This window comes from Brachyhypopomus gauderio, chromosome 1, assembly GCF_052324685.1.
Source record: "Brachyhypopomus gauderio isolate BG-103 chromosome 1, BGAUD_0.2, whole genome shotgun sequence".
Lineage (NCBI taxonomy): Eukaryota > Metazoa > Chordata > Actinopteri > Gymnotiformes > Hypopomidae > Brachyhypopomus > Brachyhypopomus gauderio.
The window spans coordinates 14541934-14608117 of NC_135211.1; the positions used below are offsets into that span (position 1 = coordinate 14541934).

General features: G+C 43.7%; 6 protein-coding genes across 7 annotated transcripts; 2 read left to right on the forward strand and 4 right to left on the reverse strand.

The window, feature by feature from the left end:
• Positions 1-386: 386 nt before the first annotated feature.
• On the reverse strand, positions 387-6774 carry cpeb1b (cytoplasmic polyadenylation element binding protein 1b). 2 transcript variants are annotated; one of them, XM_076998366.1, is made up of 12 exons: positions 6620-6774; positions 6128-6296; positions 5040-5231; positions 4306-4523; positions 3949-4198; positions 3709-3822; positions 3540-3629; positions 3027-3163; positions 2698-2896; positions 2511-2605; positions 2008-2088; positions 387-1721 (listed from the first exon to the last, which is right to left on the reverse strand). In XM_076998366.1, the coding sequence occupies exons 1-12, from the start codon at positions 6632-6634 to the stop codon at positions 1611-1613; spliced, it is 1671 nt and encodes a 556-aa protein (XP_076854481.1). In that variant the 5' UTR covers positions 6635-6774; the 3' UTR covers positions 387-1610. The 2 variants fall into 2 exon arrangements, with proteins under 2 accessions (XP_076854481.1, XP_076854471.1); XM_076998356.1 differs by having other exon boundaries at positions 3525-3629.
• A 2669-nt stretch (positions 6775-9443) lies between these two features.
• Positions 9444-14899, reverse strand: rbpms2b (RNA binding protein, mRNA processing factor 2b). Its single transcript, XM_076998377.1, has 8 exons — positions 14766-14899; positions 13175-13252; positions 12643-12681; positions 12360-12422; positions 11643-11793; positions 11107-11252; positions 10433-10515; positions 9444-10261 (listed from the first exon to the last, which is right to left on the reverse strand). Exons 1-7 carry the CDS (start codon positions 14817-14819, stop codon positions 10450-10452), a joined length of 597 nt encoding a protein of 198 aa, XP_076854492.1. The 5' UTR covers positions 14820-14899; the 3' UTR covers positions 9444-10261; positions 10433-10449.
• Positions 14900-30699: 15800 nt separating this feature from the next.
• On the reverse strand, positions 30700-33810 carry tipin (timeless interacting protein). Its single transcript, XM_076998404.1, has 8 exons — positions 33697-33810; positions 33012-33155; positions 32793-32886; positions 32638-32713; positions 32425-32547; positions 32186-32252; positions 31851-32054; positions 30700-31647 (listed from the first exon to the last, which is right to left on the reverse strand). Exons 2-8 carry the CDS (start codon positions 33142-33144, stop codon positions 31430-31432), a joined length of 915 nt encoding a protein of 304 aa, XP_076854519.1. The 5' UTR covers positions 33145-33155; positions 33697-33810; the 3' UTR covers positions 30700-31429.
• On the forward strand, positions 33103-43079 carry crybgx (crystallin beta gamma X). Its single transcript, XM_076998417.1, has 7 exons — positions 33103-33318; positions 35240-35358; positions 41374-41422; positions 41718-41839; positions 42198-42333; positions 42503-42642; positions 42883-43079. Exons 2-7 carry the CDS (start codon positions 35318-35320, stop codon positions 43013-43015), a joined length of 621 nt encoding a protein of 206 aa, XP_076854532.1. The 5' UTR covers positions 33103-33318; positions 35240-35317; the 3' UTR covers positions 43016-43079.
• On the reverse strand, positions 34164-39011 carry lctla (lactase-like a). Its single transcript, XM_076998429.1, has 13 exons — positions 38885-39011; positions 38479-38639; positions 38270-38357; positions 38070-38179; positions 37773-37901; positions 37548-37643; positions 37354-37408; positions 36720-36881; positions 36227-36501; positions 35946-36072; positions 35618-35817; positions 35288-35351; positions 34164-34585 (listed from the first exon to the last, which is right to left on the reverse strand). The coding sequence occupies exons 1-13, from the start codon at positions 39009-39011 to the stop codon at positions 34470-34472; spliced, it is 1710 nt and encodes a 569-aa protein (XP_076854544.1). The 3' UTR covers positions 34164-34469.
• A 13717-nt stretch (positions 43080-56796) lies between the features above and the next one.
• On the forward strand, positions 56797-64811 carry smad6a (SMAD family member 6a). Its single transcript, XM_076998391.1, has 4 exons — positions 56797-58257; positions 59564-59620; positions 59793-59870; positions 63825-64811. The coding sequence occupies exons 1-4, from the start codon at positions 57537-57539 to the stop codon at positions 64385-64387; spliced, it is 1419 nt and encodes a 472-aa protein (XP_076854506.1). The 5' UTR covers positions 56797-57536; the 3' UTR covers positions 64388-64811.
• Positions 64812-66184: the final 1373 nt, after the last annotated feature.

A 66184-nucleotide genomic window follows, 5' to 3' on the forward strand; every position in this document is an offset into this window, starting at 1 on the left:
TTCCTTTACAAACATTTGTAAAAGTAGACTGCATAATACTTCATTTTACTCAGGGCAATGGGACTGAAGAGATCACAGCCATCCCAATACATTTGCATATATGGAATGAAGTGAACGCCTACAGCCAATCTAAAAAGGATACGTAGTTAAACACACCTTCCTAGCTTAGATTTTTAAATACTCAAGTCCTCCCTGTAGAACTAATATCAAGAGGCCATAAAAAGATCAGACACTAGTACACCAGTGTGGGGAAGCAGTGCCACCTAGTGGATATTGATGCTACTCTCCAACAAGACCCTCCCAAGTGAGAAGACAGGACTTGCTTGCAAACATGAAAAGGCACAAGCATTGTCCATGCAAAAAGCAGAAACCCCAAAGAGAGACAGTTTGAATGCTTAAACACCTTTATTGTGCCCAATTACAGAACTAAACTTCACAGCAGTAAGTACAAACAGACCACATTGAGGTAGAATACAGGGGGATGGGCAGCTGGCCTTGCCAGACTCAGCATAAAGTTGATCTGAAGAAATGAGTCCCGTTTCTGAACACAATATTGCATCAGATAGTCCTGGATTTGATAAGCAGTCTGCATCTGGTCTACAGAGGCTCCAAAAAAAAAAAAAATTGTACATTCCAGTGAAGTTTAGCCTTGTTACATTCAACAAGCTGCTGTTGGCACTCAGTGGGTCAAGCCCATAGCAATACCTGCTGACACTCCAAATAAGTGATTAAAAACCAACCCCTTTCCAAAGTGCAAATTAAAAAGTGCAACAATAAAACAGTGCAATCGACGGCCACTTCTGGTTCTGATTAAACGCGACAAGCTTGTCTGAAAACGTGATGCAACCCAGTAAAAAAAGCATGGCCTTCCAGGAGCATGCACTAAAACGACCTGGGCTGATGACAGGTACACTACGCATAAACCCCTTGTTCCACTCAAAAAACAAAAAAAAACAAAAAACAAAATGTGGACAAAGGAGAAAACCACTCCGGAGAAACTGTAGGAGAGGGGGAAACTGAAATTAAAAAGCCAGTAGATAGATTACTGTTCAACCTTTTCCATGTAAGGACTTAAAAACCTGTTATGTAAAAATTTGTAAAAATAACTGCGTAAAATGTCTGGAAGATGAAAATTGGGTTTCATTATGCAGCTGTGTTTATAAAGTAAAAAGAAAAAAAAAATCCCTGCCTACTGCAATGGGAAAAGCAGCTAGAAAGCAGAGAAAACCCATTTCAAAAAGGCACTGTATGGCTCTGGGCAGAGAGCGGATGAAGTGTGCATGACTGCTCAAAAAAGAAAAAAAAAAAAAAAAAAACCCCAACTGGGAAAAGGGAAAAAAAAAATCATGGCCTTATTCTTCTCACCCCAAATATTCCAGGGGACTTAATTGTGGGTCCCTGCAACCCCTTCATTTCACTGTGCAAAAGTGCCAAAGTGAACAAGCCAAAAGATAAAAAGGGGGGAGGGGAGTGCCAAAGTGAACTTTCTACAGTGTTCCCACAAACTGGCGCTCACTGGCGTGCGCCCTCTACAGGGCTGGAGCTGCACCCTGGGAACCAGGTGTGTAGGTCTGGGCAGGAGGACGGCACTGCCGCACCAGACGGGGCATTTAGCTGGAGTCCCGGTTCTTCTGGTTCCGCATCAGAGGGCGATGGTTGCTGAGGATGTCCATGGAGTGCTGCCAATGCCAGCAGGAACGGCAGTAGTACTTGAAGCAAGCCTGTGTGCACCAAGTGTGAGGAAACCCCGGTCAGCTCAAACACGAAACCCAAAATCAGCCAGATTTGGCCGGCAGCCAGAGAAAATATTAAAGCCCACAAACCCAGTCCCTGTAGAGCTACTGGTGGTAAATCAATTTGTGTGGTTACCTTTGATTGCTTCAATAAATTTGGATCCACGCTTAGTGTTGGACTACAGGTGAAGGTTGGCCATTAAACTAAGCCAAGTGTTGGTGTTCAATGTTTTATCTGCCTCCTGGGCAACAGGCTGCGGTCTGAATGCCTCACCTGGTCTCTGCAGAAAAAGGGTCCTGGCTGACGACTGCACACCTGACACATGGAATCCTCCAGATATGGGTCAATTTGGACCTGCAGGGTGAACGCAGCTTCAGATTAGGGTACAGATCAAGAGAGCATCACGTTTACTGCTGTAGTTGCTATTGAACATCCTGGAGCAGTTCTAGACGTCTGTACAATATCCCCATAGGCTTACAGTGGAGTCGGAGGGCATCCAAAAAAGTCTTAATGAAGCAGTGTTTAGCACGCCAAAGTCAAAAAGTACTTCACATACCAACTCCCAACATTCAACGGCTACGGGGAGACATTTCGAGCAGTGCTGGAAGTCTGGTCACTTTAGTGTCTAGGCTTGCTAAACTGCTAGAATGTGTGAAATTGGTCTCAGACAAGCTCATTAGACTCCACCCACTGGCTTGACCATGGGAAATTTACTCCCCCCCCCTCCTCTCCCAGTTCTGACACTCACCAAGACACACTGCACCTACAGCACGTACCTTTTTTGTGAACTTTGGGGTCTTGATTTCAACAAATGCGGCACTAACAGCCTTCAGATAGCTGCGCTGGTTGTTGAAGGTGACACGGCCAGATCCTGAGGAGAGAAGAACACAGTTTGTACTACAAATCCAGAAAGATTGACAGACACCATGTCAAACACTGACCACAAGCAAAAGCAAGTCTCACCAATAGGATACTTGTGCTTGTCCGTGTCGATCCCTGCATACATGACTCCCCCGAACAGGTCATTCATGATGCTGGCCAGGGCCTCTGCATTGAGCATGCCATGTAAAGCCCCCACAAACACAGTGTTACTGGGGTCCAGCCTCTGAGAAGGGCAGCGCACGTAGTTGCTGTCCGAGATTACCCACGGGATCACCTGCACCTGGGTGACGGGGAGACAGGAGGGCTTATCACCACACTAGTCACTGCTGGGAGAGCTGGAGTAACTCAAAGCAAATGCAATTCATTTCTTCGGGGTGTGGGGTGGGTGAGGAGGGAGGGCACATGCTTACATCCTTACAGCGCATCCGCCTGCTGGACATTTTGAAGTAGTACTCGCTGTAGCCCTCGGGGTGGAGCAGGTCCTGGGTGCAAGCTTGCAGCAGGCCCCGCACGGACTTCTCCGCCTCAAACACCAGATACACGTACCCTGCAAGACGCACAACTCAGCCACTGTGCACACATGGCAGTGATGGGGAGGGTTGGTGGTGGTTAAAGCTAAATTAAAGAGCCTTTTGAGACCAGTATCATGCAGCACCAAGAAAATCCACAGGAAAAACAGTCAGCACTTTACTCAACAGCTGAACACATGTAGGCTCCTATTGACCCAAGTGCAAAATGACATCCCCGTTATCCTTTAGGCATTTTAGCCTGTGCACAGACCAAGTGAGTTTGCTGCTACACAAAAGTTGCATATCATATTGGCCATGACAGTGTGTGTCACCCAGCCCTGGTGCCAGTCACCTCAATGTGCAGGAGGAAATAAAAAGGGACCTACCCACTTTCATTACCTTTGGGCATATTACCTTTAGGGGGGCAACGTGGATGTTTGCCATCCTTACCAGGCCACTCCACACTCAGCGGGCCATAACAGTTAAAGGTGTTGATCAGGCCGGCTGTAGGGAACAAACGACACTTGGTTAAGAGAACAGGAAAAATGTTAACTGCTTTAAACAAGACAATAAAGAGCCCCACCCTCGGTAATATCCCATGGAACTCCTCCGAGGAAGACCTTGCAGGAGTACACAGGGCTTTTATAGTTCCTGGAGGGAAGTTGACCGCTCCATGTGAACGTGGCCTCATTAATTGCTGTTTATTCAGAGACAAAGACAAATGACAGAATGAGCACCTCTACTACAGAAAATGGACATTGGTTTATTACATATAGCTCCTAAAGCATAGAAAAGTAAAGGAAAGTAGTGTCACAGCACGCACATGCAGCCTGTCTGTGGAGTCTAGCCTCCCTCTCGATGCTGAAGGGACCGTCCGGGGCCTCCAGCAGGTCCCAGTTAGGCCAGACCGATGCTCCAGGCCAACGGCGGGACAAGCTGTTGCCTGGGGTGGCGCTGGGTGGAGGGGTCAGGGGAGAGCTGTCGTGGTCCATACGCGAGCCAAGCCCCAGCTTCAGCGGGTCTTTCTGCATGCTGGACATGAAGGGCATGGAGGGGGAGATCCTCAGAGAAGACTGGGGGGGGTAGAAGAACAGCAGGTTATACAGGCATTTAGGTTCAACATCTCCATTTGGACCATCTTCAACAGCACCACATGCATTTACAGGCCCCTCAAACTCACTAGCAGGTCGGAGAGGTGATCGGAGCCGGAGCTAAAGCCGCTGGTCTCTGAATCAACAGGGCTGCTGGAGTGGGAACCAAGCAAGGAGCGCGAGTTCATGCGCGCCAAGCCCGGAAACTTCTCCAGGAAATCAGAAGGCCCGCCGCATGACTCGTTTGAGCTGAAGACTGGAGGCTTGTTGAGGAGTTGCCCCAGAGGGCTTTCCAGGAGCCCAAGCACTGAAGAACAGATGCATGTTGAGAAACCAAGAGTAACTCATCTTTAAAATAATTACTCTCCCAACAAAACTCATATCAACACAAGTGATTCCATTAGTGTTATAGGGCCTGGACATCTTGAAGCCCTGAATAGCCATGTCAATATTTTCTAGAACATCCAATGAACAGCTAAGGTGCCAAGCTTACTGCCCCATTACTAACAGGAATAGGCAGAAAGTAAGGCAGGCAATCAAGACAAGCCCTAACTCATTTTGAACTGCTGTTCAGTTATGACCACTATTCACTACTGCAACTTGGTCAGCAACTCAAATTAAAGCATTAAGAAACTCAACACTAACCTTATTCTGATTAAACATTAGCATCTAATAGGACTAAGCCATGGGAAATGCAGAACAGAAAGGCAAAAATAAATACATGAATAAATAAATAGGTTATGACATTTCCACTACAAAAATGGAAGATAAAACAAGGAATTGGTCAAGACCTTAGACAGGAGCTGCAAAACATTTCACTCACTGGAAGCATTGCTGTTTGGGATCACTGGCTCAGAGTCCTGGCTACTCCATGGCCTCTCCCAGCCGGACAGACTGAGAGACTGCAAACCCAGGCCCAGCTCGCTGACGTCAGGCAAAGCCCGCGACGAGTCCTGACAACTGCTGGGAAAAAGCATCTTGCTCCGGACCGCAGACAGGTCCGTGTCCGGACGGTCTGTTGACACGGCCCAGAAACAAAAAGTAAACTACTCATTCATTCATACACCCTTGCATGCACATCAGCTGACGGTATAAACAGCAGCTCAGCACAGACCCAACACAGCCATTAGAGTGCAGTGATAAACAGCATCTCCCCTCCACGCCCAGGCAGAGAATGAATCTGCAAGCTGGCAAGCCAGAGAGAATGAAGCTGCAGCAGATGCCATGCGACCCCCCCCCCCCCCCCCCCCCCCCAACGCAGACGTGATCCACCCTGCATGTGAGCCAGGCACCGATGCCCTCACACCCCCCTGCTAACGACATCAGCCCCTCCAGCCCCTGCTCTGCTGCCACACCACCAAATTCCTGTCATTCTCCCGACAGCAAACAGGCAGAGAAGCCCTGGCCATCCGTGAAGCCCTCCCCCAGGTCGGCTGCGCTTCCAGACGGCAGCAGACGGAGCAAACCAGAAGCGGCAGGACGGACGAGTAGGGGTGGGATAAAAACTAACGAATCACAGAGTAGAGGCAGGAAGAAGCCATCTTGGCGGAGGCTGATCAGACATGTGATCAGCACCCTGTCTGGGCTGGCCAGTGGCCAACTGCTCACTCTGGGCCTGATTCAGCACCCATGGCAACTTAACACTGCATGACCCACGTAGCACTACACGTATGAAGCATGACACGAGGGCTACACAGACTGCAACACCGCCAGGAGGATGAGACACTAAACATGACCATGCAGAACTCACTTCAGCCACAGGCTAACCTGCAGTTAATTCATACAATACAACATTTGAATGGACAAAAGGAGCACAAGCACCAATTTTAATCACTGATGTTAACATTACTTTTAAAAAGTGCTCCACTTAAGTTATGCAGTACTTTTGGCTCATTCTACAGGAGACGTTACCCATCAAGGACTCCCGCTTGGCTCTGCCACTGGGAGTGGTGCACACCCCAGTGAGGTCCAGGGAGTTGCCCAGCATGGTATTCATCCTGCGGAAGACGTCTGCATTGCTGCATGTTGACAGGGCAGGGGTTTCTGAATCCCAACGACCGAGGGCTCTGGGATTATCTCTCTGTGAATTTAAAACAGTAACATATACGTCGAAGTAAGAGGTCGTGGATGGTGAGGCCTTGCCAGCGGGCTCATTTTCGCTCACGCTATACAACTCGGTATAGCCTACTGTGACTTTTTTTAAACGGTCAAACATAAGGAAAATCACTGGTTGAGTTATATGACACGATATAAAATTAATGAAATTGAGTCAACCTTTATTAACTGATAATATAATCCTAACACCGACCAAAATGGTTCTAAAACCATAAATTTCCTGGTTCCTTCTTGCAGTATTACACGAATACTCAAAAAAATAAAACTTGCTTAACTGAATATACTTACCAGAGAAAACGCCATGATAGAATTATCAAACAGAATTATCTAAAACACCAACAAACTTCCCCTCAGCATGAATCTACTTAAGTCCTCTAACGAGATTATTTCTCATTGAGAACATCTGCTCTTGGCTCCGTGTAACGTCAGCGTACCGGGGCCGCGCGGCCTGGCGGACTGACCAATCACGGGTCACGCGCTAATGAGCCCTCAATAAGACGCACGTGGACGTGTTTTGCTTTATGGTCTGCAGTGGGGACGCATTTTCTAAAAGGCGAGAGTTTCGGTTCCGCTTTACGGTAACCGTCAAGCGCATGAAACGCGTACTGTCGAAACTACCCGAGGAAATGCACAGGTCAACGATGATGCGTATGGATTAAGTGACGAGCTAACGCTAAACCGGCGTTGGCTTATTATTCAAATTTGCCGACCCTAAAACTTCATTGCAGTTGCTGCATGTCGCCGCTAGATAAGCAAGTATCGATTAGTCTTCACAAGCAAAAGCGCTTTTGTGCACAACCTTGGGAAATGTGATTAAATTGTTGACTCATTTATAGTAGTGCATACTGATGGTTTACTGAAACTGAAACTGGCTCCATTTAATGGTAATAGATGCAGTGTGCATCAATATTTTAATTTACAATAAAAACATGGAATTATGTTCATCCCTAAATCCTCTACTGCATGGTGTTGCCATATGCAGTTGAGTTGCCAACTTTATCTTGGTTTTAATAAAAATCTAAATATAAAATGTTACTATTTAATTAAGAGGGTGTGGGAGACTTCTACTTTGACAAGAACAGTAACTTTTGACATGACATGACCAGCAAGTCCATGTTTGTACCTCCTTTTCCCATTGACACGCCACACTGAAGTTCATCACCTGAAGACTCCCAAAATCCACTAATTATTAGAGATTTAGACCGTTTCTTGAAGGAAAAAAATGTCATCAATAATACCAGTTTAGATGCTCTAAGTTTTGTATTAAATGGAAAATTTTAATTGTTGCCACATTGCAAATTTATGCAAATATGGAACGTATTTGTGCACCTTGACTTATGTAGTAGTAGGCTATTCTGAGACTATGCTTACAACTTTTTATTACATAAAAAAAAATATTAGCCTGATTATAAATTTCACCACAGGAAAGCATAGGAATTGTATACTGCATTTTGGCTGTATAGCCAGTTTACATATGATGCTTTCATTCTCAGAAATGATGAAAGCCAGCACATTTTATGTTAGAGGAAAGGTAAACACAAAGCTGCTCTTCCACAAGAGCAGATTGAGGATGAGTTAGAGGGCCGTGATGAGGAGAATGAACCTGAATGAGAGTTGTAACAGGTCAGAGTCAGGTACAGAAACAGGAGCAGAACCAGGTTGAGGTATTTTATAATAAAAAGTAATAAATGTTTCATATATTGTGACATTCTATCACAATCTTTAATATCATGATTCTTTATTTTACATTTCACTAGGTGGGCAAGAGAGATGTGGCATGTCTTAATACAGGCGTACCTTACCTTAGATCACCAAATAAAAAGTATAATTGTTTTAATTTAACAGTTTAAATATTGGGTTAAATATATCACTATATATAATCTGTATTTCCTTGGTCAAATTTTCAATAAAATTATTTTTATGAAAAATATGGGTTTTATAGTACTTTCCATAACTGCGCATTGTTGCATATGGCAACAATTTACCAACTACTAGCCCCCCCCCCCCCCCCCCCCATTTTTTTACATTTCCATTAAAAAAGCATTTTACATAGTTAAAACACATTAAACAATTTTTATCATGGTTAAATAATAATTCATACAGTAGAAGGTAAATGTGAATGTATAAAGAATATATGTATTCTAGAACATCCCAAAATAAATAAAATAATTGACATTTTACATTACATGAGTGAATGATCAAATATCAAATCTTTAAAACACAAGGACAAAAAAAATCAAGAAAATTAGCATCAATTTATCAGAAACTACATTTATCGTGTAGTTTTCCTCGCATTCTTAGTATTGCGAAAGCTTTTGGCTGTAAAACTATTTTCGTCAAACTCCCAGTATCAAATCCACAAATCAGAAGTCTGTGCACAATTACGCACCCAAGTGTCCATGATGAAGCTGCAGTCACACTTGCTTGAAGCCGACACAGCGGTCTACATCCAGTGTCATTAAAATGCACATAAAAATACAAGTTCTTTTACCCTTCAATGTCATGTTCACGCTGTTTAATAACATTTTGATGTCATATTCAAGTATATGGCAAAAGTGCAAATACTTTTTCGGTGTAGAGGAACCACGATACCGCAGTAAATATCACCACCTTCTGGAGACATATGGGAACTGCAGCAGCGGTTTAATCTTGACCGACAGCAAACTTGGCTAAGAAACTATAGCAGCAGCTATTCTATACGTTTATCAAATGTATGCCGATTAGTCGTTGCACAGAACTGAACTGTAGCCTATCTTGGCACTTTAGTTAAGAAATACGGTTGTATTTTATTTTGTTTCCAGAATGAAAAAATATTTACCGTTCAGCTATACTGAGAAGACCTACCCCGCCGTTAGGCGTCACTAGCTCCCAGTATAAGTGATGTGTAACGTATTTCTTATTCGTATTGTTGTATTAAACCTCTATACAGGTCCCAGTTTGGAGAAGCACTCTAGATGAGGAAACTTGATACGTGCCACGATGAAGGCACAACTGCAAACATACCGTGTTATGCCGTTTGATCATCTTTGCCTACAACACGGTGTTTATTTACTTCTATTGCTAGAATTAAAAATATTCCCCCTTTACAGGAAAAACAAGCCAGAGCAAAATGTAATGCATTTACATTTTAATACTGTATTGTACAATAGCAGTTACAGAAGAATGTTTTACAAATAAATTTCTAACATCAATATTAACCATTACTATAATCCACATTAAAACTCCATTCATGCGTCCGTTTTTAGCACATTACACTGACTTGTCTAACAAAAGGAAGCGGTTCAGTTTATACAGGGGATAAACAAACCCAGTAAATATCAAAAACGTTAACTTAGATTATTTAATTGCACATTTTTTCTTTTTCATTACAATCGACTGCATACTCGGATTGTCTTTTCGCATTTTGGCAAGGCCATAATATCATTAGGGGGACAAGCTCAAATCAAGATATCTTCTTAAATAAGATCTTATGCTACTAGGGAAAGTTTGCACAAGGTGTATGGCACTGCCCCAACCTGTCAAAAAGGACAAGTACTGACTTATCGCAAAACAAGGCCAACAATCCAAACAAAATGAAGGGGATTACCCCCAGAGTCACAGGGGGTGGGTGGGCGGGGTGAAGTGTCAGCTGACTGGTTCATACCCTGTAAACCCCTATACAGAGTTCAGAGAGCAGCCTTAGTTTCAATCTTCATTATAACTTCAAAAAATTCCATAAAAGGAACAGTAATTATGCAAGTGCTACTACAGCAGTGCCATCCGAGCCTTGTGTTTAGCATATAGCTGGCATGATGTCTTCAGTCTCAGCGTCGTCCTTGGACCGGTCCCCAAGGAACAGACATCCATGCTGCAGGACTCCCAGTGAGCAGGGCTGAATCAAAATGTGGTCTGCAATGGGTTTACTCCACTTGAAGTGAGCATTGTTCTCATCTATAGGGAAAGCAGAAAAGTGACACTCAAGTTTCTCCAAGTGTTAAACGAGTGTCAAGTAAAAGAAGCTTAATCTTCATGAGCATTACCAGAGTTGCATAAATACATAAACACCCCAGTGACCAGTTACAACACACTGATGTAATTGTACTATTCTGAGTGAATACATACAGGGGTGTTTAACATGTTTAACAGAACTGCCTCGATTTCCATCCAGGTTGGGATGACTCCGAAGTAGATGGATACCAACGCATCTATAAAGGGGGAGGGGAGAAAAAAAAAAGTCTCACTACAGTCCCAGAAAAATTCTACACTTAAGTACACAATGTTGCAACTTTTATAGACATTACAGAAACTACACAATTTTGCTTAAATTTAATTATTGTACATGAGATCACCTGCTAACCAGCGTGTCCGATTACCCTGCGATTCATGGCACAAATGTATTCTCATATATACACACACACACACACACACACACACACACACACACACACACAATTCCCATCATACAGGTGGAGATTGTGTGTGAACTTGTCAGCAGAGTTTCGCGTAGGGTCGACCAGTCTATGCATCAGTCTAACCAAGTCATTTTCAAAATGGCTATGAAAGCATCAAGTCACATTCAAGCTGGGCCTCATGGGTTGAAGGCTTCAACCTCATTTAACGTGCCACTACAGCACTCCTGGAGAAGCAGGCTGGGCATGAGGCAAAACCACGACATAACATCTCAAATCAGCCACAAAAACAAGCTGGCTGCATAGACAGATCATAGTTTCCTCTAATAGGTGAAAGGAATAATGGTTTTGGAGCTGGGTGGGAGGCGGGGCAGGGGGCGGGGCTACCTGGGCGTGGAGAGCAGCCGCTGCAGCAGCCGCAGGGTAGGTGAAGGCTGCGTGAGGCAAACCAGGGCTCAGCTCTGCCGTGTAGAGCGGGTATGGAGACCAGGCCTCTGGAGATGCAGGGATCAGTGCTGCCCCCGTCAGGTCATCTGGGGAAAGTGCACACAGCCAGACAGGACTGGAGCTGGATGTCTAGATTACAACTCTGGGCCCAAGTAGCCTCTGCTTTACAAATGAGTCATTAAAGCTAAACAGAATGTGTTGGAAATATATCTAGATAGGTGACGCGATAGCTCGGATTTATTCGGCACATGAGAAAAAAAATAGTGGCATGTGAAGTGAAATACAGAATTTGAACATGTGCAACCTACAAGGTACTGAGTGGAAGCAGCCCATTTCTCCAACACTACATGCATGTGGTGCAGGTGAATTAGTCTGTTCCTCAGCTGATAGTTCTACACGTGCCTGGACAGTATGCACACGCTCGTGTGCATGCGTGTGTACACAGTGTGTATGCTACAGCGTGGCAGTACACTTACATGGGTCCCGTGCTATGAAGTGTGCTCCTAGAGCTGGGTGGATATTTGTGGGATTCGGGGTGCCCATCAGCTTACTCTTTGCCATCTTCGTGTTGGCTTTAGCAAACTCTAAGCGGAGGGTCTGCGGGTTTTCAGGGTCAAACCGAACCCCCTGGGGACACAAGGTGGTTCAGGGGGGTGGGGGTGGGGTATGGTAATAGCAATAGGCTGTACCCGAGACCCTGGCAGAAACGGCAGTAGTGTGCAAAGCTGGTGCCACATGCAAGTGAATGTGCGATCGTCACAGAAAGGCTAGTATTGGTGTCGGCACGACGACACCACACCAGCTACTGTGCACAGAGGTTTGCAGGAAAGACTGTTAGTTCACAGAAAAATGGGCGATCAATCATTTGCCCAAATTACAGTGAATGCCCAGCAGAAAGGACAGACTAATGTATACCAGCAGGATTACCAGCTATGAGGTTCAATTGCTGTTTAGGTCTAGCTAAACAGCTGATTCATGAACCACAAATAGACACCTAACACATTGACAATAAAGGCATCTCCCAAAATGGTGAATCTTAGCCTAGGATGGGTTGCAGTTATGTTTGACTACCAGTGACACAATCACTATTAAAACATGTAACAAAAAGACCCCACAGAGTTCATGCAACCACTACTGTCCATCTGGGAGATCAAATATTTCAAGCCATTGCTTACAGATGAGTGGACCCTTACATTTAATGCATTTTTCGCTGCTTCAGCACCGGCTCGACTGTCAAAGGTCACAAATCCAACAGGCTGAGAAAAGAGGGGGGGAAAGGTAGGTTTGGCTATTGCACTTCCACCAGCACTGCAATTAACTACCACAATCGGAGACCTTAATGTAGAATCAACAATAAGGTAAGTTCCACATAACATTCAACACCCCCAAATTACTCCAAGTTAGTCGTACACAAGACAAAAGCCCCATACTGTATGCACTACCACCAGTGAGCCATAATAGCTGCTACTGTCTCACCTGCTTTGATGTCAACTTAATCAGTGAACCTTCATAACCCTGAGAAGAAAAAAAGAAATCCAATTAGGGCTCATGAAGTCACACGCTTGCAGAGGAGCAGCAAGAAAAAAACCCCAACCCAGCATTCCCCATCGGAAGTCAACCCAATCAACTTCTGAAAACCAACCAGTGGATTCGGAAGAAAAGACTGACTAAAAAGACCAAGGCATTTTATGTCTTGAAGTTAGATCACAGGGATGCATTCCAATTAGGCTTCAAGGTTTATTTGCCATGTGTGATGTGAACAAGCACATTTAAAAGTTAGACTCCGTGCTGCCATAAATTAACTTTATGGCCTATTAGTAACATGGACATTCTTGTGATTAAAGTGATGCAGCGAAGTGACTCATGCATTCCAATTTTATCACACCCAAGAACACATTCTTAGTGTATTTATAAAACACTTCAAGCATCACAAGCCACCTGTGAGAAGAAACGCCAGAATTAAAAAGATAAAATAGCAAGGGGGAGAACTCCCTAAAAATGCACTCACCTTAAACGGTCTAAACAGCAGATAGAGTTCACGAGGTTTGATGTCCGTTGGCAGACCACTGACGAACAGCGTTCGAACCTGGGGATGGGGTGAACACACAGACATGACTTAATGGCCAAGACTGTAGTCTCAGTTCAGGATTAATAAAATGACAGTTATCTGGCAGATAATCTGCAGATTTAGTTCCAGACTACACAGAGAACAAAGGGCCTCACAGCATACAGGCTTGGATTATTGATTTCTTGGTTTGCAAAAGAAACTTCAATGAACATTGCAAAATGAATTTGCCAAAACAAAGTGTAGATGGCACGAGAAACAAACCAAGACAACACATTTACAACCGATCTAGTGCCCAGCACTAGATGGAAATGTTTAAATTCAAAGTCTAAGAAAAACACCTCCAATTAAAAGTCAAAAGCAACAACCTCAAACAACTAATGTCTAGCAGACACTCAAGGAAGAAACATTCCAGCTCCGGTGACCAACCAGGCTTTCATCTACTGCAGGAACACAAAGTTCAACGCAACTCCCCACCTCGGAGTGCCCTGCTAAAAGTGGCGACCAAACCATCCTGAAGACAGCCAGGTTCATTCCAGTCTCTAGGGAAATAAACAAAAAGCGCAAACATCCACTTGTTGGAGCTCAGCGGGAAGCTCGGACCTACAGCGGTCTGCTGGTGGAACGGCGATGAACAACAACGCTCAGCATGGTGCCATTTCCTTCCTGTGTACGGCTGCTTTGTGGCCCGTGAAGCACGGCCATTCTCCGAACTCATGTCTTACCACACCCCTCTCCACTACCTCAACCTACAAAGTCAGTTCAGCATGTGTGTGGTTCAGCACATATCACAGCATGCTCAAAGGAAAGGTGAAATGGGGCTTTGAGGAGTCTCATTTGTGGAGTCATATACCAGTGAAGGTATTTCCCCCTGTCAGACAGGGAGGGGAAGGTCCTGTTTAGATGTGGCTACTAGGCTAATGTTAATATCAGTGGTTACTTTAAATCAGATCCTACGTCCACTCCACCTTTAACATCTCAGAACAACCTAGAGGAAGATTAGAGTCTTGATGAAGGACAAACATACAAGATCAACAAATTACAACTCCAATGAACCTCAGTGTGATTACAACAAATCAACATGTACACAACTTCACATAATTACACAAAATGTGAAAGCTTGAAACGGAACATAAATGTCCAGCTGCTGTTCTGTACTGGAATCATAAAGCAAATCATTTTAATATAATGACCTACAAGATTGAAAAGCCTATGCGTCCACCAATATTTAAAAAAACGCGTAAAAGGGAAAAATGGGATGCACCACTAAAGCAGCTACACAGTTGCACGACAAACATATTTTTAATATATTACACGTCAAGTACCCCGAGACTGTTTCTCTTACAGTACTTTGACCGTAAACTTAAACTATTTCGCTATAACTCTGTTAAAGAGTGCGCATATTGCAAAAACAAACTTCTTGGAGAGACACACGCTACATTTCGCACTGGCGCAAACATTTAACCTTCAACATGGAGTGTTACTTTTATAAAGTAAAAAACAAACTAAACTGCGTTTAAATCAGAGTTCTTACCTCTTCTTCGGTGGAGACGTTGTTGTTTGGCTCAGAGTCAGATTTGATACTCATCTTAGAGGTAAACTTCAGACACCCAGAAGACAAGACAAACTTTACTTTTCCGCGTTGAAGTGGGTCCAGAAGTGTGGTTGGGTCTTGGTTGCGGTTCGTGACAGACTTCTGAGAATTTGTGCCAGGGTGAGTTAGTGCCAAACCGAAACGGACCCTGAAAAGTAGCAGGTGAAGGAACCGAACTGAGGTGATTCAGTGGGGTGGTGCACGGTGGGAATGAGACGGTGAAAGAGGTGGCGGTTCTTCTGCTCTACTTCGTTTTAGACATTCAATTTAACAAAGCAGGAAAACGTCGGTAAAAACCTGTGCCATATTGCTCTACTCGCTAATTAGAGCATCAAGTAAGATGTGGACGGTTTCAAAGTCGTAATCACGACCGAGAAAGGTTACAGCTGGTGGAAAACCCAACCCCTTCATCAGCGCATCAACGTCTTCAGAGGAAACCATGAACCGATTGGAGAAGATTTAACAAATCCACGTTCTCCTTTTGACTGGATACGTATCGGTTTACACTGTACGCTAGTTTTACAGTATTTGGAATTACAATGACCCTGAAAAATTATTAATCAGATAAATGTGTAAGGTGTAAGAAATTACTATTCTCACACCATTTACTAGAATATTCTCTCTTAAGTTCTCTCTTGTTTCCTGGTGGGCCTAAGACTTTATGATCTATAGTAAATAACTTAATTATCGGGTGGGGGTAGTTTGTGTGTTCTTGTTGGTTGTTGTTCGAGGGTGTTTTTTCAAACTATTTTGCCATATTTCATTATACATTAAAGGTGACAAAAACTGCCATTTATAAACTCATGTTCATCGAAACTCAAGTTCAATGGTTGAACCAGTAAATTTAATAACTTAAGAGATAATATATTTTATATACTACACATTATATAAACTTATAAACAGTTTTATAAATAATTTTTTTTGTCATGTGGGTGTAGAGTTTGTGTTTCATTGTTGAGGTTTAAAAATAAGCACAGTAACCAAACCAAGATAATAATGCCACTAGAGATTGTATTATCCGTGCAAGCCTCTTGATAAGTGACTTGTGCATTGATTGGCTGAGTGGAGTACTGTGACAGAAAGAACGGGATTGGCATTAACACTAACATAGCAAAGTGACACTCCAGTGGGTATGACAAGGCACTGTCCAGGACAGAATTGATCAAAACTTGCTTAGTCATGAGTTTTTTGAGTGATTAAAGTACTTATCTGAATCCTGAGGACCAGATAACAACGTTACAATTCCACCTGTGACCACCATCATGGCCCAGCATGGGAAAGGCCTGATGTCCCCTGCATGTTATCGAACTAACATTTCATTTTCTTTTTTCTCCTTAGTTTTCATCATACTCTCCCACACAAAGGCTTGAGTTCCATGATGAGGCTTCCATGTTTCATTGGAGAGGAGCAGACCCTTTGTCTCCGAAGCCTCCACGCTGCACTCCTCTGCCCTACGCCTCAATGCACCCATCCCACCATATCAGCGTCACCAGGCTCTGGGGCATTTAGCTAGGGCTCTATATGTCCTCTGTGCCTGTGTGCACGTCCACCAACCTACAGTAGCCTCCACATCTTCAGCTACTTGACAGGCAAGCGGACCCCCACATCTATTTAATATTTTATTTTAATTGTGTTTCCCAATTTCTACATAAGGGATTATAGTCCATATCTCATTTTGTCCTGGCGACAAATCAGATCAACACTGTTTTCGACTAAACATTTAAATGATAACTACTGTGTTGATTGTCAAGCAGGTAGTCAGTGTTTCCAGGTCCTTTATGGGATGTTATTATGTAAAGTGCTGTTGGGACAGTTGTAATGGGCAGTTCACACAGTCACTCTTGTGCTGGTCGCTCCACTGTAACATCCGTGTGATGCCCAAGTGTGATGTATGTTCCTTTTAGCCTCGCCTTCAAACGGCCTGTCACTCATGGCTAAGGACACAAAAACACCTCTAAAAAGTCACTAGAGTTCATTCCTTCGCTCTCAGCGGTTACCCCTCCTCCTTTTCCCAATAAAAACAAATCCATTGCCAGAATTAGACTGTGTTTATTGTTGATATGGGATCCAATAAAACAAGAGCAAACTGAAATATGATCAGCAGCAAAGCAAGAAACAATATCTATAATTTCCTCTTTGTTTCTTGGGAACGTCTGAAGTCTGGAGATGCTGAAATGGGAGAACACTGTGTCCTAATTTTGTCTAAATGTCTTCTGCTTCAGCCATTTCAGTGGTGACGACCCAAGACTCAGATGTAGTTTCATTTATTTTGAATAAGCTACCTTACTGTAAGTGTCTTGCCCTACAGAGAGCATGCACAGAAACATCATTCCCAGAGCCTAAGCTCACAGGACTTGAGGTTTGAGAACTAATTTGTTTTCACATCCTCCCTTATATTTTCTGAACTTCAGCTCTGGTTTCCTGTTTAGATATGAAGAATGGAAATAAAAGGTTACACCATTAACACAAAGGGCAACATATTCCCAGAGCAACCAGCCCCACTATGACAAATAGAGCTACCCGAGAGAACTGAATGAAACTTTGCTAAAAGCAATCCTTTGTGTCATCGATGTTCATTGTTGCGCTTACAGTGAACGACCCATAATTATAGTAAATATTCACACATGAATACTGGAGTACTTGTAAATTAGTTATGGCTCAAGGTAACTGTTTCTCTGAAAGTTTTGGAATGGCTTCCCCATGTTCAGGACTCCCTGCTGATGAAGTCACAAAAAGTGAAAAACACCACTGGTTTCTCACCGCTGGTTCTTCTGTTATTGGAGTTGGCACAGTTGGAAAATTGCGATTAGTTGTGTATCTAAGTGCATTGTGAGAACATCTGAGCATAAAGCACTCGTTGGTGGAACATCTCTAATCCTGGCTATGTTTCTGAGTGAATTTAGTCTGTAACCTTTGGAAGTCTAACTACTTCATCAACATCAAACCTGGAGCTTGTATATATAGCTACTTCTGGAGGTTCCACTCCTCCCCACTACACCAGACTTGCAAATCATGTCCACAGAAACAGACCAAAAGCAGTCAAAAAGAACTAATATCATTAAATATTGAGAGGAGGTTTGGAGATTGCTGCAGAGGTGCATGGGGATGCCAGGAATGGTGTTGAAGGAGGTGTCTTGTGGAGCTGAAGTGGAGCAAGACACTTGTTACGACCTATCTAGGCTCTAGGCCGTAACAGGGGTGTGAAGGGGTGGAATATGGATGACAGTGATTCAAGAAAATGTAAAGTATTGGTGTATTTACAAGTATTCACAAACAGAATATATATACAGGACAAAGTGCACACAGGTACAAACGTCAGAAGTGACCCAGGCCAAAACAACTAACAAAAACCATACTAGAAAGAAACAGACATAACTACACTAACAGGGTGAAACAAAAGACAACACTACTCTGACTCCCTATGTCCAAAACAGATACGAACCCACAACCCAAACAAAATGGCAGCCACTTCCTACTCACCGTGTGCACACACAAACCACCAATATACATATATCTATACACAACTCTATATAGTTATAGTAAAGGAGCACGCAAATCCAAATCCAAATCCAAAATCAAAAGGTCATACACAGTATAGCAATATCTCAAAGTTCTCAATCTCTACGAGGTCGGCAAGGCTGAATCGCAACGGGAATCCTCTCATTTCCTCCTTATATATCAGGAAGCCGAGGGCGGAGACTTCATGTTCCCAGGGACATCAGGGATTCCTGGAGTGGAACACGGACTGGACAAACCTGTAACAAAATGCTTCACGCGAACACATAAAAAGACAGGGTCATAACACCCCCCCCCATAAGTGTGAACTTCAAATAATGTTCACAAATAACACACTCAGCAGCACCTGGACAGGGCATCAGCCACCACATTATCGAGGCCTCTTTTGTGCACAATGTGGATGTTAAAACCTTGGACAATAAGAGACCAACGCATTAGCCTTTGGTTTGCATTGGCCATGCGCTGCAGAAAAACCAACGGATTATGGTCGGTAAACACAGTGATGGGGTGAGCACTGCCACCGAGATAAACTTCAAAATGCTGAAGGGCTAAGAGAAGGGCTAGGGCTTCTTTCTCGATGGTACTATAGGCTAGTTGGTGTTTGTTGAACTTACGAGAAAAGTAACATGTAGGATGATCCACTCCAAACATGTCCTCTTGCACCAACACAGCACCAATGCCAGTACCACTAGCATCAACCTCCAGTTTAAATGGTCGGTCATAATCTGGTGCAGCAAGCACAGGTGCACTTATCAGTAAGGACTTCACAGCCTCAAAGGATCTCTGACAGGCAGGGGACCAGACAAAAGGAACATTTTTGCACAACAAGTTTGACATGGGTGCCACAACATCGGAAAAGTTTGGACAGAAACAGCGGTAATAGCCAGCCATTCCTAGGAACCGCCGTAGGTGGCGCCTCGTTTCTGGTGCAGGGAATGCACATATAGCATCCACCTTGGCATTCAGAGGACGCACGGTACCATTACCAACTACCTTACCCAAGTATATGATTTCCCCTTTACCAAAGTCACATTTCTCCATATTCAACACTAGGGAAGCATCCTGCAATTTCCTAAAGACATTATCCAAAACTTGGATGTGGTGGGCCCAAGAAGAAGTGTAAATCACAACATCATCCAAGTATACTTCACAGTTTTGCACGTCACCCAAAACCATATTCATTAAGCGTTGAAACGTGGATGGGGCGTTTCTAAGACCAAAAGGCATGACTGTATACTGTAAAAATTGGTCAGGCGTAGCAAAGGCAGAGATGTCTGAAGCACGAGTTGTCAACGGGACTTGCCAATACCCCTTCAATAAATCAAGCTTAGAGACAAAACGAGCAGAACCTATGCGGTCAATACAGTCCTCCATCCTGGGCATTGGATAAGAGTCCGGGACGGTGACAGCATTAACCTTACGGTAGTCTGTGCACAATCGAAAAGTACCATCGGGCTTGGGCACCAACAGACATGGGGAACACCACGGACTAATACTAGGGACAGCCAAACCATGTTCTAAAAGATAGTCAGTCTCTTTTCTCAACAGGGAGCGTTTGTGTGGATTTACTCTGTATGGGTGCTGCCTAATAGGGGCAGGAGAATCTATGAGTATGTCATGTTGTAGCACAGACGTGCGAGTAGGAACATCAGAGAACAAACTAGGGTATGTGTGGATCAGCGAGATCACATCAGTCTGAGCTTCTGTAGGAAGGTGCGCTACTTTCTGTGGCAGGGTTTGTAAGGCTAAGGAGTTTGGGAGGCGAGCACAGGGCACACAATTACGACCTATCCGCAAGTCATCTTGCTCAGGTACATACTCACTAGGAGGTACCTTGGCAGTCACAGCGACAGGTACCGTAGAAATCACAGAGGCCTCAGATTGGGTCAAACTATCTGGCTGGTGGCGATCAATGTAGGGTTTCAACAGGTTTATATGACAAAGACGTGACTTTCGTCGACGATCAGGCGTAGCCAAAATGTAATTAGTGGGAGAGGTTTTCGCCTTAACCATATATGGACCTGAAAATCTGGTACAAAGGGGAGATCCTGGAATGGGCAAAAGTACAAGCACACGATCACCAACCTTAAATGAACGTTCAACTGCTTTCTGGTCATAACGAATTTTCATGTCGGCTTGTACAGATTTCAAGTTCCTGCTGGCAATCTCACGAACAGTGCTTAACCGTTTACGGAGGGTTTCAACAAAATCACAAACAGGCTGAGTTGATGTAGACTGAGGAGCACCCAGCCATCGTTCGTACAGAAGTCTAAGGGGACCACGGACTGTTCTACCAAAAAGCAAGGTGTTAGGACTATAACCTGTTGAGTCCTGCACAGTGTCACGGATAGCAAATAGCAATAACGGAACACCCTCATCCCAGTCTTTGTCACAGTCATGACAAAAGGTCCTCAGCATTGTCTTAAAGGTCTGATGAAACCTTTCCAATGCTCCTTGAGATTCTGGATGATAAGCGCTTGATACTTTATGTTCTATGTCCAATTCCTTAACCACTTGTTCAAAGAGCTTAGACATGAAGTTAGAGCCTTGGTCTGACTGTATGCATTTCGGAATGCCAAAAGTAGTGCAAAATTTTATCAAGGCCTTGACAATCACTTTGGATTTCAAGGAACGCAAGGGTATTGCCTCAGGAAATCTAGTCGTGGCACACATTAAGGTAAGAAGGTACGAATTACCTGAACGAGTTTTAGGTAGGGGTCCTACACAGTCTACTAACAGTCTCTCGAATGGTTCTCCAACAACCGGTATTGGGCACAGCGGGGCAGGAGGGATCACTTGGTTGGGTTTTCCTACCAATTGACAAGTGTGACAAGAGTGACAGAAACGAGCCACATCGCTACTCAGAGAAGGCCAAAAGAAATGCGATAGGATACGCTTAACAGTTTTACGAATACCCAAGTGACCAGACAGTGGATGTTCATGGGCCAACTGCAACACGTGTGACCGAAAAGATGTGGGAACAACAATTTGATGTATAGCATCCCACCCATCAGTAGCATTAGACGGAGACCAAGTTCTTATCAATACCCCATCTCGTATGGAGTAACGTTGCTGCTGTTTTGGGGTACCGGACTTTTTCTCTGCAAGGTTGAAGTATTGCAAGAGGGTTTTGTCCAACTTCTGTGCAGCCACTAAAGCATCCCTATTCACATCTGTTATAGGGGACGGAGGAGACAAAACAAGAGTGTCTGAGTCAACAGGTTGGGAGACCGGGGGATCACACATAAAGGTATCAACCAATGACACTGTGGACCCGGCCTTACGTGCCTGGGCACGAGTCAAAACACAAGCAGGATAAACTGCAGGAGAATCACTTGCCATGGAACTAGATATGCTCTCTGAAGGGCGATCAACCACTATGGGTAAAGGAAATATACTGCTACCTGCGATATCATTCCCGAGAATGAATGAAACACCACTCACCGGTAAGGCAGGACTAACAGCTACACGTATCATGCCAGCGATACCTTCCATGTGGAGGTAAATGTTGTGTAAAGGAAGCCTACGAACTCCTAATTCAATGCCTTGAACTAAGACATCTTGGCCAGTGTATGTGTCCTCTGACAAGGGCAATACTGTATCCAACAGAAGGGACACTGCAGCGCCGGTATCACGCAGACCTGTGATGGTTTTGCGTGCTGGATCAGACTCACATAGGGAAACTGTACCATCAAATAAAAAGGGCTCAAATACAGAGTCAGCACTGGAAGAAGGGACCTTAATATTTGTGCAATGTACCTTTTTAGCTGAACGTGCATTTTTCTTCTTAAGAGCTGGACAGTTCGCTATTATGTGTCCTTGCACATGGCAATAGAAACATTCACGCGAGTCCGGAGGGGCAGGTGCTTCGGTAGCTACAGGACTCACCGAAGTCCTTGAGCGAAGGGAGTGAGAAGTAGACTCACTGCGGAGAACAGGTGTCGTAAAGACAGTTCTATGAGTTAACACAAACTCATCAGCACAGATGGCAGCATTCGACAACGTACTAACTTTATGCTCATTCAAATACATCACAACACTATCTGGCAAACAATTTTTAAATTCTTCAATCAGAACTAGCTCCTTGAGCTGTTGCAGGGAAGTCACATCACTAGCAGAACACCATTTGTCAAATAATACAGTCTTTTCTCTGGCAAATTCTACATGTGTCTGTGTGGGTTTTTTCTTCAATTGTCTAAAGTTCTGACGGTAGGCTTCTGGCACAAGTTCATATGCTCTTAGTACAGCAGCTTTCACAGTGTCATAGTCTACACTCTGCTCAAGTGAAAGAGATGAACACACATCTTGGGCTTTTCCCACTAGCTTACATTGCAGGAGTAGAGGCCATACTGCTCTTGGCCAACTTAGTGTGGTAGCAATGCGCTCAAATATTGCAAAATATGCATCAACCTCATTTTCTCTGAAGGTAGGGACCATGCTAATCTGTCTACTGATGTCAAAACGTTCAGCAACAGACACAGGAACAGTTGGGTTACCGGAAAGATGAATGGAACGGGGCTTAGGTACAGGTGTAGCCAGAGGAGCAGGGCTAGTCGGCGTTGGGGAGGCGGCCTTTCGAGGTTGTGGTAGGGGTCTCTCCAGACCCATACTCAGCCTTTTAAGTGTCACCTCCTTTTCCGCATCTATTTGCAAAGCCCGCAGTCGTAACGACTCTGCCTCGCGTTCCTGTATCTTGATCTCCAACTCCAACTCTTTCAATTTTATCTCCATACGTGGATCAAACATGGGAGAACTCCTAGGTCCCATCCTAGGACTAACCACAGCTTCTGATTCAGCTCCAGCTGGGTCTGTGCTTTGGGCCAAACCAAGTGCAATACCTGGAACTTCCTCAGCCACAGGCAGCACACCACGTTCTACTAGAGATGACTCTAGCAGCTTCCTAATGTCCCTCTTGGTAGCAGAGCGAGGTATAACCACATCAAAAAAATCAGCTATAGACAACAGATCAACCTTACGGCAACGATCTAACAGCTCATATGATGGGCTAAGAACAAACACAGACAGGTCAAATGAAGCCATTATGGAACCCTCAACAATGCAACAATGTGCACACAGCACAACACGCCCACCCACAAAAATGCCTAAGCCAGAACCAAAGGCAATGCCAGCAGAAAAAAAAAATACACAAAGCAAAAAAGAGGGGAAGAGACAGAAAGAAACAGGGAAGGACGAGCCCCCAATTCTGTTACGACCTATCTAGGCTCTAGGCCGTAACAGGGGTGTGAAGGGGTGGAATATGGATGACAGTGATTCAAGAAAATGTAAAGTATTGGTGTATTTACAAGTATTCACAAACAGAATATATATACAGGACAAAGTGCACACAGGTACAAACGTCAGAAGTGACCCAGGCCAAAACAACTAACAAAAACCATACTAGAAAGAAACAGACATAACTACACTAACAGGGTGAAACAAAAGACAACACTACTCTGACTCCCTATGTCCAAAACAGATACGAACCCACAACCCAAACAAAATGGCAGCCACTTCCTACTCACCGTGTGCACACACAAACCACCAATATACATATATCTATACACAACTCTATATAGTTATAGTAAAGGAGCACGCAAATCCAAATCCAAATCCAAAATCAAAAGGTCATACACAGTATAGCAATATCTCAAAGTTCTCAATCTCTACGAGGTCGGCAAGGCTGAATCGCAACGGGAATCCTCTCATTTCCTCCTTATATATCAGGAAGCCGAGGGCGGAGACTTCATGTTCCCAGGGACATCAGGGATTCCTGGAGTGGAACACGGACTGGACAAACCTGTAACAAAATGCTTCACGCGAACACATAAAAAGACAGGGTCATAACACACTTCAAGCAGATGATGAGCGTAGATAGGTGATACAGAGCCCTCGAGGAGCTACATTAATGCCACACACATCAAGCTTTAGATAAGATGAGCATCGCATTGTTGTCACTTTCGCTTGCCTGGCACATTCCATCAAGACTTTCTATGAATGTATTTCAGACTCAGACACCAAGAAGCAGGTCCTTAGGTTCTGTTGTGTTTTATTTTGTTTTTTATTGGGGGTGGGGGAGGGTTTGTTTAGTAGCTGAATGGCTGGACCTTCCAGGCTGTGGAGGGGTGAAGGTGCAGAGCACTGACCTACTCTCCATCACCTCCACCCTGGCTGGGCTTTACCCACTACAAGAAAGATGAATATTTCATTAAAACCTTCTGCCTTGAGTGGGGCTGTTCAACCCTGTCTCTGCACACCATGCTCTCTGGGCCCTTATGAGAATGCTGCAGTTTGCATAATTCAGACGCCACACGCTGTGTCTCTCGTCCCATTTCTTTAATAAAAGGAGACAATCCAGATGTGATTGGAGCTGTTGCTCACATGAAAGTTCCTGATGAAGGTAATGGCACGCCACTGAGCACAAGAGTCATGTCAACACGTGTGTACAGATGTGCTCACCTAGCTACAGGTGCATGTGTAGAACACAGCATCTATTCAACAGGGTAGGGTCCTGCATGCATTGTCCTTATTGTAGTTAAACTAGATGTTCATTTTCATAACACTGCACCAGACACATCTGCTGTACACCCAGTGTACAAGTGTGTTTAGAGTAATGATCTGAGCTGTAGGTTCTACTGTGTTTCTTTAGAGTAACAATCTGAGGTGTAGGTTCTACTTTCTTTAGAGTAACAATCTGAGGTGTAGGTTCATCCTTAATTTTCACAAAGAACAAAAGACTCTGAATATGGCCCTACCGGCTGTAAAGCTGGTTATTACATACAGTGCATTTTCCCCTTATCCTGAATTCAAAGGGGGGAAAGAAAGATTTTTACTTGCTGTTTAAAATTGGTCCTCACTTGTCTTCCTGGTGTTTACGTTTCAGCGGCCGCTCTTAAGCTCTGAGCGGTGGCTGTGCTGAGTGGTTCAGAGATTAACTCCAGGAACAGAAGGCTCACTGACTTTAGGCGGCTGAGGGACAGCAGCTGTTTCGGAGGGCACGGCAGAGGAGATGCCCGGAGCTGGCCACAGAGGCACAGGTGCTGTGACGTCCAGCTCTGAAACAACTCTATCATTTCATGTTCTCTTTAACTCTCTGTGATATTTCTGAAGACACTATAACAGTCAAGGTCACAATCATGCAAGAAGAGAGGATCAAACATATGACAACTGTAACTTTTATATCATATATATCAGTTTATATGTTACCAGTGTGTTATACATATATATGTATAACACATTGTTAACACTTTTGAGCAGTCAAATTCCTTTGCTCTTTCTTTTCTGTTATAATCACATGACGAACCCACTCAACTGCACATTTTTTGGCATGGCTACTTAAACATCACCTACAGGGTCACATTTCAGGAGGATGGTGAGACCCTCCTCTCTCTGCAGAAGTTGCTGGAGCCGTCCTCTGCTTGCTCGTCCCTGAGTAATGCCATACAGGGGCTGTGGGAGTCCCCGCCCCCTCCCGGGAGGCCTCCAAAACAAAACAAGCCTTCTGCTGAGAATGTAAAGTGAACTAATAGCCCTGCACTCTTGTACTCCCTTCGTAGTGTAAATCAACATACATGTTTCTCAGACCAGACATGTGCTCGGATTCATGACCATAATGTTCACTAGTTGTTAGGTAATATGTTGTGTTAAAGGAGACCATGACTTCCATGGAATTTGTTGTAAAAGAGTCGAATTGCTAGACAATGGTAGATGTGTGAAAGACTATTCAGGTTTTGGTTTTGATATGTTTCAAAGTTCTGATGTCTTCACTTCACAAAGTTTTCTTTCACAAAGAAAAGCATAGCTATATTAGTTGTAGATGCTGACAGAAATTTTTATTTGGATCTAAATTGTGCCACTGTGTTATTTTAGTTTGTTTACAGTTGTGACAGTAAATTGTGCATTGATAAATGTCCAATTTTGGTATAAATGCCATTTTATTCAGTTTTGGAGTAAATGAACAACTGTTTATGTGACCACTACTGTCTGTTTTTGTAAACACCTTTAAAAAATGTAAGACCTGCTTACAAGGAGCCCCAGAGTGCAGGCCCCAGCAGTTCCTCCTCAGACTGTAATCCAGTCTGCTGCATCTGCCTGTGTTTGGAGGGTGGTGGAGGGTGGAGGGAGGGAGGGTGTATGTGCTGTCATCCCAGGGCTGATACACACCACCTGCCTTGGCCTTTCTTTGACCCAGTCCCTCACCACCACCGCCAGATCCACCCCGCCCCCACAGAGGAGGCATTCCACTACCTTCCACTGCCATGTTTATCCCGAAGACAATTACTGGCCGGACACTCCTCCATCTGCCAAGCTGGAGGGAGAGGAGATGGGGTTGCAGTCTTCTTCACCCATGCCGCCATTAGCCCTTTCTCTGTGCCTTTCTGTCAAGCAGGCTAGCTGGGGAAAGCAGTTGTTCTGAATCGTTCTTTAAAGGTTGTTTCATATGGTATACAGACAAATAATAATAATGTTTAATTCTTTTTGTGTAGGTTGCGTGTGGAGGAGGTGTAGGTGCTCCTGAAATGATGTAGCAACTGAATTAGTCTTAGTTTGTTTTCCATGTAAATAAGAAGGCGGCTGTGGGCCAGGAGAGCTTAGGCTCTTGCGCACGCATCACCAGGCCCAGCTGCCAAGAGGCGGCCTGCCCCCACGGCCTCTCCGCCCAACTTCAAACAATGAGAAACTGCAGCCTGATAACATAATTCACTCTCTGCTCGCTGAAGAACTTATCTTGGAAAGTTCATGCCTTTGCCGCGGTTCGAGGTGAATCACAAACATAAGGCTGGCCTCATTAGAAGCAGGGTAATACTAATCAGAAAATCTGTGTATGATCACATAGAAGCTTTTGTATGTATTGTGTGTGTGTGTGTGTGTGTGTGTGTGTGTGTGTGTGTGTGTGTGTGTGTGTGTGTGTGTGTGTGTGTGTGTGTGTATGTCAGACCCTCCAGAAAGTCCCGATGTTGCGATTTGCAACTTCAACGCAACTTCAAGCAAAACCCGCGAATTCAGGGCGGTGTTGCAACTTCAGCCAATCATCGCAACTTTCCCGCAAATTTGACCAATCACTGATGTCGTCTTGATGTGACGTCGACAAACTCCCGCCTTACTTCCGTATATATGTTCAAGAGGAGCAGACTGAAAGCAGCATGAGCGACGAAAATAACGGCAAAAAGATAGAGAAAAGCAGTATCCCGGTACACTACATGAAAGCGGGGATAAACTGTTTTTTTGGCGGGCCAGATCCGGCCCGCGAATTGATTATCTATGGCCCCCTGGATGATATTTAATTACTATTAGAACCGGCCCACAGGCCACAGCCACCCGATGGTGTTTTGCAAGCACAAACACTACATTCCCCACAATGCAACGGTAGCCCGCGAAGTCACTGCAGCGCACTCAAGCCATATATGTAAACTTTGGATTTGGATTATGTCACAGGTTTTGCGTTGGTGCACTTTATTCATTAACTCCTACATTTTCAATGAGACTGTGGCTGTGTTCGAAATAGATTACTACATACTGGATACTGCATACTGGACTCAGTATATACTGGATACTGCATACTGGTCCTCGTAGTAGTATGCAGTACAGTTTCCAGTATGCCACAAAAGCAAAGCATACTACGGGGTCACGTGAACGTAGCGTTGCATGATGGGATGCAGTACACCACGAAGATAGCTCTGTTCGCGTACTGGAATATTTTGCGGAAGTAGTAGGTCATCCGGGTATGTTTCGCGTACTGGAAATTTTCATTTTGGTCACATACTGCATACGGCATACTGATTTGAGGCTCGATCAGTATGCCAGTAGTATGTAGTAGACTATTTCGAACACAGCCTGTGTGATCGCGTCCTTCTTTTACTTGCGCCCCATTGCTGGTCACATCTGAACTTAATTTCTGCAATGGTTTTAATATTCAAAGGCTCTACAGCAGGGGTCGGAAACCTACGGCACGCGGACCACCGTTGGCACGCCGAGGGATAATCAGTGGCACGCGACACGCTGGACCAGCATCAGCAAAAAATTATTAATAAAAAATAGAGCACGATCCTCCAATCGAAATCGCTACTCAACGCTCTGCTCGGCGGAGGCGTTTATACTTGGCGATCGATCGCGATATAATACTTTATTTGTGTCCATTTACACCTCCCCTCCGCTAACAATTTACACTCGCCACATGATGTAAATGATGCAATACGTGCAATAAAGGGGAAAAAACATTAAACTGTCGTTCCAGAATAACAAGTGAGAAGTATTTTAAACTTTGATATAAAAATGTCTAAAGTCATGGCTCTTCTAATGTTTTTATTCAGCTACTTTTGTGCAAGAATGGCATACCGCCATCTGTTAAGATGATTGGCTGCAGTAAAAAATGATTGACAGCTAACTCTGGCTGATACATTGGCTTAATAAAAATTGATTGACAACGAAAGTCTAGTATTTGATTGGCTGCATTCGATAATGATTGACACATGCTCCGCCCTTTACCCACGCCCACCGGGGCTCCGGGCTGCAGCATACATATATGCCTTCTCAAGCGGCGAGGGTCAGCGCGGCGAAGATGACGTAATCGCACTGGCTCCGCCCGTGCGCGAGGGCGTCGCACGCTGTCGATTCGCAAGGTGCACCTCGAATTTTGTAACTGCGCGCACCAGTTAAACTTAATTAAGTAAATATTTATACATATAGTCGAAATGATTCGAAATGATTCATTCAATGATTGCTTGAAGTGTTAAAACCATGGGTTTTATAAGAAGCATAATAGGCCTACCCATAAATAAATAAATCAGGGTTGCCATCGATCTCGATATAATACTTAATTTGTGTCCATTTTACAGGCCGTCCGGTAACAACTTACGTTCGCTAACCCTGCCCCCCGTCAACAATTAATGTTCGCCACCCCCTCCAGGTTCAAATCTCACTCCAAGCGATCTTGAAAAGTTGGCAACCCTGAATAAATAGGTAAATAGATCATTAAAATGGACTACTAAATAGAGGAAACCATACAACATTTACTCCCTATTGCAATGTACTCACAAAAAAGCAAAAACACACCGCAACTTCCATCGCAATTTTTTTGAAAAACACCCGCAACATCAAACATTTTAGCCCGCAACAATCACAAAAAAGGCCCGCGAAATCCTGGTGGGACTGATATGTAATACCTACGCCATTGTCAGGATTATTATAATTTATGATAATAGCCAAGTTCCTTAAATTTTCTAAAGAAGAAGAGACTACTGTTCACTTATGCTATAAATTATCCAGAAACAGCATACAAATATCACTAGAATATGTAAATGTGTACAGCTCATGGAATGTTAAACACTTTCAGAAACCAAGTTCAGAGAATTTTACCACTCCACCATAAATCTTTTGCTTGCTTTCTCTGTTATATTAGTTTATATCCATTGAGTGTCATGCAGTGGATTGCTCACCAGTGTGTAATATTTTTTAGGTTTTTTGGGGTGTCAGCCTGCCTGCATGTGACAGCTGATGTTAATCTGAGTGCTGAGTTTATCCTTGCCAAATGGTTTACGATATACATTTAGCCATATCAAACTTTTTCTTATGACTAGATGACTCTAACTTCATAATGACTTACCATTATTTATGTTCTGGCTCAGTGATTTGGGCCTTGAAACGTTTAGTGAAAACAGTAGACAGAATAAGCTGTGCTGAACACATGCAGTCTGGTTCTCTCCACCGCAGGAAGGAAATGCATTATATGCTTTATATACACAGAGTAAATCTGACAGTGATTGAAAGAACCAGTAAATTAGTAAAGGTGCGGATGTTTGGACAGGCTGTGATTTCCGTAGGAGGCTTGAAATGACGTAGCCAGTATAGCAAAAGCATGTAAGGCATAATCCTTGAAGTCCAGGTGCTGCTTTTCACTTTTCCTTGACCCTAGGTCTGGCATCAAAGCGTCCAACCTGTTACATTAAGCTGAGTTTACTGCCAGTGATTATAAAATCCAGGACCAGATTCAAATCTGAGGTGCAGATTTTTAAGTACTTCCGCTAAATCTGCCACACAAGAAAAAAATGAAAAGTTCCCATCTGTTGTTTAACAGAAAAGGACTACTGCACCACCTTCTGTTAGTGCAACAGCATGACTGCCAATGATTACATGATTTTTTTCAGTTATGGCAGGGATTGTGGCTACTACACAGATTAATTATGTTGACACTAGCATAAGGTAAAGATATAAATCCCTACAGCAACACAAAATGCCTCATTTTGTACTCAAGTACTGTTGGACATAATTGAACTAGTCTAAATTCTAAATGAAAAGTTCTGCCAATTATTGAGCTTCAACAACTATAAAAATTCTCTTATGCTTACACAAGCTTTCATGGTCGTTAAAGCAGCTTTTTAGCTTTTATTTTGAAATGCACCAGGATTCCTGTGCATCTTCACAAATGTTCGTCTTTATGTGACATCTGTACAAAACACACTTCAACCTGCATTCAACACACACCCCAAACCCACAGTAAATGAATACTTTATTTACAATCCTGAAAAACTATTTAAAAAGGAAAATGATTCAAAAGAGAAGAAACACCATATGAAGAATCATTATTTTAAAACTAAAACTTGCAAATAGTCTTTCAACAAGGCTGTGTAGGTTTGAATACAACACTCAAGATTCCAACAATAACTCAAGAAAAATCTACCATGCTGCAAATGTCTGACTTGCTTCACATCCCAAAATCCTCTGGTACTGAATAAAGCCTTATTTTAGGATTCAAAACCGTAGACAGAACACAAGATGAAGGCGAAGTAGTTTCCACAATGAGGCAAGATCCTGTTAGTTTACACGTTATAGATCCTCACGGAGGATGAAGGTCATGTCCACCAGTGCTCACAGAAGCTGACCCAAAGGGAAGAGAGAGAGGCGTCTCCTTTTCTGAGGCCCAAGAGGAGAATGAGATGTGGGATGTCTTGGCACTCCTATTTAACATGAACATGAGACGACTGACAATAGGAACTAAATGGTAAAACCTTTAGAAAACTGTGAAGGATCTGTTGGCAGTGGTTTTGCTGTGGGTGTAAGAAGAACCACTCATGGTACAGGAAGACTAAGAAGGATCAATCGGCATGCTCGCCTTGACTGCCAGTCAGCTCTGGGGCGGTGCGGTCACACTCGTCATCTAACAGGGGTGAGTTCTCAGGCACAGAAGCTTTCTGTTTTAAAGGTATGTCATCTTTTCCTGCATTTTGATCCAAGACTTCCTGGTTATCTTGGCTGGAGTGAAGTCCTGGATAACTAGCGGCAGGCTCATCCAGACAAACATTCTGTGAGGATTCTGCATTTAAGGCAACAAACCAGGGATTGAGAAATGGGTTAGTTTAAGGGATTAAAGGGAATTAAACAATATTCAATGATTAATAGATTAGACTATACTACATGTTTAATTTATATGCAAATACAGCATTATTAAATCAATATAATAGTTACAGACAATATACAGTATAATGCACCATCTATGCACACGGTATACTCAGTCACCTTGCTGTTTCTGGCGGGCCAACCTCCTCTCCAGGGCCAGCTGTTTGTTCAGTTCAATGCGTCGCTGTTGTTCCTCTGTGAGAGATACTGGTGCCAGAGCTGGGGCTGGGGCTGGTGCCGGGGTGGAATGGATAAACGGATCTTCAGGGAAGCCGGCATCTCCAAATGGGTCCGTGTCCTCCTGCAAGCTGCCCTCTGCTTCAACTAAACACAAGATGCACAGACCAAAAATTACATTTACCTTCATGGATTGCCAACAGAAAACCAAATGTGATCAAAGTTTGTAGCATCAACACAGATAACTTTGTACTAGATGCACAGATAAGGTTTCTCACCGCCATTGTGTACCATGTAATCCTCATGTATCAGAGGCATATCCAGTCGTATTCGTTTGAGGCATGTCTAAGAGAGACAAACGACATCAGACATAAAATATGTGGTCATAATACAAAAAGAATGTACGTCTCAAAGGCCTGACCTGATGACGTAACGTAATGTAAACACCTGAAGGCAATAATCACATGTCAAATGAAATGGACTGCAGGTTTAGAGCTGAACTTGTTCCAGCACTCACCTGCACCTCTTTTTTGGAACCTAGAACCTCCACCTTATCGATGAAGTCCTCAAACTGTAGTTTGGGGTAGAGTCTATGGGCCCAGTTCTCCATTTTCTGCAGGAGGACCTTAAGATCCTCAGCCTAAGGCAGAGTAGGGCAGACATTCATCACCCGTAATATTGAACACATATTTAGCACATAATGCATGACATAATGGCACAGAACAAGCACCTCATGCCCTTTGCCTTTGAATTTGGCATCATCAAATAATGTACGTAAGGCTGGAAGTCCTCTTTCAGACAGCAGTCTGTAACAGAATGACAAAACCTGTGAGAACTTGTCACAGCAGGCATAGTTTATGCGGTACATAAAGCAACTGTTACTACCTCTGAGAGTCCAGTTTAGGCTGGGGTCTCCTGACTGTTCGCCTTTTAGCAACTGGGACATCTGGTAACTTTGAAACATCTCCCTCTTCTTCACCTAAATATGAAAGTAAACATAGTACACACTGTAAAGGATGCACAGCAAATTACAATTCAGCACTGATGGTTTAGCATGGTGGGTGAAAAGCGGTAAATCATCGAGAGCTCTGGTGATGCCCTCACCATCAGCAAAGGTGTCCCCCTGTAGGTCACCACCCCCGGGGGAGAGCGGGGGTGGAAGAGGGGGGAAGGTTTCATCCTCCGTGTTCTCATAGTCAGGGATGTCACGCTGCCTGTTTCCTAACGCACCAAACATGGCACACAGATCTTGGAGAGAGAGAGGGAGAGAGTGAGAGGGAGAGTGTGTGTGTGAGTGAGTGTGTGGAAATGTTTAAACTTTATCTTACAGTGAATCCCTATGAACACTTGGGTAAAAAACACCAGGAACGATTCATCATCTATGCAGCTGCCATTTTAGTCTTCATGCCAGGTGACGTATGAACGACTCAAACTTGTTCAGTCGATGTGGCTAGCTAGCTAGTTAACTACCTGTCGAAATGTTTGTCTTTGGTTTAATGTTTTAAACAGCACTGAAATGGTTAGTTAGTTGTAAAAACACTGAGAGTAAATGCTCAATATTTCCTCGCCCTTGCTTTAGCTGTCTAACTACTAAGAGTTCAATGTGCTAACTCACCTAGCCAACTATCCTACACTGGGTTTTATACGCGCTAATGTTATTTAGACAGCTAGTCGAATGGGAGTAACCGCCAGAAACTTTTAAACTTACGAATTACTATAGCTAGTCCTAATTTTAAAAGTTTTATAGTTTCAGTCATGCAAAGGGTAAAATGAAAGTTAGATAACGTACCTTGGACGGAGACGCTACCGCTGTAAGTCGATTTCTGTTTCTACCGGGTTTTTTTCTCTGAGCCAATCAAAATGCAGGAAAACATTCTTCTATGTGGCACGTTGTGTTTCCGGTGACGATGGCGCCACCTAGCAAATCCACTAAACACTACACAGTATTTCTTTTTTCTACAGGTCGCTTTCTATAAAATGCAGCTTCCTGCTGTTTCATGCAGTGTGCAGATTTTACACGTTTATATTCACAGATATACTCTCAAAGTGTAGAATATTTGGTCATATTTTTATTGTTATTGAGAACTTTATTGACTTTTAATACATTGAAATGTCATTTAATATAGTATGTTCAAAAGCCACTGAGCTTGATGTACAAATACATATATATATATATATATATATATATATATATATATATATATATATATATATATATATATATATATATTAGTTATTAAAGCAGGGTATGTTTTCTTTCCACAATCTTTTGCATATCTCAAATCCACCACTTTTCAACACATATCATACGAAACCTCACTGTACTGGGCAAAACCAGAGGTGTTCGTACAGGAATGGTTTAGGTAGGACATTTTGCAGTGATACATCAACATAACTTATTCACATGTGGCCTCCTTTGCTTTTTTTTGTCACACGTTCCATAACCATACATATCACGTTCCATAACCAAACATATCTTGTGCAGAAGTCTCAGAAGGCTGAATCCTGCCGTCACATATCCCTCTATAGTGATGAGGAGACTGGCAGAAGAGCAGACGAGATCTAGGGTCGACCTTTCAGCAGAAACATGATGAAAACGGCACTGAGCAGAATGCAGAGGGTGCAGACGGTGGGGACCACGATCTCCGTCACCATCTCCATGTGGCTAGTCAGCGGATCTGAGAAACAACAGCAGTATATGATGTAGCAGCTACTGGAAAAAGCAGCCTGACATGAAGATGCACGTTCGGTTAAAAGACGAAAGATGAACAGCACTGGCACAACCACAGTGGAACCTTTTTAAGGAGAATTTGACACAAGCGACTCTTTAAAATGCTGGAATGCAATAGCAATCCCTAGTACCTAAACTTCATCATGTGCTGGCCAAACCTTTAGCATTTCTGCATGCTCTTTATTTTCTTTTCTTCTAGCTGGAGGGGCAATCAAAATAAATTCCCTGTTAGAGATGTTAGCAATTGCTTCTTATTTTACTACACCCCCAGTTCTTCTTAATTTAATAAGGCTAACAATGCAATCAGGGTTTACAAGATTTCCCCTCACATGTTCATTGCCACATTTTGTCAATTTTCACCCCAATTTAAATTTGTCCTTCGCATTTACCCATCTGTGCAGTCAGAACACACACACACACACACACACACACACACACACACTAGTGATTACTAGGGGACTGTGGTGCAAATGTGCAGAGCACCCAGAACTCTCACTGGCAGGTGATTTTTGTACATGACCTACAATGCTTACAGCTAAGCTGCACTCTAAAGTTGCCAATATTCTCCATTAAGAAAATGTCTCTTGTTCTCCCTGTCTAGATTATTGCTGTCTTTAAGAAAAGTGGAATTTGCCATGCTGCTACTGACCTGCTGCTAGAAGCTGATTACTGGAGATACATGTCTCTGTCGCCTTCCGTTTCCAGCTCTCAACCTGTGGGGTATATTCAACACATATCACACACACACACACACACACACACACACACACACACACACACACACACACACACACACACAATGAAACCTTATAGGAAGCAAATGAAACACATGCCAAACGCAGAAGTTTGATAAAGGTGTCTGAACAAATTAGCACACTGCTTGGACGGTTCTGGCAAATGTGACCAGATATACTGTAATGTAGCTCCAGCTATCATTTCACGCCTGGTTTGAGCACTATGTCAATATCCATTGCCTTACCTCTCTCTGACTGGGGAAGCCATTAGAGCTGATGATGCGTTTGTAATACTGCACTGAGGCTTTTGGGTAACGAGGCTTGCTTTTGCTTCTGAAGTCCACATAGTACAGGCCAAATCTTTCAGAGTAGCCCTCATCCCATTCGAAATTGTCAAGCAGGGACCAAACTGTGTAGCCTTTCACGTTCACCCCATCATTAATTGCTGATGATATAAGAATACCAAAAATCCATCTTAACCTTTACTTGAATCAGTGAGGATGTTGAAGATATATAGTGAAGATATTAACACTGTTCTATTTGAGCATCCTTGTTTTGATGCTTGTCACTGACCTTTAAGCATTTCGTTAATATAATCCCGTAAGTACTGCATTCTCCATTCATCACACAGATCTGTGCACATCATCTTCTCTGAGACACCATTTTCAGTCACATATATCATAGGGTTTCCATACTGGGTCTGAGTGGAGAAAAAATATACATTTTGAAGGGGGACTGTCTGCTCAACTCAGATCTCCAGTGGTATGGGAGCCCAAACCCTATCAAAGCTATGTGATCTGGGTCAATACACATCAACCACAGTAGAGGGGGCCGACTCCATCACGCCACGGTACCTTCACAAAGTTGAGCAGGCGTCGGAAGCCCCAGGGTACAGAGTAGAGCCATTCGGAACCAGGATTGGGCCATCGCGGGTCCACTAGTTCTGCCAGGTCGCGGTCTGCGAAGTAGCCGGCACCGCGGTTCGAGGGGTAGTTCTTTTGTGTGATGTAACGCGTGGTGAAGTGTCCTATGCCCAGGAAGTCACAGGTGCCTTTGATGTAGCTCATCTCATGTGGGTGGAAAGACGGCAGGCGGGAGGCACCCAGACCCTGCTGAGCACTCTTCCTGGCTGGAGAAACAAAAACCAAGATTGAAAGTCAGATCTCCTGAACAAACTTAGGAAGTCCGTGTCCAGAGCACATCAGCACGATTTAACAGCATGTCATGCAGATATAGAATATTTTCAGGGAGTTCTAGGTCTGTTCCTTGCATTTGCTCTGTGTTTAATGAAAGCATGTGTTTGATCTCCTCCTTTGATGTTAATTTCCTTCAGATCCTGTTACTTGCCCACATAGTCTTTCATCACTTGAGGATAATCTCCGTTGAAGAGCGGTGTGGCAAACCAGCCCAGGTAGAACTGCACGTATCTGTCTGCTGCTTCAAGATCCCCCTCATTCATGATGTCCACAGGCTCTCCCCAGTCAGCAGACAGAGAAATTCCCACCATGCCTGCAATTGGACAGACTCCATCTGTATTAATTTATTGAGTCCTATAATCCATACTGTTTAAAAATGCTGTTATCAATTTAAGAACACTTCAGTTGAACTGCGTTTACATCCTGATAGATAATGCTAAAATGTATCTGTGGGAAGTATAATTTGACTGTCCTGGGTTCTGTAGACAGCAGCTAAAAATTTCAGCATGTTCCAGCTTCATTAACCAATCAAAAACTGATTTTTTTCCAAGACGTGCTCCGCCCAGCTTGTCAATCATTTTGTGTATGCATTCATAGCATAGTAGGGTAGGCCAAGCACTTTGTGTGCGTGCTTATGAAGAGAGGGACTCTGGAGAAAACCTTGGGTGGAGGACATGGGGCTGGATGGATGAAGGGGACTCTTACAGTGATGCAGACATCTAGGCAATACTTGTGACAGCAGCTACAGCAGCTTTAATAATAGAGCAGTGACAAACGATTATTACCTTTCTGCTTGTTTCGCCACTTGGTGTCATAAGTGTGCCACACTGTAGCATGTGCCTGCAAGTTTGAAAGGTGGAGCAGGCTTAAGCTAATTTAGCTTTAGCATATAGTATCATCCATTATCACAGTAACATGTTTAACATCCTTCCAGTGTATGACTGCCTTCCTCCTTACAGGAAGGACACGCCTTGTTTACCTTAATGATATTGTGGGCAGCCTTGTAGGCACCAGTGCCCTTCAGTCTCAGTCCAGGAGCGTGCTCACCGGTCTCATAGCCTTCGACGGCCATCGACTGCAAAGACAAAGGGCATCTATCACACGGGTGTGTTAACAAGGGTGGCGCCATCAAGTGGGTCTGTGTCGTAGAGGTACATTTCTTAAAGGGCTACAGTCCCACACGGATGATGTTCATGGTTCTTACCCATGGATTGTTGAAAGTGATCCAGTATTTCACACGATTCCCAAATCTCTCAAAGCACAGGCTGGCGTAGTCATTAAAGAAATTACCCATACTGCTGTTCTGCCATCCGCCATATTTCTCCTCGAGAGCCTGGAAACGTAAAATTATTCCAGATTCCCTGAATCACTGTGAAAGTGGTTGGAAATCAGAGCTCTGAGTGAAAATATCTCTGTCGCATTATTAACTTGGATAAACCACCATCGTGTCTATTTCATTAAATGCAAACAACGTGCTTACAGAGCTGCCTGAAATAGGTACCTGAGGCAAGTCCCAATGATACAGGGTGACAACAGGAGTGATGTGATTCTCCATGAGCATGTTGATAAGATTGTCGTAGTGCTGTATTCCCTTCTCATTGACTTGGTCAGCTAACAAACAAACAAAGTAGTCAGAAAACGTCTTGATTAAGCAAAGGATTAACAGGATTTCAAGGTTAGGGTTAGGGGTTTTTCACTCACACTTCATTCCACTAGGTAGGATCCTTGGCCAGGAAATTGAAAAGCGGTAGTGATTCAGTTTCATATCTTTCATTAGTGACATGTCCTCCTGTGAGAAATGAAATAGAAAAGGTGAAACCTTTATATAGTACAAGAGACACGTGGCTTATGTATCTGTGACTGCATCAGTCCCCAGATAATTTCAGATAATGTAAATCATTGGATGTCACCTTTATTTTGTAGTAGCCCTCACAGGAGGAGTCTCCCGTGGCATTCTGGGAGATTCTGTCTTTCTTATGACAGAAGGTGTCCCAGATACTCATCCCTTTGCCCTCTTTATCCCAGGCCCCCTCTGTCTGATATGCTGAGCTGCCAGCACCCCATGAGAATCCTAAATGTGTGTAACAAACACACACACACACACACACACGCGCACACACACACACAAATACTTTCTGTGACTTATTGCGGATATGTTATGAATTGCAGAATTACAATCTATGTAGACTTTGTCTTAATCAGAACAACTGCTTGCGTTTTCTATATGTATTATCACCTTGTAAATGACAAAATAACTCAACATCCAATGACAAACTGAATCTGTGTTTGGATCATGTTTGGACTGTAAAGTGTTACCAGTGGGAAAGGTGCCATAGTGGAAAGATCCGATTACATTCTTGGTCCAGTCAAAGTCCTCAGTAGCAGACACACACAGTGTCAACACAACAGCTTGGCACAACCTCAACAGCCTGTGCAGTGCCATCCTGTTCTTCTCATAGGGAGCATTCGCCAGACACACAGGTAAATCACCTGTGTAAAACACCCTCACCAAGAACACCAGCAGACACAAATTAGTCTGTATCGACATCTGTACAGGTTAAACATCTCACCAGTTATATTTGCTTTATTCAGTAGTTAATCCTATTAATGTAAATTACTTGTAATATGCACACTTCTGAAGTAATACAATAATAGCTGTTGATATTTAATCTGTCAGAGGTATTTATGTACAATGTGATATGGATTATATTTATGTTATTATGGATTATGTCTTTTTCATATCTGTAGGCATTCCTACGCATTAAAATATCATATACAATAGGATAGCCCCAAAAACCTTAAACTGGAATCTTAAGTAAATGTTATAGTAAATATGAGATTTTTAACTTATTTTTGTAACTTTCTCGTCATTTGAAATGGTGAACTTTCAAACCATGTAAACATGCAAAAGGCATCTCATACCAACATGCCACCACTGGCTCGATCAGTCGTACATGTCAGACAAGAACGCACTTTCCGTTAGACAGAAAGAGAGAGCTCTCGTCTCTGCCGGCCGTGTGACACACTGACACAGAGTGCCATCAGACACACAGGGGACATCAGTGTATCCAGTACAGCCAGTACCAAAGAAGAAAACAATGTCTTTAAAAAATGGAACGCTATCAGAAAGGAAATGTGGAAGACTGTGAAGGTGCCTGCTTGTCTGTCCGCTGTGCTGGCCAGGGCCACACCAAAACACACACACACACACACACACAGCCGTACCTGCTCCGTGGGCTGCGTTTATCCCGGGTGGTCCCTGCTCCAAACTGTCAGAAGGTTACCCAGGCTCCCGGACTTAATTCATCCTCATAATGATCCACAGAGGCACCGGCCGGCAAATTGCAAAACCAGCAATGAAAAATCCGGCAAGTCTGGCGGTGTTTTGGGATGCCTGGCGTGACCCGGGTGGAGGAACAAACGGACCCCCATTCAGGGTCAGTGATGCGAGGGGTGAAGGTGCTGCCACAGACAGGTTCCATAGAACAGCTGAGGACTGAGTCAGCAGGCAGCTGTGAGGCACAGCAGACAGCCATATGGGTATGTCACGGGGCAAAGGTCAAAAATGCATCCACAAAAAAAAAAAAAAAAACTTGCACTACAGTTATGAAACACCAAGTGGATGATACACTATATGCTATGATGTTTGTGATATATATTACATTTAAAGCTCAAAATAAAGAGTTGCAAGTGATGGTTCACGGGAATTAGCTTCAAGTCTGTTGCTATATAAATACCTGTGATGATAAAGTGTCAATCACTTTCCTGTGTTTTGACCGTGTCTGACTTCATTGCAGTAGCCCAAATCACGGTCATGAAATCCCCTGAAATAACCAGTCTAATGTTTCAGGGGTGTCTGATCTGCCCCACGTGAGTACCGTGGATTAAGGTTTGAATAGGTAGAAGCATTGTTATAGAACTGCAGGGTAAATAAATGCAGAATTGATGAGAAAATGTATTTGCACCGCTCTCCAAGTTTGTTATCATAAGGGTTATCATAACACGCACCAATGCCTGTTAACACTAGGATATATTCTTATATAAGCAGCACCTTGTGCATGTGTGTGAATTTGCTTCTGGTGGTTACTGGGTTTTGACAAAACCACAGTTAGCTGTATACTGTGTTTAGCATATGAATACAGAGAGGCAAAGAGCCCAAAATCAAATGAACATTCTGGTAACTCTTTATTGTCTTAACCTGCTGTATTTAAGGGGCAGTTTAGTGCCCACCACGAGCTGAAATGAACATCTTTACTAAGCTCTCAGGACTTGTGCAGCAAGCCAGGTTTGTTTACAGTGAGCGAGAGCTTCACCAAATTGTTTCAGGCTGAGGTTTGACCAATCACTGAAGAGATCTATACCCTCACAATATCACCTCCAAAAATGCTTCCAAGTGTCTTAAACACCTACATGTCTGCATGATTCATGTGATGTGGATTTGCAAAAGGAATTAATTTTACATGCGTCCTCCAATAGACAGATCTCCATCGCAGATGAAATCAACAGACTCTTTTGGTTTGACTCTTTTGGTTTCATAAACTAGTTGTTCACAAATGTCTGATGTTACATAGTCTTCAGCAGAATGTAATCTATTAACCACTGCACACTTGTGTCAACATTTTCTACTCAATTGTAACGTGTTTTTACAGATACTGCCTTTTTGCTAATCTGTTGTTAGACAGAACATTTGGCACCCAGTATGTGATCCTGTGTGAATGTGATCCTGATTAAAACTGTTCCCTGCCTGTTGTTGCACATAAATGTGTCTGGCAGGAATTTGTGACCCTCTCTTATGTGTTCCACAGCAAGCTGGGTTCTGTACTCCAACGTGCCTTTTACGGGTCCAATGGAAGGGTGAGTGATTTCTCTGTATTTGCATACACACGCAATGCTGTGAATCTTGTGTTTTTCCTGTGTAAAACTGTCACCAAAAAAAAGCTGTTCCTTCTTATTGCTTTGAATTATTTTTTTCTTAATTATTACAATACAAACATGTATTTAAAGTGTGTTCTAGGTCAGAAAAGGTGTGGTCTGTGTAGCCTCAGAAAACTCCGTGTTTGCAGTTTCTTATTGAAAGGATGTTTAGAATAAATGTTGAATAAAAAAACCTAAAACTGCAAACTTAAAAAATGTATATGCTCTGGATCAGGTGACCCTTTTCGAGCAGAGGAATTTTGCTGGCCGTCGACTCGACTTGACCTCAGATTGCCAGAATGTCACTGACAAGAACTTCCCTGAGAGATGCAACTCTGTACAGGTGGAGAATGGCGCGTGAGTGCACAGCTCAGTCCACTGCAGCCTCACACCCACCAACAAAATAATCACTCATTCCCAGGCGAAGATGTACCAACAGCTGCTGTCCATTCAGTACCAATCTAACCCTAACCTTAATCCTAACCCTAACCCTAAACTTAACCCTAAATTTTACCCTAACCTTAACCCCAACCCCAACTCTAACCTTAATCTTAACCCTAACCCTAAACTTAACCCCCTAACCCTAACGTGTCTAATGTTTAGAGTTACTGATGCTGATGCTCGTGTTCAGATTCTCACGCCTTCTTCACAGGAGTGTTCCAAGCCGTTGATTCACAGCTTTAACTTGTGGGTCTGAACTATTTCCTGTGAGCAGCTGGGTGGGTTATGAAGACGAGCGCTTCCAGGGGCGTCAGTATTTGTGGGACGTGTCAGACAGAGGGGAATATAACTGCTTGGATAGGTGGTGCGCCCAGAGTGACCGCATCTGCTCTGTACGTGCGGTGAAGGAGGTGAGATATACAACACATGCCTACATAAACCCACCATGCCATAAATACACGTCTGCAGAAATATGAGAGATCACCCTGCAGACGAGTGCATAGCGTGTGACAGACACGTAGATGGCGACTGCACATGCCAAACTCAGTTTGATAACCAGAGACACCTTGGTCTGCGTAGGACACAAGTCCTCCACGTGCATGTCTGTTTGAGCGACCTGGCTTCTCTGGGAGGAGGACAGAGCTTCACGATGATGTCCCCAACCTGATGGACCGATACAGTCTCAATAGGGCATCCTCGATCCGGGTCCTGGGTGGAGTGTGAGTGGCCAACCTCAGCTCCCTCCCTCTCCCTCTGCCTCTCTTTTTCTTTTGCTTTTCTTCCACGCATACTTTCATCCACACATTCCCTTTTTCAGTGATTTACAACCAGCAAAACTTCCTTTAGAGTTAGTTGAAGTGCTACACAGTAAGATTTATTCATGAAATGTGCGTGTGCATGTGTGTGTGTGTGTGTGTGTGTGTGTGTGTGTGTGTGTGTGTGTGTGCATGTGAGCGCAGCTGGGTGGTGTACCAGGAACCCAACTACAGAGGAGCACACTACGTCCTGGAGAAGAAGGACTACAACAGTTATTCAGACTGGGGAGCTCTTAACAGCACTGTGGGTTCCATGCGCAGGGTCCGCTTCAGCTGAACGTCCACTCTCACCCTCACAAGTGCCTGCACAAATCCTCTAACAGTGACACCAGCCACAAGAAGTTCACATCCCAGAAGAAGAAAAATATTTTAGTAATAAATATCTGAGAAAGGCAAATTCTGTCATGCTGTGGTTTATTCTTCGCCAAAGTCTATGGAGACTGTAAGGACTGCTGTGCAGATGCATGACTGACTGTTTGAGCGCCCTCTTGTGGTATGTTTCTAAGTAACACTCTGATTTTAACAAGTAGACCTCAAGGCTTTTTCTCTTACAGGGGTTGGTTTCAGATTCCCAAGAAAGGCAATGTTTACCAGGGTCCTTTAATTTTAAACTTATGTGCTATAGTTTGGCTCCCAACTGGATTAGGTTACACCCTCATAATAACCTTTCAATATTTAATATAAAACAATTACCAAAATTCTTATGTTAGGAGAAAAAAAACAACCATTTATGCATGGTTTGTTTGTTTTCATACAGACATATTTTAAGTATTTTGAGTATCTCTGAGGGGATATTTAGTTGCCACATCGGCAAATCTAGCACACATTTTCATTTAAATCTGTTTTTAGCAACAAATAGAAAAATCCTCTGGATTTGTGTCTAAATCATTCACCCATGGCTACATAACACAATGTGCTCTGTGTGCGATGATGACCTTACTCTCGATAGCATCAATTCCATGCCCCTGACAGTGGGTATAAACTCACTCTTCTCACCCTGTGACCTCGGGCGGTGCTTAAACAGCTTAAGTCCTCAGTTACCTAAGAGCCCTGAGCACAGCTGAAGGCCTGTTCAGTGGACATGAGACCATACGATAAGGAATTCACACGGCTTTAGCGCTGGCTCCTGCCTCCTCCACACATGCCGGGTCTTGGTGCGCTGCGGCTGAGGAGAGGGGTATTTACACCAGCCACGGGGGCAGCAGTTGCTCTCCTCCTGTCTGCCCGATGACCCTGGGCTACGTCTCTCCCTCATGGGCGCCCGGGGGCGTGCTGAGATACATGGCAGTGCCAGCTGATGCGTCTAGTATTGCCAGACCGGGAGCTAGACGCACTTTGTGGGGGTCAGGTGTCAGTTTTGCTGTTTCTCTGGTGGAGATTGGGATTAGGGTAAATAGGGAGAGAATTTGTTACAAATGTGATTTATTCAGAGCATCGAGGGTGCATTTTATTGAATATTATCATGACATGGTGTAGTCGATGAGGCATTGTAGTATGAGAGAGAGAGAGAGACAGAGAGAGAGAGACAGAGAGTTTTTGAGTCACTATATACATTTCTGATGAAGCTTGAGTTTTGTTTAAGCCAGTGGGGAAATGAGAGATAAAGTGAGGGAGAGCAGAAGGATGAGTGTAGACTGTGATGAAAGTGGATTCTGCAGAGCACAGCCAAACTTTCGTAAACAATCTTTAACCAGCCTCATCTGAAAGTACAAAAGTCAGTTCATGAAATGACTTGAAATGGCCCACAAGTATGACGCCCCAAACAGAGTCTGAAAACAATGGCTTTGTGGAAGCGGTGGAAAGATGTGGTCAGACCAGCGTGCTTCATGTTTGAGACCATCACTTTAAACAGGAACAACAGCACTGTAGATCTCCTGCTCCAGGCTTTAATACTGGAAGCACATCACTAGGTTCATCTTCGTTCCCTCTCTCCTCCTTCTTCTTCGCTCCCCCCCTCTCTCTCTCTCTCTCTTCCTCTCTTTTTCTCTCTCCTCTTTCACACCCACATACGTATGCCTTCCTCTACTCAATCTGGCTTTGGAGATGATAATGTGGTTAGATGGATGGGAGGGTCCCTGTGTTTTTCCTCTATGGGCCATTTGGTCACAGCTGAAACTGTAAACTAATTGACCACCCATACACTGCATTCCTCTGCAGTCTGCGAGACACTGTGGTTGAGTCCTGTGACTTTCCTTTCTCTCTCTCTCTCTCTCTCTCTCTCTCTCTCTCTCTCTCTCTCTCTCTCTCTCTCTCACACACACACACAAACACACACGTCTCTTAGACATACCCCCCCCCCCCAACCACAGATAGGTACACACACACACACACACACACACACACACACACACACACACACACACACACACAAAGCAGGCTATGGTTCATATGCTATCAATCAGGCTTTCAAATCCCCCCTCCTTTTCCCCACTGTGTTTACTTGGTCCACTCCCCACCTAAAACCACCAATCACTTATGCATTCCTTAACCAGTCAGAGTCTCCCAGACAAGCTGTCACTAGCCAGCTGCAACCAATAGCATCCTATTTTCAAGCCCCTATCTATATACTTCAGCCACTACAATATGACTATGAAGCTGCTACACACGTCACCTTCCTTGAAGATGAACTCTAACCCTGGCTTCCTTAACTTGTTGTTTTATTTTTCTTTGAGCCACTAACAGGGAGGCAACATCCTTTTAGTGACTGACTTCAATTCTGATGTCAAACGTCAAGTATATATTTCATTAGCTATACGTGAGAATGACGTTTTTTAACTTGTGTATGCTGAGGTGTTGTAGGATGTGCGTGTGTGTGTGTGTGTGGGGGGGGACGGGTTGCATTTTAGTCTGCATGCTTAACATAGCATGTCGTTGGGTGGCCCGTGATTATTCTCTTTGAAAAATAGGCTCGCGTGTTATCTGTGCATCTCCACGGCGCGAACCTGATATGGAGTCTGCCGTGCTGGATTCTGGCAAATTCCTAGTCATGTTCCCCATGACTTTCGTGCTGCTCACAATGCTAGCATTTGTAAACGAATCCCCAAATGCAGCGTATTTATTTAAAAAACGACTTTTAGTGAGTGCAATAAGGCCGTTGATGACTACCGTAGCAGCACGTGCGTCCGGGTACACCGCACAGGGCGCACACCATAGCGACCCGGATCGGACAAATCCATTCGCCCCGGAGCGCTTTCCATCTGACAAGCGCAGTCCAAGAGAACCCCGCGGGCTTTGTCACGCGAGTGAAGGGCGTGGCGGTAAGCGCGCGCGCTTTGATCACGCTGGAGCGCTGTGCCGACGAGCTTTGACACCTTGTCCGGCGATTCCTCGATCTCAACTGGGAAATTCCAACAGCTTCGGGATAAAGAACCAACATGTCATTGAGGATTACACCTTAAACTTCTGCTGTGAATGCCAAGTTGATGGGGTGATAGACGCATTACTACCAATTATCATCATCATCATAATCATCATCATCACCATCATCATCATCGCTATTTTAAATAAACAACATTATAAAAAATTTCCCGCCACAGATGTAACTGATTTGAAATATACCCGGTCAAACCTATTGGCAGATTCAATACTGACCTCAGTTGCAAGTCCCATGATGTAATATTGTTGGCTCTGAGTACCCGGATACTAATACTTCAGTTATCACTGCTCCTGCACGCTTTCGCTCAGCCAGCTACTTCTAGGGTACAGCAAGATTTAATTACAGATGATCTCACGAGAAAATACCTTGCAGGGCTTAACTGCACATGCCTGCATGTCTGACAAGCTATTTCAGGACGATTATCAGGAAAATCTTGATGCTACAAGCCGGTATGTGGCGTGGCGTCTTGTTACGACATGCTTGCCGCTCTGGGGCCAACAGGGACGTGAGTGCCTTGTACAGGGAGCGGGTTTCGTGTCCACGACAAAGCTACGTTTGCCGAAACGGATTCCTTCTATATCTTATATGGAACTCTGAAGGAGTATTGAATAAAATAGATTAAGACATACAACATCAGTCGTCCAAAGGCAAATTGCTGCCTTTGAAGATAGTTATCATAGAATATTCTCTCTGTTTGATGAGCTCTGTGTTATGCCTCTAGGGACTCGATGGCAGGCAGAAAAAAGGCTTCAAAGTGAATAGGCAACAGAAAATCGTGGGTCGGAGGATGTGACTACAGTCAGAGACGGGACGCTTTGGAATGTTGGTGTCTTTTGTCTCAGGTCCTGATGTGAACTCCCAGTCTGGAGGCAACCACTGTGGCCACCTGTGAACTACCACTGTCACCAATTCACACACATGCACACAAACACACACACACGTGTTGTGTTGTGTGTATGTACAGACTTTGTGTGCATGTATGTGTTGTGTGTGTATAGACTGTTCATGTATGTGTTGTGTTTATGTATAGACTTTGTGTGCATGTATGTGCTGTGTGTATGTATCGACCGTGTGCATGTATGGATTTGTGTGCATAGACTGTGTGTGCATGCACTGGTTGTGTGTGCATGAACAGAGTATGTAGCCAATTATAATCAGCTATACCACAATGTATTCCTCTGCTCTCCCATTCAAGCCTGACCAAAATCAAGAATTTGTGTTGCCTTTGTGTTGCACACAAATGAACAATAAATTCACTGGAGGAAACACCCACTGCATGTTTGCATAACATACATTATAATTGTCAGTATGTTGTTTATGTAATTATTTCTGTTGACGTAACAAATTGACTGCAGTCCTTAGTAAAATGTTCACCCTTATACACACGTGCTTTACGTGCTCTATTTACTAAAATCTTCAACCTCTCACAGAGGGAACTTGAACCCCACATCTACAAGCAGCAACCAACATCTGTTTTCAATTAAGCTGGGAGGGCTGGCGATGCTTCTTTAAAAAGGCCCGAGTTTGTTTGGCTGTTTACATTTACGCAGCTGTCCCCCGCCCAGGCGGCAGTGTGGAGGCGGGACCAAGCAGCAGCCAGCCAACCAGAGTGCAGCATTAAAGGGCTTCCGCCATCACTCAGCAGGGCTCCACGCCACCCACTGCGCTACTGATCGTATCGAACGCAAACACAGGCTGGAGCAGTTTACTCGATGGCACACAGGCCTGCCACTGCCCCCCCCCCCACCCCCCCCCCCCCCCCCCCCACCCCCCTCCGGGGAGCTGCTCTCCCAATACATTCCACTTGGCCTGCATCTCAGAAAGTCTTAAAGGTGTTGCTGGAGGCTTTGTATGACGACGTTCTTACTAGTTGCTGGTAGGGGTTGTGGAACTGTGATTTTTATGAATAAGAGTATCAACAGTAGAAAACCATGTGTCCAAAAACTGTCCAACTGTACAAACGTGTATTACAACTTCCGAAATAGCTGTCCTTCAGGCTAAATACAACCGAATTGTTTGAGTCACTGGCCACAGGCTTTGAGTGTTTGAGTGTTACATACACTCTCTTTCCCTCTAGGGTTTTGACACCAGACCCAATCTATTCTGACTTCTCAGGGAGTGTTTACTGTACCATTTATCAGTAAAACGACAGTAGTGACTAGGCAGATTTGTCTACCTGTCATATCTCATGAATAGAACTTGATATGCTACAAACATACCACATAGTTTCCTCCCACCATGAAAACAAACAGGGAAATTCAGATGGTCATAAATGTAAGCCAATAAGTACCAACCTTCAAGATTCAAGCAGTTTGTACTGTAATTGATTATATGAATACCCCATAAAGAGATTCTCCAGCTACAGGTATTTCTTGTTTGCTCTTACCTATATACTTGGAAATACTGTGTAGTTTGGAGTGTGGGAGCTCTGGAGGGTCTCTGCTCAGCTCTTAACGCTCTTATAGTGCAGCCATTATGGGCTCAGAAACATGGCTGCCTAAATTAGACCTGCTCTGCACTCACATGTCACAGTCAATCCCCCCTATGAGGCGTGACGCGGACCATGAAGCCGCATTCGTGAAGCCCAGCAGCGTGTGTGTGTGTGTTAACCTGTACCTCTTAGCAGGGTCCAGCACTTCTAAGCCATGATGTGAGCATTGCCATCATCTTAACATCATATAATATGATGTTACGATATTTTAAACTTCTTTTCAAAGAAAGCGTCAGAGGAGACGTGACTGAAGATGGCTGTGCAGTATCTGTGTACTCTCATCTGTGTGTGATTATGCATGTCTGTCATTACGACTGTATACTTCCACCCAGTGCACAACTCTTCCTGTCTACAATACAGTCTCTGATAGCAAACCGAACAGCATTAGTATTTACCCTTAGCCACTGACCTGCAATCAGTTTTGTATTTCTATGTATCCCAAGCTTAGTGTATGAGAAACAGTTCCATGATCAGGCTTTTAAGGCCCAGTCTGTATGGGCCCTGGGACACCTGATGTCTTTGTCCAGTCTTATCTTGCTGACAGTTAACTGTTACTGCTCTGTGTCAGTGACGCAGGTTTTAGGAAAACGGGAAATGATTAAAAAAGGGAGCGCAAGGGAGGGATGGCGGGAAGGAGAGAGGGAGAGAGATAAGAAGGGGGGATTCAGTTAGCTTGGCCTGATATGAATGTAAGGAGATGGCTCCTCTCAGTATCATATGTAAGTCTGTGTATCATGTATCAATAAGTGACATACGGAAAAAGATTTGTGTTATCTCTCCTTGACTTAAGCCTTGCTTTTTTTATCTGACCAGTCCTGAGAAATATTCCTTTGTTCAAAAAAACACTATGTCTGTCATACCCATGGTTTGTTTTCTATTGTTAATAAAATAATTCTGACAAATAAGGTGTTATAAAGGTAATTTACAACTGTAGCACACAAATGTACATGTTCATAGGACATTAAACATCTATGTTCACCAAATAAATGTTTTTAAAGTAGGCTTGTAACAAACAGTTCAAAAGAGAAAATGTGGGAGACATCCCGACAGCAAAATTGACCTGGGACTAAAGAAATGTAACATTCTTAAGGGGACTAAACCTCCACTGAAGAAGGAACCTGAGCTGAGAATTGGCCTTTCTGAGATTTGTCCTTAAATAGGGTCAGGGTGAAGTCTTGTCCCCTATGTCCTCTCCATGCCGAGTCCCTCCCTAGGCCTCAGTGCTGCTCAAAGCCAGACGGGGACAGGAAATTGGGGGACGGTCTGGCCTCCGACCCCCTGAACTGCAGTACTGTGTGCTTTGAAGTTTGGAAGGAGAATCACATGCAATTACTTGTGATATAAAGCATATTCTCCAAGAGTGGTCAGGCCATGCTGAGCACATCCTCTTCTTCTCTTTCACACACACACACACACACACACACACACACACACACAAACTCAGTAAACTCTATACACTATATAAAAGCCCACCATATTCACAGCCTTCCGCAAAGAGGTCATAGTTGTCCCTTTATGTACACACGCCTTGGACAATCTTGAGAAGAATCAAGCTTTTTATTTGAAAAACTCTCCCGCCTTCTGACACGCCCTCAGCCCCTGCACCTTATTCATGTCCATTATCTCTCCCGTTATTTAAACCCGCAGGTTCAATCCACCAGTGCTGCACATTAAAGCCACACGCTCGAGAAGTGCTGTCGGGACTATGCTACGTCACTTTTCTTTGCGTGTCCAAGCGCTGTTGTTATTCAGTGTGCATCATAATGGACAGTATGTTCTGGACGTGCAAGTTCTGATTAGCCTCGTTACAGACACGACTGCTTGTTGAGGCGCACTGTGTACGATTAAACAGTTGTGTAGAAGGAAATACCTGGTCTCCAATATTTGGTCTCCATGTGGTTGAAAGAGACAGATACATTATTCTTTTTATATGCTGTCACTGCACACAAGTAATAATGTATGTAAATATATGTAAATGGTTGCTCGATCAATGATGTGCAAGTGATCTTACTCCAACTTTGGTACGGTGCAGCCCCTGGAATTGGGCAACTTAACCCACTTAATGTTGTAGAACACATCTTGGTGTTGAGCAGACTCTGTGGGGAGCATGCAGTGTGTCGGGAAAGGCCCCAGCATGCAGTGCGTTCAGGGAGGGGTGGAAAAAACCTTTGCTTCCTCTGGAGAGAAGGAATGCAAAGCATTCCCCATAGCAACCGCAGGCGTGCACTCCGAGGGGAGACGGGGGCTGGGTGTGTGGTGCAGAGAGAGACAGGTCAATCTGAGCATGCTCCATCCGCCTCTGTCCCCAACACCATCATATCTTTATTCACTTCCCTGTCTCTCTCTCTCTCTCTCTCTCTCTCTCTCTCTCTCTCTCTCTCTCTCTCTCTCTCTCTCTCTCTCTCTCTCTACTTCTATGTCTCTCAATTTTCAGTTTGGTTTTAAATGAGCTTTATTGGCATAACAAAATCATGTTGTGTATGTATCATATTTGTGCATGTACGATGTCTTAATAGGATAAAATGATCTTGTTAATATAAAAATGCATTCTGCACATATACTTGTGAACAATCAAAATATTGTTCTATTGGCTAAGCTTCCCAAACGCATTGTAAAGCAAAGATCATCTTTAAATGGGGCCACTGGCCACTTAGTCTCTCATTAAAGATGATTTTAAGATCTTAACACTGCAATGTTTGAAGGGAATGAGGACTGGATTATTCTACTCTCTAAATAGCATGACATGAGAACTGAAGATATAAAGATGGATTTTTTGTTAGAAAGTTAAAAGGAGAGAGAAAGAGAGAGAGAGAAAGAGAGAGAAAGAGAGAGAGAGAGAGAGAGAGAGAGGCTGATCATCCTTTGCTAAACAATAAGCTTCCTGTGTTTTTCTGCCACTGTGCCAACTGCAGTCACAGCACACTCTCATCCACCCACACATGCCGTCCACTCACACATACACACGCACACGCGTGTGCAAACACACCAAACTGTCTTACACAAAATCTGACATCACAATCACAATCCCCATGCTCTCAAAGCAAAGCACTCTTCCTGAGAGGCAATGTTTTCCTTTATGTCTCCCTTCCGCTCTCTCTCTCTCTCTCTCTCTCTTATCTTTAAGGAAAAGTTCCTCTGACCCCTGGCAGGCCCAAGACTCAAAACAGCTATTGCTGAGGGCCATGCTTCCTTAAACTAGTGTCTTGTGGTTTGAGGAAGATGCAGCCAAGATCACTGTTTTGTACATAACAGTGCACTGAGGTACTAGTGTGCTCTTCTGTAGAGAACAGTTCATGCCAAAAATGTAGACTATACAGGCTCCATGAATACAAAAAAAATATTATTTTGTTCTTTTTTAATTTATATGCATAATTAGTTATTTATATAAAAATACAAATTGATTCCCTTGAGATAAACAATTAGTTCTTCATACAGAAATGTTACCTTTTAATTTCAGTGATGTTGTTTCCCATAGACCCAGTAACATATCAAGTATTTCCTTGCTATACATGTAGAGTTGTTCATGTCGGCAGTGTTCATTTCACATAACAAAGAAAGTGTAATGTTGCTGCCATGTTGCATTTTATATGATCTGTCAAACTATTAACACTTAATGAGATGTTTGGGAGTAAATTGGCTCTTTCAAATGTTTAATATGGTTGCCAAACAAATGAGAGGTCAGGAGAAGTAAGGAGGTTGTTCTTCAGACTACTGAGGAATATGCTAAAGTTGTTTTACTAAAATAAAAGTCACCTACAGGATGTCCAGTAGCTCCATATTTTTGTTTACAAGTAATGGAAATGGCTGGTCACGAAGTCCAGCAGAAGGAATGTTTCTTTCAGCGCAACGTTTAAGAGCCTCGATGAAAAGATGTGGCTGCAGCTAGAAGTGACAGAGAAAGATGGGGGCACAGAGGGAGAGAGAGCAGAGAGAAAGAGAGTGGGAGAGTGAAAGAAATGTGGAGAGAGCATATATGTGCAGGAGCCAGGGGAAAGCGTGTTTGTATATGGAGTCTTATCTCCAGCCTGTACTGACGCCATGCTCTTCCTGTCTCAAATCTCCTCTGCTGATTTACTCTCTCTCCTTCACCTCTCCCTTTCTACTCCTCCCTCCCCTCTCTCTCTCTCTCTCTCTCTCTCTCTCTCTCTCTCTCTCTCTCTCTCTCTCTCTCTCTCTCTCTCTCTCTCTCTCTCTCTCTCTCTCTCTCTCTCCCCTCTCACTCACTCCTTCCACCAGAGCAGTCCACCCCTGAGGCACCCTGCCTGACTGTGCCAGCCACCCCCTTCCCCCTGTCTCACTCCTGGAGATTAGATCCAGTATCCGTACCTGCTGACGTAAACAATGGCTGGCCAAATGCACGCAAAGGCCATTGCTTTGGGTAGGACATGCCTTTCATGAGGGTAGTGATGTACACAGGGGCTTGCAATCTTTATCTCTGACTGCCACGCTCTCTTTCTTGCTCTCTGTCTCTGTCTCTCTGTCTCTGTCTCTCTCTCTCTCTCTCTCGCTCTCTCTCTCTCTCTCTCTCTCTCTCTCTCTCTTTCTATCAACAAAAAAAAAACATAATGCTCCACAGAAAACTCAACAATGTATTGCGTCCATCACTGGAGCTAATTCTCCCTGTTTGGGCCTGTGTAGCACCAGTGGGTGTGTGTGCCCAACCACCCGCCACCCCCACCTTCCCCTTTCCTTTATGTTCTGACCCATTTCCTTCCACAGTTTCTAAGATAGCCCCCGTAACCCCCGACTACCCAACCCCTCCATCCTAAGTCTAAACATGGGAAAGTTTAGAAAGCACAGCCAGGAATGAAAGCTGAACGTAGATTCTGGGGTCTAGTGGTGGCGTGCTCAGATGAATTCATGTGAAGGTGTTACACAGCCAGGCTTCATTTCACCAGCAAACCCCCCCCCCCCCCAAAAAAAAAAAAAGGCAGGCCAAAAAACTGTTGGCTAAGAGTGTTTAGAACTTTTGATTGGACACAGAAACCTTTATGTATGACTTACACTTTTGGCGATAGAAAACACCACTGTTTGGTTTGCTGTAAGCCTAGCCGCTCATGATCTTATAATGTCTGATTCCAAGACACAAAGAAGGATGTCATTCACATTTTATTATGCATGAATCTCAACTGGAATTCGTGTGCAACTGACATATGTTTAGAAATGTGGACAGGCATAAAAAAGGACTGACCTGCACGCTAGGAGAAAAACACATGTGCTTTCATAATTTGCAGTTCACTTTAATTGCTGAATGATTGTCTTGGCCTGAGCTGTAGATTTTAACTGTCAAACTGAGCTGAACTGATATAACTAGGGAAGATCGTATAATAGCTTATTAAATCAGACCTCCTCAGACACCCTGGCATAAGGATCTTGCATCATCTTACAACATTGATTTTGTTGTGCTGTCTGTAGAATGGTGAATGGTGGTTTTTGTGCATGTCCTATACACATTAACATTGGCTAAGCATTAGCAGCTAAGCCATATTTACTGCCACATTTATGTTCCAGACAGGTTTACTCCTCTTTCGAAGGTCCGGAAGTCTGTAAAACTCGGTACAACAACATGTATCCTGGGATAACCAGCTAGTTAACTACAGCTAAAAAAGTCTGTTGCTATAAATCTCCAATCTGCCTAAATTCACCCATCAAAGTGTGTTTTCCCCATGGATTCCATTAAGTCACAGCCTTGCTCAGAGGTTCTCGGCCTGTGCCACGTTGGAGTATCTGTCCCCTGTTTTCCCAGCAGATGCTCATTGAGGGCTCTGGCCGTCTCCCTCGCCTCACCATAAATGTGGCTCCACGTGCTGAAACATGGCTTTGGAGGCCAAAACCTTTCTGAGCAGACAGATTCCATAGCCTGTGTCTGTCTGAGTTTTCCTGTTGCCTTGGATGTCACTGGCAGTCGAACCTCAACACCAATAAAAGTCTTTCTTGAGTCTTATGCAAGTTTTTGTTCTGGAAAAAAAAATAGGCACACATTTGATCTGAATAAACTGAAAGTCGTTGTGCATGTAAATATTTCGAAACGCAATGCAAAAGTCAGCGATGAGTCAGAGGAGTACCATGGGAGATATATACAGTGTGCTCCAGGAAAGGGTAAATTGCTTCCTATTTGTATTCCATATCCAACCTTTCTGGGAATGCATTTTCTCCTTAGTTTATTTTATTTTTTTCAATAATGTTGTTATTTTCTCTCGAGCATTCCTAGGTTTATGCTTTGGAGTCAGAGAGTCTGATTTCTTTTAAGTTGCATTATAAGCTCAGTACCAGTGTGAATGTTCTGCAGAGCAATCTCTTTTATCCAACCTCTTAAATGACTAAGCATTCTGGGAACTCATTTCCCCCACTACCCTGAGATAACTTTCATCTTGCAAGGGTCACTCTGTCTGCCCCAGTCCCCCTCAAGGGGGTCTTCATGAACTCAGTGGGACGTCTTCCCCTCACTGCCTTTTGCCTCTCTCCCATCGCCCCATTACTGCCCCTGTTGACACACTGTGGCTGGACCCTAGTGGCTACGTCTGTCCAGAGCCAGCTTGGACATAAGGACTATTTTTGGAGGTGTTGTGGTGCTGGAGTCCCTGTCTCTTTAGCTCCGAACCCCTTCTCCTGATAAATTATCTGCAGGAGGATGAGTGGCAGTCAAAGCAGTTATTAACGTGACGCCAGGCTAGCGCACTTATCGTCTGCTCTGGCCACTGATAAGTGACTGCTGCAGTAATGAGGATCCCACCACGGGGCTCCAGGAGGGAGACCCATATGCAGTATGCAGTACTTTACTGAGATTGAAGCAGGGTTAGCCTGACCCTAAAAGCAATAGTGCAACTTTACTAAGGGCTGCTGGCACTGATGTTATGCATTTAGTGTTTACATCTATGAAAAATCAATGTGAATCCAGTTGTAAATTTGTTGTTTGAGTTTCCCTAAAATTGGAGCCAATATAGTTTGTTTTCTTGAAAATTGTATGCAATAAAGTGCAATTTACCCAAGAAACAAAACCCATGAAAAATGGATCCTGTCTACTAACCGAAGGCAGGTGTCATCCCTATATTTCTGATGTAGAATATATATATATATATATATATTCAGTTAGGCTCTAGATGTATTCCATATCCATTACAGATTCAATGACCTACACATAACATAATTTTTAAAAAAGTTTGAAAATGATAAATCAGTGAAAATATAATCAGTTGAGACAGGATGACAAAACTCTCTACTTCCTCAAAAGTCCTTAAAAATTTTGGTCACAATTATTTTTTAAAATCCTCTGCATAGCTCTGCAAGAATCGGCCTGTAATTAACACACTAATGATTTTGTTTGTACATTGTCCTCTAAAGGGTGGACCTAATTGTTCTATCCTTCTCAATGGAGACACTGGGTAGGGAACCAATTGGAGACCTTCTCTCCTGAACTTTGTTACTGTGTGGAGTCGATGTATTATGAGGCGTGTCTTTACTTCCATGCACATGGACAGAATTAACCCGTTCATGGACTTTACTGCTGCTATAGCCACAAGTGGTCATAATCGCACTAATTAAAACAACATTATTATTATTTTTGTTTCATTTCATGGTGAACTCTACAAATATAATATATATATATATAGAGAGAGAGTAGTAAAGTAATAGTAATTGTAGTAAAGTACACAAAGTTTCCATAGAAACCGGACGTTTTGGATATATCTGGATAGAGGTCCTTCATCAGCTTTGCAAGAAAAGATATATATATATATATTTATTTATTTATTAAACTAAAGATTATATATATATATATATATATATATATATATATATATATATATATATATATATATATATATATATATATATATATGTGTGTGTGTGTGCAGTGTATCAGTGCAGATAGGATTTTGCTCAAATTGCGACAAATTAAAGATCTACTAGAGCAACCTAATATATATATATATATATATATATATATATATATATATATATATATATATATATATATATATATATATATATATATATATATATATATATATACGCCCCCATAATTATAGTTTCAAGAAAGAAAATGAACAGTGTTCAAATACAGGCACATTTCGGTCAATGGTTGGGAGCCCGACGCTGACGGTATCTTAATGTTGCGCCTTTAAGAGTTAAGAAACTTGATACCGTGTTTGCGCAACAATCAGCGCGGCTCGCGGCCGCCAAAGTGTCTAGACTAGCACATGATGGGAACCAACCAATGGCTCCGCCGCACTGCTCGGGGCCCCGTGTGCGTGATCGAGTGTGTGTGTGAAGAAGAAAGAGAGAGAAACAGCGTAAGAAACAATCCAAGGGTCCCGTTAATCTCGTCTGGAGAACAGTACCAAAGTATTTGTAAGGACTGACCGCTGCAAGTCTTCTATCCGCTGACGGAATGGTGGTTTTTCCGTTGCAAGAAGCCAGTTTTCTGCCGTGAGAAGCGCTCGGAATGTGAATAGTGAGGATTACTGGGGGTTATTTCACTCGCAGAGTTGCACCATCCATGTGCAGCGTCGTAAAACAAGGTGTTTGGGTTTGTCTTCAACTGATCTTAACGTCGCTTGCTGTTTATGAAGCGATTCTGGATGTGAAATGTAAAAGAAGCTAACGCCTTTGATATCGTACAGGAATGCCAAGACATCTACGCTTAGAGCAGGTCAATAAATCAACTTTCTTATGTTCACGGGGCACGTTTGGAGAGTGTTTGCACGTTTTGTGGGTCGTAATGTGCAGTAACAACAGCAAAACCCGGTATTATCGCTGCACTCTAGACTGATGTGGTGGTTCGGTCCGGGAACATCTGTCCACGGCTTTGTATGCAGGCTCGTGCACGACGTTCACACACCATTGATGTCGGACGACGACCGTGCAAATAAACGGAACCGTCGCGGTTCTGACCAGACTGAAAAACGAATGAAAAGTGCATAAAGGTGTCGTATGTTCAGGACGAGACGCACGGGTCTAGTTCGGCGACTCTGGCGAAGCCGTTTGGTCCCCGACCCGGAGGATGGAGGCGACAGGAGCAGCGAGGGCGGTCCAGACGATCCGAGTGACAGCAATCCTGAGAAGATCCCCAAAACGGAATACGAGCCGGACTCGAGATTGGGTTTAGCGGAAAGTGGGGGACCGGGGGACGGTTCGGAACACGGTGGCGGTACCGTGTGTGTCCCCCGGTATGAGGGACGCGACGGCGCGACGGTGACGTGTTGTTGGTTTAAAGACCGTCCTAGAAGAGATGTGCAGACCGGCGGCCGAGACCGACTTTCTTGTCATTGGGACGTTGAGACCAGCAGACGTCGTGGAGGTTGTGGACCTAGTGCTATAGACCGGAAAGCTCGCCCACTGATAGAGGAAGAACTCAAAAGATGTACTTATGGGTTCCTCAAGAAGTTGAAGGAGAAGTCTTTGGATGTCTTATTGGAGGCGGTCGAGTCCAAAGGTGGGGTACCAGGTGACTGTGTAACGGTACCTCAGACCGATCTGCAAATTGGGGGACAGACGGCGTCTCCTCAGTACCTGCTATGCAGGCTTTTCCGCTGGCCAGACCTGCCACTGACCACCCAGCTCAAAGCGTTGTGCCACTGCCGGAGTCTCCAGGAGCCCAAGGCTCACACCATGTGTTGCAACCCTTATCACTACAGCCGCCTTTGCGGAGCAGGTGAGGATATTCAACAAAAACAGAAAAAAAACCTTCAGGCCTTAACCTTGCATGGTCCTTGTAGACAGAAATTATATTACCTGAAGTATTACAAAGTAGTTTCACACACCCCGTCCATGTATCTGTTAATGCAGCGTTCTTCGCTGACCCACACACAGCAACACAATGTTAGGAGCCAGTGAGCATAATCAGTGTGAGCTGCACATTCAGAGAGCTTTATTGCTTTACCGCCACCATAGACGGGCAGAAAACCTAACGATGGACTATTAGAACTAGGCTGACACCAGTTAGATTCAAGAAAGGTCCCATTGCCAGAAAGTTGTTCAGTCTGGCGCTGTGTGAGATTACATCTCTGTGTCTGTTCAGAACTAAAAGGTAGCAGATTATATGACCAAAAGACCAAGGGCTTAATCACAATTTTCTGCAGTCTTAGCGAAAAGAATGTGAGCATGTGCAGTTATATGTAGTTACCAAGTTGTATGTCCATCAAATGAGATAAAGCAGCAAAGTGTTCCTCAGTAATCTGCTGAAACCCTTTTGAATGGTGTGAGATGAACAGAATTGTTCAGGGATAAACTCTTACACACTCCTAATTCATTTCCCAATAGGGGACTCCGCAATCCAGAAAACCACAATAATTGCTCAGCTGTAACGACTTCTGTCCAGTCCAGTCAGCATGTAGTCATTCTGATGAGAGAATTTATGTGCAGGTTGTTTTTTTAATCTTAAGAGTTTAAAAAAGAGACAGTTCTTAATTATGTGAAGTCCCTAACTGAATAATTCGTATTGGCTGTTTAAGTTTTATTGATTGTGCATTTTGTGCACTGTGCATTTGTACATCTCTTTCAACTTTAAATCTAATTACAAAGTTAACCTGGAAGCTGTGTAATGTTATTTATATAAATCAGTTGTCTAACAGGCAGCCCTTGTACTCTGCAGTAACTTATTTAAAAAACATCTTATGGAGAGAACTTTTCAATTCCCATCATGCTTTGCAGAATTATCCATCTATCTACCCTCTTACTGTGTGCAGTCTGTTGTTGTGGTGTTAGGGTTTGGATTTGTTTGCATACTGTTTCATGCAGGCCTGGTACAACCTTTAGTCTCAGTGAAACCAACACGTATCCAAGGAGAACATATAACAACGAAAGTGATGACTGCATATGGATATTTAGCAGGCCGTGTCTGACCAAAAATGGCCGTACGGCTGTGCGTCTGGGCCGGGTCTGTGTGCAGGGTGCTTGTGTAGTCTTTAGTTCTGGACTAAATATGAAGAAGCATCTAACTCAAGCACTCTGTTCTTCAGACTCCCCTCCTCCTCCGTATTCACGGATGTCCCAGACAACCGGCCAGGACTCTTTGGGTAAGCCATCTGCATCGTTCTTTGTGACACTTTCTATTGAACATATTAATATTTCTTCACATAATCCTAGTTGTTTGTCTATTAGTTACTGCAGTAATGCACTAAGTATGCACTGATGGGCTTTTTTTCCTTTTTGGCCTGAAACAGAACGTGTTCTTTGATTCCTTTGTAGATACTTTACATTCTGCATTGCCCCATACTGATCTCGAGGAGAGACGTTCATCCCACAGCACATCTGGGGGTCATTCAGGTGAGTTGTGTTATTTGCAGTGAAGCAGAGTTTACGCAGGGCTGTGTGGAGCTGCTCCCAGTGCTTCTGTGAGACATGCTGACCACACTCATTAGTGAGTTTCAAGTCTTCTTTTGCATGTTGGATCACTCTCCGTAAGCCGCCATGAACGTGGCATGTTTGTGTAGCGCTTGCTATTTGAATTAATTGGTCTCGTAGCATGAAAGCTAGATTTGACTGTGCTTGTAAAGGATTTTCGGTCTCACTTTGTCTTTGAGCTACTGAAAATGCTATTAGTGACCTGTGATAAAGTGGTGACAGAAATTGCATTTTAGGGGGTGGGAAAGGCACATTGGTAGGAAGGTGAGCACAATACGCCTACATGTAAAGGAAGGGTTAGAGATCTACAGACAGTCCAGCGGGGTGTGGCTCTCAGCACACAGGAGTCAGGTAATCCGGGATGGCAGAGCTGTGATTAACATGATTATTGGGTGAGGTAATTTACTGGTTCAGGTTTGGTGGGACATGGACTAGAACCAAGTTGTGGGCTGCTTTAAGGATAATCTTTGACTGGTTTGATGACTAGTGTAAAGATTAATAAACAAACCAAATAACAGGACAGGGATTCTATGTTTTAACTGTACTCTTGTGATACTTTCAGGCATTTCCTATCATTTGACCTCATTTATCTTTTTTTTTTTTTGGTTGTTTTAATCAGCATGGATTGTGTAAGCTCTCTAGTGCCTTTGTGTTGTGTTGTCACCGCGTGCCTGTGAGCGTACGTTGCCTCGTTCCTCCTCCTCTGCTGTTTTCCAGCTCAAGGGCTCGACATTTGGGGAAATGCCCTTGTCAGATCTAGCTTAGCTTCTTAAGGCTTGCATACACCCGTGGAGCACACATGGATTCCACAATTCAGCCATGTCTCCAGGCACGGCTCTCCGAAGATGACTTTATAACCAATAACGGGCAGTTTTGTGAACGAGGACCTCGCCGTGTCCAGTGGCCAGAGGAAGTCACCCGGCACCGCATAATTACCCAGCCTTTTGTGGTCCAAAGACAAGGAATGAGATCCTCTTTTGGTGTGTCATATATGGCTCCGGCTCCATTATTTGCATGTTGTTGTTTCCTGCCCAAGTTTTGCAACGCGGGCTTCTGCGCAGCCAGCCAGTCGCATTTTAAAATAAGGTTTAAATTACAGGGCTCGCTGTGGCTTTTCCTCATCCTGACTGAGCACAAGCCAACACGCAATTTGACTAATGAAATCCTGCCAGTCTGCACAGAGATTCTTTACAGATGTTGATGAGGGACGACCCTATCAATCGCTGGAAAATTGGCTACTCCCGTGTTCGGTGGACTGGACGCCTAAGTGCAAGTTTTTGTTTAGTCAGACGTCAGTGGGTGTTGTGCTGCGTGTAGTGTTCAGTTTCCGTGTGTGCTGGTTTGCTTGTATGTGTGTGTGCGCCTGTCTGCGTGTGTGAAAGACAGAGAGACTGGCAGAGACAGAGAAAGCACATCTCTCTCAATTGAGTGTTGAGACACAGAGAAGCATCTGTCTTCTGTCATTCTGACATAGTGTGTTTTCTTCATTTGAGGACCGGATCGATATGCAGTCAGTTTGTGGACTTCCATCACAAATCTCCTTGAAAAATGAGAACTGAGGTGGCATTCATATTCAGATATTAATACCATGCTATAGTACTACTTGGTTAATTCATTGATTTAAAGCTGTTCTGTATAAGATCTATTTTTTTTTCTTCTTTCCAATCAATATCTAAAAGACCTCAGAGAAAATTGATGCTAAATTCAGTTCAGAAAGGTTTACCAACCGAGAAACCATTAAGAACCGTTCACGATATTGCTTTACTGTGTGATGTGTGTTAAAATTATACACAATACCATTCACATACATACAATGTATCTCGTATGTGTGTGTGTGTGTGTGTGTGTGTGTGTGTGTGTGTGTATATATAGAGAGAGTAGATAGACAGACAGACAGACAGACAGACAGACAGACAGACAGACAGATAGATAAATAGATAGATAGATAGATAGATAGATAGATAGATAGATAGATAGATAGATAGATAGATAGATAGATAGATAGATAGATAATAAAAGACTTTCATGTATTATCTGGACCACCTAAAATGCCCAAAAAAGATCACGAACACACAAAGAAGTGTGAGTTGAAGGAGTCTCATGGTAGTAACAGTATACTGAACTTCATTACTGTTCTAGCTTCGTGGGGCCATGTTGATTTTGGCTTTCCTCAGAAGTCCATCACGCCTTCCTGGCATGGTGCAAGACTCTAATCTGTGGAGGGGGGGATCTAATATTTGGCTCAGCAGGACAGACAGCACTTCTTACTTCTTACGTATAACTATCAGCACCATCCCAGATTGCCATTTTGTGGTATTGGTTTGGGCAGTGAGCACTCAGACCCCTTCTGATAGCCGATCACACCGCACCACCCATGAACATCTTGAATAGTAATACAGGCTTGGAGAACAGTTCATTTATTTATTTTATTTATTTAGTTTTTTGGATTGAAGAGGACATGTGGAAAAATAAAGAACTTTTCCCGGAACCTTGTGTGTTCTGAAATTGGTATCATGGGTTAGCAACAGTATATTACCACATCCCAAATACCATATAAGTCTTATATGTGATTTAGAGATTTATTTAGGAAGTGCCCTTTGAACAATCAAGGTCATATTTATTTTAATGACATATTTAATTAAATGTTTTATGACCAGCTTGTTTCAATAAATAAAAAAGTTGAAAGAAAGATACTACTGAAATGTACCATTTAATATGAGAAGCAGCCATGACTGCTGCGTTCAGCACTTACGTTTTTGTCTGCTGATGATCAGTACATTTCAGCACTTTTAATAGTTTCTGCTGTTCCTTTGAAGGCAAACATGATCAAATTGCAAGATTGCATTGGTGCCCCGAATACCATTAAGACATTTGATGACCCCCTCTCTCTTTTCTCTCTCCCTTTTCTCCCCCTCAATTTTTTTTCTTTCTTTCTTTCTTTCTCTCTTTTTCTCAATACTACACACATATATACACAAACACAGATATTAATTACTGTCCATATTTACACGTTGAGCCAGTAATAATTCCTCTTCATATTTCCACATCAAGCCACAGAGAATGAGTGCTCAAAGAGCCTGTGGGTCTCCCTACGCCGTCCTTAAATGAGCCTCCATCCATTAGACGTGGTTTTCCGGGTGCCTGACGGGGCCAGAGACGGGGGAGGGTGGATGACACGGGACGCAGGCCTGGCCTTTCAGATCCTCCCCCCTCAGCGAAGCCCACAAAGCAAAATAATGCCATCAGTCTGTATCCCAGTTAATCAGAGCTGATAGGCTGGCGGCTGGGGGGTCAATAGGTCACGAGCCTGCACCGAGTTGTCAGGGAGCTGAATGCCGACCCCGGGAGGGGGAGCTGAGTCCCCAGGCGGCCCCAGCGCAACTCGCCGGAATGCCGAGGGGGGTAAAGGGGGCAGATGACAGAGCTTTTTAGGGGGACCTTTGAAACGGTGGGGAAAATAGGTAGTGTTTCCCCCCGAGTGTTACATAAAAATAAAAAAAAACAATTATGGGAGAAGACAAGAAATGCTGAAACGATTGACCCCATGCTGCAGAAACTCAGATTTCCGCAGGCAGAAGAGCTTGTCATGTTTGAGAAAATCACCGAGAATGTCAGGTTTTCTTGCGCTACTAAAAGGCTGTTGCAAATATAGGAACAATCTGTTTCTGTAGTAATCATATGTGTGCTATTACAATGTTGTGCTCTTAATGTTGTGAATTTAGACTGTGGGTTATTTGATTGTCAGTACAGACTTTTTGTATGTTGTGAGAAAAAGCTCTGTTAATATACTACTTACAAAAATCTACACGACTTCATTATTTTTTTCTCAGTTATTTCTCTTATGTAAACGTCACATTTCTCATTTCTCACCTGCAGATGGCAGTGTATCTCCCTCCTCACTTGCACACCCCCACTGGTGTAATGTGGCGTACTGGGAGCACCGTACACGCGTGGGCCGCCTGTATCCCGTGTACGACTCCTCCCTTAACATCTTCTACGACCTACCTCAGGGCACGGGCCTGTGTCTGGGCCAGCTGCCCCCTCCTGCACGCTCGGGGGCCTCCGGCCGCACTCGTGCCAAGATCGGCCACGGCATCCTGCTCAGCAAAGAGCCCGATGGCGTGTGGGCTTACAACCGCAGCCAGCACCCCGTCTTCGTCAACTCGCCCACGCTGGAGGTCCCGCCCACGCTGGAGGCTCCGCCCCGCTGCCGGAACCCGGTCGTCCGGAGGGTGATGCCAGGTTACTCCATCAAGGTGTTCGACTACGAGCGCTCACGTCACGGCTGCCGTCGCGGTGACCCGGCACACCCAGACGGCCCGTTCGATCCTGACAGTGTGCGCATCAGCTTCGCTAAGGGCTGGGGGGCGTGCTACTCCCGGCAGTTCATCACGTCGTGTCCGTGCTGGCTGGAGATTCTGCTCAACAACCACAGATAGCACAGACAAGCCATAACTACACAAACACACATGGCGCCTGCTTAAAGAAAAAAAAAAACACATCCGCATTGCTCTCTCTCAGACACACACACACACACAGATTCACAAACACAATCCCAAAATGTAATCTATCTAGATTTAATATAATTTTTTATATATGCATATTATAAAAAATACATTAGACTTGTAAATAATGAGTAATTTTTACAGTGTAACTATTTATGTATGGTGCAATGTGTTTAAGGACTTGAGGAAAAAGCTGTTCGGGTGATGCACTTTGGATTCTGTGTCCACATGGAATCTTTCAATGCCATTTTTGCTAAAGGATGTATACAGTGAACCTGGTTTTGGTGTATAGTTTTCATATACTATCAATATCCAGAAAAATTAAGTACCATGGACACATTGATATTAAAGTATTCATGAAAACATTGTCAATGTCATGTCATTTTTCCTCATTACAATTTTTCCTTATTTAAATACAGGGCATAATACACACATATATATAATCTGTACGAACAATGTTGCGAAAATCATAAAAAATGCAGGAGGTTTACTTCTAAGCAGCCTTACAAAAGGGTGTGACTGGAATTTGTAATTACAGCTGAAGAGAAGGAAAGAACTTAATGAAACGTGTTAAGATTTTACCTTTCCCAAGTCCTACGACAGATAGTGACTACCTAAAACCTCACCGGACGCATTCCTTGATTTGGCTGGCTACGGCGATCTCTTGTCCCCCTTTACTTGGTATTAGAGTACGTGGGCGTGCACCCCGGGGTCGGGGGAAGCGTCCTTTAAAAGCTGTTGTTTGTTCTGGAAGGCGACTGCTGTAGCGCCTGGCTTACTCAGCAGTCTGCCTGGACCCACCTCATCCCTTTTAAAACAAGACTCCCAGAAAGCCACATGCATATTATGTGCGCGCCACAGTGCCCCTGCCTCCCGGTCTCCAGACGCATTCTTCAGGCCCGTGAATGCTATATTATGACTGTGGAGACAGTGAAGGAAAACTGGCATGTCCGCGCGTTTTGTATCTGTGCAGGGAAACGGAAAAAAAATCGGCCTTGCGTTGGAAAAGACCTCGGGGGCGTTTGCGTTTCCAACGTTTCCTCCGACCTCCTTTCCACTGAAAGGGAATGGCCGAGCGCAGTGGCAGTTTAAAATGCGTTTAACGCTTCCCCAGGACTATAGGGACTCAGCTGTTACGGTAGCCTTCCATAAACAATATCGCAGTCAATGTCAAGTTACATAAGCTACTACGGCATGATTCCCTGCATCTGACACCATGTGAAAGCAGTCATCCTTGCAATCTTAATTGTTTTCATTCGTCAGCTCTCGAAAGCTCGAGCAGGGCCTACGGGTGTCGAGGGTTTTTCGGCAGGAGGCGGCGTTCCACTGTGGCGTTCTGGCCTCGCCGTGAACTGGATGACTGGGAGTGGAGATTTTGGCTCAGCCAATGCAGCAACAGTCCATGTGTGTCATGCATCGCTCAGTGTCTACGATTTATTGCATTTCTTAGTTGTGAAAGAAAAAACTGACCCTTGATCGTAATTCTTACCATGTGTTTGTTACATAACAGGTCGTGCTAGTTTGACACTGACGGATGATGTGTGTTGTGACTCCACTGCGTTCTATCCACACTGGCACTCGACAAATAACTACAATGTAGTATAATGAATAAAGCGAATTATCCTGTACGCCAACCTCTATTTCTCTATACGACTCCAGAACATATTCTTGTCTGCCTGTTTGACCTGGATACTCAGTTCCCAGCCAGTTCTACATTGCAATTCTATAGCA

Excerpts from the sequence above, each read along its gene's own strand:
- tipin (XM_076998404.1), bottom strand. The coding sequence starts at position 33,144 with ATGTTTGGTGCGTTAGGAAACAGGCAGCGTGACATCCCTGACTATGAG. Across the intron at positions 32,887-33,011 it reads GGGGGACACCTTTGCTGATG|GTGAAGAAGAGGGAGATGTT; the intron begins GTGAGGGCATCA and ends TTTCATATTTAG. Across the intron at positions 32,714-32,792 it reads CCTAAACTGGACTCTCAGAG|ACTGCTGTCTGAAAGAGGAC; the intron begins GTAGTAACAGTT and ends ATTCTGTTACAG.
- cpeb1b (XM_076998356.1), bottom strand. Across the intron at positions 3,164-3,524 it reads TAAAGGTAATATGCCCAAAG|GGTACGTGTATCTGGTGTTT; the intron begins GTAATGAAAGTG and ends TGCGTCTTGCAG. Across the intron at positions 1,722-2,007 it reads CCTTTTTCTGCAGAGACCAG|GCTTGCTTCAAGTACTACTG; the intron begins GTGAGGCATTCA and ends TGGTGCACACAG.
- lctla (XM_076998429.1), bottom strand. The coding sequence starts at position 39,011 with ATGGCACTGCACAGGCTGTTGAGGTTGTGCCAAGCTGTTGTGTTGACA. Across the intron at positions 37,902-38,069 it reads ATCATTGGGACTTGCCTCAG|GCTCTCGAGGAGAAATATGG; the intron begins GTACCTATTTCA and ends TTACGTTTCCAG. Across the intron at positions 36,502-36,719 it reads AGTGATGAAAGACTATGTGG|CCAGGAAGAGTGCTCAGCAG; the intron begins GCAAGTAACAGG and ends TTGTTTCTCCAG.
- smad6a (XM_076998391.1), top strand. The coding sequence starts at position 57,537 with ATGTTCAGGACGAGACGCACGGGTCTAGTTCGGCGACTCTGGCGAAGC. Across the intron at positions 59,621-59,792 it reads AACCGGCCAGGACTCTTTGG|ATACTTTACATTCTGCATTG; the intron begins GTAAGCCATCTG and ends ATTCCTTTGTAG. Across the intron at positions 59,871-63,824 it reads CACATCTGGGGGTCATTCAG|ATGGCAGTGTATCTCCCTCC; the intron begins GTGAGTTGTGTT and ends TCTCACCTGCAG.
- crybgx (XM_076998417.1), top strand. The coding sequence starts at position 35,318 with ATGTCTCTGTCGCCTTCCGTTTCCAGCTCTCAACCTGTGGG. Across the intron at positions 35,359-41,373 it reads TCCAGCTCTCAACCTGTGGG|CAAGCTGGGTTCTGTACTCC; the intron begins GTATATTCAACA and ends TGTGTTCCACAG. Across the intron at positions 41,423-41,717 it reads TTTACGGGTCCAATGGAAGG|GTGACCCTTTTCGAGCAGAG; the intron begins GTGAGTGATTTC and ends GCTCTGGATCAG.
- rbpms2b (XM_076998377.1), bottom strand. The coding sequence starts at position 14,819 with ATGAGTATCAAATCTGACTCTGAGCCAAACAACAACGTCTCCACCGAA. Across the intron at positions 13,253-14,765 it reads ACGTCTCCACCGAAGAAGAG|GTTCGAACGCTGTTCGTCAG; the intron begins GTAAGAACTCTG and ends CCCCATCCCCAG. Across the intron at positions 11,794-12,359 it reads CAGCGAAAAATGCATTAAAT|GGGGTTCGGTTTGACCCTGA; the intron begins GTAAGGGTCCAC and ends TTGTGTCCCCAG.